The sequence below is a fragment of the Solanum dulcamara genome, chromosome 3, assembly GCF_947179165.1.
Source record: "Solanum dulcamara chromosome 3, daSolDulc1.2, whole genome shotgun sequence".
Lineage (NCBI taxonomy): Eukaryota > Viridiplantae > Streptophyta > Magnoliopsida > Solanales > Solanaceae > Solanum > Solanum dulcamara.
In genome coordinates, this window is record NC_077239.1 from 70,104,145 (window position 1) to 70,176,233 (window position 72,089).

The 72,089-nt window shown below is 34.4% G+C and overlaps 4 protein-coding genes across 4 annotated transcripts in view; 3 read left to right on the top strand and 1 right to left on the bottom strand.

Annotated features, from left to right (window-relative positions):
- Positions 1-8,764: 8,764 nt before the first annotated feature.
- LOC129882776 (F-box/LRR-repeat protein 17) lies at positions 8,765-13,895 on the top strand. Its single transcript, XM_055957221.1, has 11 exons — positions 8,765-9,459; positions 9,588-9,689; positions 11,065-11,209; positions 11,312-11,496; positions 11,609-11,713; positions 12,126-12,223; positions 12,318-12,538; positions 12,613-12,679; positions 12,777-12,862; positions 13,355-13,453; positions 13,627-13,895. Exons 1-11 carry the CDS (start codon positions 8,867-8,869, stop codon positions 13,690-13,692), a joined length of 1,767 nt encoding a protein of 588 aa, XP_055813196.1. The 5' UTR covers positions 8,765-8,866; the 3' UTR covers positions 13,693-13,895.
- Positions 13,896-15,334: 1,439 nt separating this feature from the next.
- LOC129882777 (E3 ubiquitin-protein ligase RGLG3) lies at positions 15,335-28,527 on the bottom strand. The gene is made up of 12 exons (XM_055957222.1): positions 28,360-28,527; positions 21,818-22,093; positions 20,912-20,996; positions 20,683-20,823; positions 20,474-20,587; positions 18,276-18,373; positions 18,124-18,203; positions 17,945-18,050; positions 17,034-17,161; positions 16,755-16,881; positions 16,597-16,653; positions 15,335-15,671 (listed from the first exon to the last, which is right to left on the bottom strand). The coding sequence occupies exons 2-12, from the start codon at positions 22,058-22,060 to the stop codon at positions 15,588-15,590; spliced, it is 1,263 nt and encodes a 420-aa protein (XP_055813197.1). The 5' UTR covers positions 22,061-22,093; positions 28,360-28,527; the 3' UTR covers positions 15,335-15,587.
- Positions 28,528-34,053: 5,526 nt separating this feature from the next.
- LOC129882778 (putative uridine kinase C227.14) lies at positions 34,054-41,791 on the top strand. The gene is made up of 12 exons (XM_055957224.1): positions 34,054-34,167; positions 34,695-34,828; positions 34,999-35,042; positions 37,017-37,094; positions 38,759-38,951; positions 39,170-39,200; positions 39,305-39,363; positions 39,564-39,637; positions 40,160-40,246; positions 41,034-41,095; positions 41,196-41,224; positions 41,386-41,791. Exons 1-12 carry the CDS (start codon positions 34,113-34,115, stop codon positions 41,476-41,478), a joined length of 939 nt encoding a protein of 312 aa, XP_055813199.1. The 5' UTR covers positions 34,054-34,112; the 3' UTR covers positions 41,479-41,791.
- A 29,304-nt stretch (positions 41,792-71,095) lies between these two features.
- LOC129882780 (auxin-induced protein 22D-like) overlaps positions 71,096-72,089 on the top strand; it is a 1,119-nt gene continuing 125 nt past the window's right edge. The window contains exons 1-3 of the mRNA XM_055957226.1: positions 71,096-71,405; positions 71,499-71,707; positions 71,821-72,089. The exon at positions 71,821-72,089 is cut by the window's right edge and continues 125 nt beyond it. Coding sequence (XP_055813201.1) covers positions 71,209-71,405; positions 71,499-71,707; positions 71,821-71,993 — 579 coding nt within the window. The 5' untranslated portion in view covers positions 71,096-71,208 and the 3' untranslated portion in view covers positions 71,994-72,089. The remainder of the gene's footprint in view (positions 71,406-71,498; positions 71,708-71,820) is intronic.

A 72,089-nucleotide genomic window follows, 5' to 3' on the forward strand; every position in this document is an offset into this window, starting at 1 on the left:
TCTTGAAGAAATCAGTGAATCCGAGACTCAAGTAAATCAAGAACTTTCAATAAGTTCTACCGGTGATGAGATAAATTTAGATCGATCAAAAATTACGGTAGATAATATTTTTGCATATAATGTTGCAATTAACCTCATGCAAGATAGTGAAAGTCTTGAACCTAAATCTGTCGAAGATTGTCGACGTAGATGTGATTGGCCAAAATGGCAAAAGGCAATTCAATCAGAATTAGACTCACTTGCTAAACGTGAGGTTTTTGGACCTGTAGTCTAAACCCCTGAAGGTGTAAAACCAGTTGGTTATAAATGGGTTTTTGTTAGAAAACGAAATGAGAGAAATGAAATTGTAAGATATAAGGCACGCATTATTGCACAAGGATTCTCTCAAAGACCCGGAGTCAACTATGAAGAAACATATTCACCGGTTATGGATGGAATAACATTTTGATATCTCATCAGTTTAGCTGTACATAAAAATCTTGAAATACACCTAATGGATGTGGTTACAACTTACCTTTATGGTTCACTTGATAATGAAATTTACATGAAAATTCCAGATGGATTAAAATTGCCTGAAGCATGTAAAAAGTCTTGGGAAATGTACTCAATAAAACTGCAAAGATCATTATATAGTTTAAAATAATCAGGGCATATGTGATATAATCGCCTTAGTGAGTACTTAATAAATGAAGGCTATATAAATGATGTCATTTGTCCATGTGTTTTTATTAAGAAAACGGAATCAGAGTTTGTTATACTCGCCGTTTATGTCGATGACATAAATCTCATTGGAACCCCTGAAGAGGTCCAAAAGGCAATTGAATATCTAAAGAAAGAATTTGAAATGAAAGACCTTGGAAAGATAAAACTTTGTCTAGGTCTGCAAATTGAACATTTAGCAGATGGGGTTTTTGTCCATCAATCTGCCTACACTGAGAAAATCTTAAAAAGATTTTACATGGACAAAGCACATCCATTAAGTACTCCAATGGTTGTTCGATCACTTGAAGTGGAAAAAGATCAATTTCGACCTCCAAGAGAGGATGAAGAAATTCTTGGTCCTGAAGTACCATATCTCAGTGCTATTGGTGCACTTATGTATCTTGCTAATGCAACTAGGCCTGATATAACATTTTCTGTTAATTTGCTAGCAAGATATAGCTCTTCCCCAACGCGAAGGCATTAGAACGGTATCAAACACATTTTGCGATACCTGAAGGGTACGATTGATATGAGTTTGTTTTATACTAACAAAGATTGCGCAGACCTTATTGGTTATGCAGATGCAGGTTATTTATCGGACCCATATAAAGCTCGATATCAAACAGGCTATCTATTTACACACGGAGGAACTGCTATATCATGGCGATCTACAAAGCAGTCCATTGTTGCTACTTCTTCAAATCATGCTGAAATAATAGCAATTCACGAAGCAAGTAGAGAATGTGTGTGGTTGAGATCGATGATACAGTTCATCAAAAAAAGATGTGGCCTGGAAAATGATGTCAAAGTACCCACAATTATATTCGAAGATAATGCCGCGTGCATAGCTCAATTGAAAGGTGGGTTTATAAAAGGAGACAGAACGAAACATATTTCACCAAAATTATTCTTCACACATGATCTGCAAAAGAATGGTGATATTGATGTACAACAAGTTCGTTCAAGTGATAATCTTGCAGATTTATTCACAAAGGCATTACCAACATCAACTTTTGAGAAACTAAGATATAAGGTTGGAATGCGTCGTCTCCAAAATATCAAATGAAATTTTCATCACGGGGAGTAAAATACGCGCTGCACTCTTTTTTCCTTAACTAAGGTTTTGTCCCACTGGGTTTTCCTTGTAAGGTTTTTAATGAGGCAGCATTCAAGGCGTATTACCATATGTGTGTACTCTTTTCCCTTCATTAGGCTTTTTCCCACTGGGTTTTTCCTAAGTAAGGTTTTAACGAGGCACAACATCTATGGAGGTTCAGAATAACTATTTATATTTATTTATTTTCTAGAATATTTTTAGACATCCAAGGGGGAGTGTTAAATTATTGTGGATGTATTATTGTGGATGTCACATCCAAGTGGGTCCCACCCACTTGGCTATTTGTCAAATTGGGCAACTAATTGCCCTATTTTCTAACCTTATAAATATGCACAATTTTGTGCATAATGGCAGAGAATATATAAACAGTAATTTTTGGTTTTCTTTGTTCTGTTTCTCTTCTTCTCTATAACTTTCTCCTCTTTATTTTATTAAGCTAGTATATTTTACAACAATCCATTATTTGTTTTCCAGTGATCGACATTTATATTTCATTTTATTCACTTTTTTTTTCTTTTCGTGTCTTTTTCCGTTTTTTTTTCAATTAGATGACATATTTTCTTTTGTTGCAGATTTATTTTTGGGTATGAATATTTTGATTGAGTATTTCAAAATTGTTGAGAAGAACCCGCTAAGATAGAAAGGCTATGATTAAAAAAAGGCAGCCCAGTGCACTAAAGTTTCCGCTATGCGCGGGGTTCGGAGAAAGTTCTGACCACAAGGGTCATGACAATAGAAAGGCTATGATTATGGTATAAATATTGTTTAATCACATTTTTAAAATTAATTGAAATATGTTGATGAATATTGGTTGAGACTTGAGAGTAATTGTATTCTTAATGATAAATAAAGTGGTGTTAAAATTATAGAATATTATCGTGTATAAATGGTTCATGATAAAAAAAAAAGGAAGATAAATATGTATTTCTTAATACTTGTGTTTTAATTATTTTTTGAATATTAATATTTTTATTTTAATAAGGTATTTTAATTCTTGAAATAATGTCTTTAGACGTGGTATTTTCTTGCAAATTATGATAAAATTGATATGTAAATATTTTTAAGAAACAAATATGACGACTTAAATGAAAGTTCAAATCTCCAATTTATGTAATAAACATTGTTCATTTGTTCTGAATAAGGATTGGTTTTAGAATTTTTTTTATATCAATTAGGTTTTGGAGAACTGTTGAAAATAACTATTGGATTGGTTCATTCATAAGGGGTGCTAATTAGCTGGGGGCTGGGAAAGATCCCTACCCTTTCTTTTATCACATTTCTTGGCAGTTTCCTTGCGAACCTCTACCTCTCTTTCCTGAACAGCCTCTTTGTTGCGTTGCGACCCTGACGCCATGTTCGAAGCAAATGCTCTGATACCACTTGTCATGGGCCTATTTTCAACGGTGCGTGGGAAAACCAAAGCAGCTTGCACAGCTTTGCTAAGGCTCAGTCCTAACAACAATAAATCACTTCAAGTGCAAGAACAAATCGTCTACAAACAGTCCACACAAACAACCACAAACATAGAGTAAATGAGAGAGATGCTTAGAAGGTAAGTGTCAATTTTCTGGTGATATCTTTCAAAAACTGGATACAAATTATGATGCCCAAAGGGACTTATATAGCTACAGAAAAGGGACTGGACGCCCCAAGAAAAACACTAAAGTATGACTATCTTTACAAGCAACATTAAAATAAGAAAAATCCTACGCTATTTTCTGATAGGCATGCTCACATTTTCCCATAGTGTGGGCTGCATGCTGGCACGGTGCTCGAGGCTATCTGGACCTCAGAAATGCTGGAATCCAATGTAGCTCCAGGCGGAGCGGCACAGTTTGTGTTGTACACTTGAAAGAAAAGAATCAATCCAAAGGTGAATTGAATATATATATTGAAAAATTATTAAACTTTATAAAATAAGTAGGTTCTCAGTTACCCTTCTTTTCCTTTCCTTTGTTTAATATGTGAGAATGAACTAATGAACTAATGAACTAACATATAGGCTATACAATTTCTTTTTTAAAACAGGGAAAAATTAAACTTTTTAGAACAGGCCTCTTTAGAAGCACACAGTTCACATTAACTATAGATTCCACTTCACATTTGGCACATCAACCTCAATAACAACTATCTCATCACACCATTTTGCATCAGCCTCCATTGAAACAAAAACAAAAATCTCACCAAAAAAACTCAAAATTTTTACAAGAAGAAATAGGAATTCTTGATTCCAATAAATTAACCATCACATTTTTTTCGCAAAAATCTAATCTTTACACAACCCAATATAGAAATATGTAAAATAAAGTAAGCTTCCCAATTCTTTTTCAAGATGCGAGCACTAAGAAAATAAATTACCTAAACATAAGAAATAATAGGCTAATTAGCTGCAACTTTTCAGCAAAATCGTGAAACTTCTAGTTCAAACACATGCAAAACTAAAATAGAAAACCTATGTAGAGAAACCCATGAAGAAGCTTGAAAAGCTTTCTCAGGACTTTCATCAAACACTTCATGTGCAACTTCCACTCCTTCACCTTTTAACCCCAAAATCGACATAAGTAGAACTAAAGTGATCAAACTAAACTTATCACCATAAAAGTCATAACATATAACCCAAGATTTAAAATAAAATGAAAAATCAAAACAATACAAATTGAAAACTTACCAGTTGATGGGTACAGTCATAAAGAAGCCAACTGTAGAAGATTTTAATTTGTGTATTTGTTAATTTTAGAAAGAAATTTAGTGAGGAAAACGGAGAATTGATAGAAGGGCGGAAAAGTTTTGGCATACAAAGAAGAAAAAAATTATCAAACTATACATCTTTTATTATCATATTTGCTAAAAGTCTCAATCCTTTAAAAATTTTATCAAAATTCTTTATTTTCAGTTTTTTCCTTCATTTTCCGGATACACAACTCAAATAACATTCTCTCCTCTAAATTCTTTGCTCTCATTCTCTCTCCATTTTCAAGATCCAAAAATTAAAGGAATTTGCTAAGCATACCCCTAATTTCTTGCATAAAATCACTCACACGAATTAGAGGTTACAATCTATCATTTCTTTTTGATTCTCAACTGCATTCTCTCTCTATTTTCATAACTTTTAGTTATCTACGAGTTCAAGTCTTATTTTTCAGTTATTATTTTCAGTTTTAATTGTTTAATGTTTAAAATTTTTGATTCAAAATCATCTTAAGTTTACTGTTAACTATGTAAAATGGTCCATCATTTAGTATTGGACTTATCCAACTAATTTTTCAAAATAATCTAGCTATAATATCTTTGTTTCTGATGTTCATGTTCATGGGTTTCAAGAAAATAGGTCCATTTCGAGGAACAATTTATTAGGGACAACGAATTTGCAAATGGCGAAGAGAAAGAATGTTCAATGTCGGAAGTTGATGAATCTTCTGAAAAAGCTTAAGAGAAGAGGGAAAAAAGTTATTTTTGTAACTACACGTCCAATGTTTATGTATCAGGAATCTTAATTATTATTTTTTTGAATTTTCTAGTAGTAGAATGTACAATTTTGTTTTTGTACCAATAGTAAACATTTTTTTTTATATTCAACAATTTAGCAGACTATTATCATATTCGAATTTAAGATGAAATTTTATGTATCAGATTCTCATGTATCAAGCTTTATTGCTTTTGATACATCTACAACCTATATCAATACAAGATGTTATGTATCAACCACAATTCAATTGAAAACTAATACAACAATCTTCAATATATCAACCCTTAATCTGTTGAATATGTCGAATGGTTATGTATCAACTATTCTCATGTATCAAATTCGAATTTACTATATCACTACCAAGTAACTTACAATTAAAATAATTACCAACCATCAATGTATCAATTATTGATATTCAATTACTATTCTGATTCATAAAAATATGTATCAAATACAACCCATAAACTGTTAAAAACTGTGTAGATGTAAGTTTATCAATACATTGATTTTTTATTTAAGGAAAATAAGGAATGAATATCTCAATTTCGCAAAATCAGATGCTTTAATCATCTTACTCCTACCAGGTAATTCAACCAAAGTCGAAGGTAGCATGGGCAGAATACAATCCATAAACTGTTAAAAAACTGTGTAGCATGATCAATTCAGTAGCAATTGTTTCTTTTAGATTCAAGTAAGATATATTATCGGCCACTACGATTCCATCACTTTTGTATCGTTCATAACTCACCTCGGATTGCCAAACTCCTGAATGTCTCAGTAGTATCGGGATATTCATTTCGATTTGCTTGATAAATTCGAATTTTGGATTGAAGTTTATGTTCGATGTTATGCTTTGTTTTTTGAGTTTTTCACGTCACTCATAACTGTTACGATTTGTTTGGATTATTTCCCTTATTTAGCAAAGTGATTGATTGAAACAAGAAATTCTAATTGAAAGTGCGTTACTATTCATAAATACCTCAACAACATTAATTATTCTACACCTAAAACGTGATGTATCAGAAGAACCCGTAATGTATCAGAAATCTGGGAAAAATCAAGAAAATCGGATAATTTAAGAAAAATGAGGGATAAATTGTAATTGGATTTTTTCACTATGAGATTTAGATAAAGCTCACTTAAAAGAATAAAGAGTAAAGCAATCCAGAGGTGAAAAAATAAAGCCAAACACCGCTTGAATAAAAAGGAGGTATAAAATGACTAAAATACCCCCGTAAAGAAGCACACTTGTGCTTCTTCACGCTTCTATATACTAGTAATGATTTATGCATCATAATCATTTTTCCCCTTAACAAATTAATCAATACAATCAAATAATTCCCTCTCTTTATAAATAGAGACTCGATCTTTAAGAGATGCCACATCAACTCTCTTATGTTTGGATTCTTTATTTATTTATAATCTTATTTTTAATACTTTTTCCTTATTTCGTATCATTAAAATTAGAAAAAACTTAAATATGTCATACTAATTCATTTCTTATTATTATAATCTATTTTATTTTTAAAAAATTAATCTGTTGTTTCCTTTTACTACTTAGCCCTCATCATTATCATTTATTTCATTTCTCAAAATTTCTCTTCCATTTTCGTTTACTATTTGATGTATGAATGTGATCAGCCTAATCAATTGTACACTTTCCTTATTTCATGCGTAGAAAATATACTAAACTTTAAATATATTTCATTATTGTCCTTTGTTCTATTCCTAGAATCTCTTCTTTTTTTTTAAATCTTTTTACTTCTTGTACTTAGTGCATGAACGTATTTAGTCTAGTTAGTTTGATATGCACTAATATGATGTAGGAGTGTGAAATAACTCAATTTTATTAATAGATATTAAGGGTGTGTTTGTGTATTCTCTTATTAATAAGAGATCAACAAGGACACAACTTATTGTTAGGAGAAGGAGATGAGATTAGAGTCAAGTTCAACAACTTATCAGTTTATCTTTCTTAATTCATTTATTTTTTGATTTTGATCTTAAATTTCACACATTTTAATTTAAAAATTGTTTAAAATTTAATTTGTTATTAGTTGTTAGTTTGTTTATCTTGAAAGTGATTGACAAATTATTGAAAATTTATTTGAGTTTAGATATTTTTCTAGTGCTGAGATATTAAAAAGAGATTATGAGAAAATTCATCATCAATTATTTTTTGTATGTGAATTTGTTTTTTTTTCCAGTGATCGACATTTATATTTCATTTTATTCACTTTTTTTTTCTTTTCGTGTCTTTTTTCGTTTTTTTCCAATTAGATGACATATTTTCTTTTGTTGCAGATTTATTTTTGGGTATGAATATTTTGATTGAGTATTTCAAAATTGTTGAGAAGAACCCGCTAAGATAGAAAGGCTATGATTATGGTATAAATATTGTTTAATCATATTTTAAAATTAATTGAAATATGTTGAGGAATATTGGTTGAGACTTGAGAGTAATTGTATTCTTAATGATAAATAAAGTGGCGTCAAAATTATAGACTATTATCGTGTATAAATGGTTCATGATTAAAAATAAAAAGGAAGATAAATATGTATTTCTTAATACTTGTGTTTTAATTATTTTTTTGAATATTAATATTTTTATTTTAATAAGGTATTTTAATTCTTGAAATAATGTCTTTAGACGTGGTATTTTCTTGCAAATTGTGATAAAATTGATATGTAAATATTTTTAAGAAACAAATATGACGACTTAAATGAGGATTGGTTTTAGAATTTTTTTTTATATCAATTAGGTTTTGGAGAACTGTTCGGATTGGGTCCATTCATAAGGGGTGCTAATTAGCCCGTTAGCCCATTAGTTTGTCCTCTTTCTTAACCCTAACACTTACAAATAAATACACTATTATAAGGGTAGAAAAATAGAGTTTTTCACATTAGAAGAAAGTTAGGGTCAGTGAAACACTCTACTATTATGAGTCGTGGTTATTGCAAATCCGCTTTCGTTATGAAAAAACCCGTAAGCCTCTTCAATTGATATTTATGATTCAAATACTGCGGTGGTAACAAAGCCATAAGCTGGCATCCGATGTTTGACATATATAATTAATATGCAAAATATATATTTAGAGTTTTATATGTTATATTTGGAAACTTAATAAATGTCCGTGATTGCTTAGTTTTGTAATTTTTGGCCAAGTAATTTATGAGATATTGAATTTTAAAGTTTTATAATTTTATTATTACAAATTTAACTCCAAAAATCCAATAATCCGCATTTCATGTTAAAATATCAAGTTAAATCTTAAAGAAAATTATAAGTTTTTTTTTTCCAGTCAAAATGTAAGAAACAATTTGAAATAGGAAAGTGGATATAAATGAAAAGCCTATTATGGGTAGAATAAAAGACATTAGTTTGAGCAGATTAAGTAAGAAATTCAAATATAAATAATTTATTTGTCCCACAATAATATATAGCACATGATGACGCTTCCAAGCAATTAAAATAAAATTTCTCAGAGAGAAGCGCCAAAGTGAGCCAAAACTCCCGCGCCTTCCCCCGCCCTTTATTTCTTCGCCTTTCTTACCACATTTTCACTCTCCGAAATCCAACAATGGAGCCCCGCCATTCCCATCCTTCTACTCCCATCCCTGAAGATTTCGTTCAGAAGCGTGGCAAAAAACGCGGTAGCTACAACTGTGGTCGATGTGGCCTTCCTAAAAAAGGCCATGTTTGTGATTTAAACAACGAACTTCCTACTCCTACATCCACTGATGATAAATCTTTTGTTTTGCCTTCTCCACTTTCTGTTATTCGTCCTCAGCCAACTCCACCTCCACCTCCGAGGCGTCAGGCTGTTCCACAGCTCCGGCGAGCACTTTCTTTTGATGATATTGGTGTTACAGATGAATCGCCTGGATCTGATGATGATGAGGGGGAGTTTTTTGATCTTGAGAGTGAGTTCGATTTAGGTGGGTCTGGGAAGTTGCCGGGGAATTGTTTATGGGAAGTGCTTAAGAGATTACCACCGTCGGCGTTGCTTTCGTCGGCGAAGGTGTGTAAGGGTTGGAGGGATGTTTCTAGAAGGATTTGGAAGTCGGCTGAGGAGCTTAGACTTGAAGTTCCTGTGAAAGCTCAAATTGGACTTGTTGGATCGGTGTTGCAGAAGTGCCCTGGACTTGTTAAGCTTTCTCTTAGAATGAAAAGGTTAGTTTAATAAATGAATCAATGAAATGATGATTGGATCTATAGATTTATTAACTGGATCCGTCTTCTATAGGAATAAAACTATAGCTTTGTTGAAAACTAATGAAGTACTGGTTTTGGTGTTTCAGTGATGTGGATGCCACAATGCTGGCCTGCATTGCATTTTCCTGCCCTAATCTGGAGTCAGTGGAGATCCTCACTTCCGATACCTCAGTCAATCGGATAACAGGGTATGCTTTGGATCTCACGCAATATTTGATAAATTGTCTCTGTGACTTGATCTTAATGTCTAGTTGATTATACTAGTGTTGTTATCTTTGTAAATTAGCTGTAGAACGAGGTGGGTGTTGGGACATCACACCCTTAGAGGGCTTGGGTTACTCTTGGCCTCTGTGTGTTTGAAGAATTGGCTTTTGTTTCTTAAATCTGCCAATTCTTATCCTCTGCTATTTATCCATATCAACTTTTTTAGCCAAGTTGGATTTTTTTTTAATATGATGTTTTGGTTTTTGTTATCACAATGCATTTTAGTAACATAATTTTCCTTTAGTTAGATGTGTCTAATATCTCAGATGCAGTATATGTGTTATAAGATGTGTTAATGTAGAAGCAGATATCCCTGGTTATCTTTGGAGTTTTTCTCTTTAGCTGGAAGTCTCATTGTGGATTTGTAGCTAACTTACTCATTCATGTTCAGTTGAATCGAATGTGAAGAACTTACATTTGGGAAGTCAGTGATTATGCTACTTCACATTCAAACAACAAAAATAATTATACATAAATTCCAATTTAGTTAGAGCCTCTATCTATATGCCTGACTTAGATTTGTTTCTATCTAATCTTTAGTAATTTATGTTTCCTAATATTAGGTACATTGCATATTTTATTGGAATACTTTGTCTAATGAGATTAAATGACTTCTAGTGAACATAGGACTTACGTGTACAAACTTGACTAAGATTTAGTTCAAACTACTTGGTGTTGCCTATGAGTATCTTTTTTTTGTGTGCTTTATTATTTGCTTTGTTGGCTTGAATTTGAAGAGATTATAGTCTTTAGAATAACTTCTTTCCATATGATTTTATAACTATCTTATTTTGTTTTAACACCTTCAAAAATTATAGTTTCACACATATGGATTGGTACATCTCAATTGACTTCCTCTTATATTATCCTTTATGCGTGCTACTTGAATTTTCTGTTCCTTATCATTTTCAATCTTATCTAATCTTGTACTATTGCATCTTCATATTACATACCTCACATTCAATGCCATAACAAAGTTGCATATGTGTTTATGGCCCAACTAAACACCATTTATGAAAGATTAATGAAAACCATCTGCTATCACAGCTTTTGCGCATTGATACATTTTTATCACTCCTTATTTGGCAGACATTGTGATGCTGTTAATCTCTTATTTGGTGTCCAAATTGGAATGTTGGTATTTTTAAATAATTAGACATCTTCTAGAAGACCCTTAATAGAATTACAGGGGCTTGTCCTATATTTTATATTCAGGAATGATTTTGCAATATTATTTTGCACTATTATCAATGTCAATCTGATCTAATGGTTCTTGTAAAACCCATGTGTCTTATATAGGGATGAATTAGGTCGTTTTGTTGCTGATAAAAGGTGTCTTACCAATCTTAAGATGGAAGGCTGCTCAAATCTTGGGGGCTTTACTCTTTCTTCAACTAGCCTTTCCACTCTTTGCCTTTCGGAACTCTTTTGTCACTCTAAGATGGTAAACTATCTAATGATGTTATGGCATTAAACCTATAACTATCTGTGCTTACTCCATTTTTTCTAGTACAACCCTTCATCTGACCTGTTTCCACTTACTTAGGTCTTCAACTGCCCCAATTTGAAGGAGATTTCCCTGATTTTTTCTCGCCAAGAGAATGAAAACACTGATCTTACTGCTATGGTGGATGGTCTTGGAAGGAGCTGTCCAAGACTACAGAACATTCATGTTGCCTCAGTTCGGCTGACACATGCTGTTGTGCTTGCTCTAACAGCAGCAAATTTAAGGTTTGTAACATTTTTTGGTTTTGGTTCTTACATTTTTCTTTGACTAATTTTTCTTTTATGGAAGATATCTTGAACCTTCATAAAGCTTATTAGTTACTGCTTTGAATTTCAGGGGATTAAGAATGCTTTCCCTTGTACTAGGATCAGAAATTACTGATGCATCTGTTGCTGCTATTGCTTCGAGCTACTCGAGGCTCGAGTTACTTGATTTGAGTGGGTAAGTTTCAGTTTCTGATATCTTATTTGGTTCCTCCAAATTGTTGGGATGGAAAATACTGGAGTGTTAGATTATAAATAAACAAATTCTATAGTTATCTAGTTAGCATATTAGTTTCTTGCTTTTCTGCCAGTTTAATTTCTTATTCTTGGGATGTCCATATCCTCTAAAACAATCAAAACAGTCATAAAGTAGAACAAATTAAGCTGGTTTATTGATGGCTACTTTAACAAATAACATTGGGGTAGCAATTGAGCTAAGTTTGATGGTTGAGAAGGAGGCTAAAATGCTAGAGTAGACCTTGGAAAATTATTAACTTAATTTTGAACAACATTCAGGTTATGTCATTGTGACTCCTTCAGTGCATGGCATGCATCTGCATATCTAATGCCAGCTATTTCTCTTGTTACAGGTCTAGTATTAGTGACAGTGGAATTGGGATGATATGCAATGTATTTCCGGAGACACTGATGAAACTTCTTCTTGCTCTTTGTCCAAACATCACTTCAAGTAATACTTAAATCTGCTTCCTTGATATCCAATCCAGCACAATTTTTGGTATGCTCACTAATTTATTTTTCTTTCTTGTTGGATTATTTTATAGGTGGCATACAATTTGCTGCAGCTCAGTTGCCTAATCTAGAGCTAATGGACTGTGGAATGAGCATATGCGACCCAGATCTAGACAGTCCAGCAACACAGGAAAATGATAATGTCGAGTTACAAAGAACACCAAATAGTAAATTACACCTTATTTATCAGAAATTGATTATTAAGCACAGCTGCTTGAAGAAACTCAGCTTATGGGGTTGCTCTGGCTTAGATGTAAGATATCAGTCTACAAGTTACAAGGATTATTCCTGTCTTTGCTACTGTTGCTGATTGAAATTTTCATGCAGGCATTATATCTTAATTGCCCAGAGCTTAATGATTTGAACCTGAACTCTTGTATGAATTTGAATTCGGGTCTGCACTTTCATGTCCCTCAATTAGGTTATTACCTCTTTTGGAATTGATGCTCTTCTTTCTTTATCTAAACTGTAAATTTTATACTTGACTACAGGGAGATTGCTACTTCAGTGCCCTAATCTGGAAAGTGTACATGCATCAGGTTGTCAAGACGCATTGGTTGAAACTCTTCAGAATCAGGTAAACTAGTAGATGTCTCCTGCATTTACTTTGTTTTCAGTTCTGCATCATCCTTCTAGCCAGGTGACCATCTTTTCCACGTTGTGTTGGACTGCCAGTTAGGACTAGTTACTTCATAGACTTGAGACATCTGTAAGATTGGCAGAGCAAGTGTGTGCACTTTTTGGGTTATCTGATCATACCTTTACAATGTTGTTTTGCTCTGCATAAAGAAAAAGACCTCTTAGTATTGCCTTGGAGATTCATTTAATTAAAGCTTCATGCTCTCTGTTTGTACATGTAAGTTTAAAGTGAAACTAACAAGTTACTACTCATATCCTTTTGCCCAGGGTATGTAGGATGAGTAAAGGAAGATCTTTATAACTAAATAGTTACTAACATCCTTTTGCCCTGGGATAGGGCAGACTAAAAGATCTTCCATGGCAGTAGGAACATTTGAATCACCACAGTTCACTTTCTGCCCAGTCTGACTCCCTTTTGTGTTCCATGCAGGTTTCTGGTGATTTTATGGGTGAAGACAATCATTTTCCTTGCAAACGTCTTCCTGATGGCTCGAAAAGGATCAGAGTTCCTCATTTATACAGTCCCCAGGTAATACCAAAAAGCTTGCATCACCACAAGCTGATAACACAACTAAAAGTTGTGATTTTTCCATTTAGGAATCTAAGACATTTGTTTGGGTTCTACTCATTTCTGTTTTACATTTTGTCTAGACATTGCCTTTCACATGATTCTATATAAAATATTACTTCTTGTCTGTGCAGCCATTTGATGATGCAAAGAGAAAGAGAAGGCTTTCAAAGAAACGCTGTGCAGTGCTTGTTTATTAGTCAGAAACTTGTCTTGTACTGGCTTTGTTGTTACTCTAGGACATCTTATTTGTCTATTCTTTGTATTATAGTGATCTGAGGCCAAGGCCTTATCATTTAATCTTCATTGATAGAACTATTCTCAATGTTGTCAACACAGGGATTATATTCCCTTTTATCAATAAAAAGTGCTTAGCACTGTGAACTTGTTGCTCAAACGTAAACTGTGTGTGATATTTTCAGCATTTTTTTCCTTGATGGAATAAAGTTTTGTTTGAAGAAGATGCACTCTGCCTGTACATGCCAAAGTCTGGTGAAGATGAAAATGTGAGAGTTACTGTTGGCATGGATGAAATAATCCTCAAAAACAAAATTTTGTCAAGATAGATCCGGGTATATTTTTTCTTACACATGAAAGGGCATGAGATATTTTAGTGAAGCTTTTAGAGAGAACATAAAAAAATTGCGGACCAATTTATGTAGGTATTATCTTCATATTTGTCAAATTATGCTTTCTCATTGCTTTGACGTTTGATGAGTGATTATGGTTGATTTTAATTTTACATGAGTTTTTTGTTTCAATATATTTTTTTTCATTCTCTTGGTCTTGTTTTGAGACGTAAATGATTTTTTTTTTCCAAAAATCAGCCATTTGTTTGTGGTGCGGAAGGGTTATTAGGAAAAGAGCAAATTTATAAAAGTACAATTTAAGTATCAATCCTTCTTTTTAGTTGATTTCACAAATAAAAAATAGGACTATTATGTATATAAAAGGAAGATAAAATGGAGATAGTTCATACGCATTTGACCATGAAAATTTACATAAAATGGAGATGATTTATAGGTGAAAATTTACATCAAATGGAGACGGTTCATAGGTGTTTGATCATGAAAATTAAGAATTATTTCACTTTATTTGGAATTTTAGAAGTTGGAGTTGGCCATAGTATTTGGATTTTTTTTAGCATTTGGATGTACTTTTTTATAAATATGGTTTGTATCTTTAACTTCTAAAAACAAGAAAAATAACCCAACTTAACTTTTACAAATCCACTATAATACAAAAAGTAAACAACATTGCTATTGAACACGGAGTCATATTTTTGTCTCCCATAACATCGCCAATAAACAACATTTTTCACTATTGAAGCTATTCTTTAATAAAATCTTCTCATATTGTGTAAACAATTTCTTCTCCTTGAGCATTCATTTCTCTCTCGATCTTTTGCCCGAGAAGACAAAGGAGCATGTCTCAAATGGTTGTAGTTAACTTTCTTCTTCTTTTTTTTTTTTAAAAAAAATTGGTTGGTGGGTAAAAACATAAGTATGGTTTTTGTAAAAATCTAAAAAATTGGGGTAATATTTAAAAATAGAGTGATGATAAAAAGTGGATGAAGTTGTATTTGGTATTTTTATGGCCAAACAAAATTTTTAGAATAAAGTGAATAAGAGAAGAATAAAAATGAAGGAATAAGATTGGAAAGGTGGGTAGTAGGTGTGCAGAGAAATGTATATATTTTCTCTTTTGTTAGTTTTATTCAAGCTTTAAATTAGATAAATGAGCCCATACACTTTTTGTTGGTTGTACCTAACCCAAAAGATGATTGATGATTTTCATTAGCATGGATAATTTTGTTTTCATTAAAATGACGAGATAGCAGAATCAGTGACGAATATTAAGCATCAATATAGAAGTCCATCATATATTTAGTTATGTACATTTCACTAGATAGACACTAAAAATGTGCATAACCCCCAAAAAATAAAAAGCTGAAGAACTCCATATAAATTATACATACGTTACAGCTCATTTACAGTGTTGATATTATATTTCATCAGCTATCATATGACAACCTGAGTCTTCTTCTTCAAGGAACAAGGAAAGTTAATAACTTGTTTAATTGACATTCTGGCATCTAGCTATACAGTCTTATGCGAGTTTTAATGGGCTCTCGACATAAAGGACACAATGTTATCGTGACACCACACTCCTTGCATGTCTGATTCAGAAAATACAAGGAAATATTTTCAATAGCCATTTCCCGGTCTAGAATAAGAGTTGTAAGTAAACAAATATTCAAATACTAATAGCAAAAACTAGACGATATGCTAGATGCATCCAGAACATGAGAAGCAGTGGCAGAATGAGTACTAAGACAAATGAAAGTTAAACGTTATGATCATTCAAATAGGGCACACATCAAATCTCCTAAGTCACAAGGTTGGATGTGCTTATTGTAAAAACATCAAAGGAATTCTTTGGAGTGAATAAGGTCATTAGGATAACCATAGTTATGAAAACCACCCTCCATAGATGCAGTGAATGGTAAATAGAGGTATCTTAATCTCAAGCAAAGTATCTCTATTCTTTCTGCTACTGTCAGATGAACTAACAGTGCATCAAAAGTTCGTTTCAGCAGCATCGTGTGTTAGTCTGCCAGGATATGTATAATTAAGTAGGAAATGTAGGTGAATGGTATTTCACCATGTAAGATTTCAGAATGCCAATATTCAAGCTAGTTTTCCTTTTGAGTAATGCTAGTACGGAATTCCAAAAAATGATACCCTCACTATTTAATGACACTCTAACCATTTCTTATAAATGATTGGATAGGGAAGAGCAAAATGAATTGCAAACTAAACATGTTATCTCTGGCCACTAACTTCCACCATTTTGTCTTACCTTCAACGATGAGATCCTTATTGTCATCATTCTTTACGGAAAATGAATTGATCTAAGCAGCATAATGTTAATGCAATGCTAGAAAAAGTAGTCATTCAGGCATTCTAAAATTATATAATAGATTATAAGCTGAAACTATAGCGGTCAAAAGTCACATGTAAACTTGAAAATAGTATGTCTTATATTCTTAAGATTGAATTCAACAATAACAGTAGTTAAGTGTCACTTCTATAATCACTTACCAAATGACCACATCCAAAAGCCATGTCCTTTGGGTTTGTCAAGCAGATGGGACAAACCTTAAGAAAAAGGGAAGACATTATTTAGAAAAACAAACTGAACGAGAGAAACAGACATTTACAAACAAGAAGAGCAAGAATTATATAACACAAATACTTACTTGTTCTGCAGCTCCAGAGTCAACAGGTTCATAGCTTGTCACATGTGGCAATGATTTGACAGCACTGTCATGATCAATTACTTCACGAGGAGGAGGAAATGGCCTTGTCCGAGGGCCTCTTTTGCTTCTAAATAACAAGTTTTGAAAAAGTTAATTCTTTTATGACAAAATAAACCAAGCCTAAGCGGTCACGACATCTTGTTGATATTGATTGAGTTGGCTTCATGTAGATGCTTTCAACTTGCAAGAAGAATATCCACAAAGATGGAAGCTACTCACTCTCTGAATTGAAGGCGTTGTGTGGCTCGGTACTGAAATGGAATTTCCATTAGTGCAGCAAGAGCAAAGGCTGTTTCCTTCTTGTCCATCTCTGAATGCTCAGACATGATTTTTGTAAAATTAACGAACTGCAAGTGGGTGCACAAATAATTAGGAAAACTAGCATCAAAACTTTCATCGTTAGAAGAAGAAATAATTCCCTACAGGAAGGCTACATATGGCAGGACTGTGCAAGATTATTTCCTTCCATCTATAAAAGGGCCAACACAACAACAACATACCCAGTGGAATCCCACAAGTGGGGTCTGGGGAGGGTGGATGTACGCAGACCTTACCACTACCTCATGGGGGCCATCTATAATAGGGCCAATTACACAACAACCAGAAAAATTCAGTCCATTTTGTAGCATGAGGGATTAGCCTCATGCTTTCCTTCTGTTAAAATCTGCTCCACCTGAATCCCCCGACATTCCAAAAGCACATCAGCTGTTCTACCCTATTGGCATGACCTAACATGTGCCGAACATGTTAAGCATCTCCAACCACAACTTCATTGCAAAATTCCAGGGCAAAATACGAGGATAAGCCTCCTTCGAAGTCCCTTACATGTAAAGCACCAGATCACAAGGATTGTCTTTCTCTTCCAAAAATCTCAGAACCAAGAACGATGCCCATGATGTCCAAAAAAAAATAAAAAATAAGAGGCTTCCTAGGAACTATTGAGTTCACAATTTGAAGCTCGCTTACATTTTAAAAACGATGTACATAATGGATTTAAAAGAGAAAATGGGGACAACATTACACACAAGAAAACAAAAATATCTAGAGCAGATGAAAGGTGAAGCATAGTTGGTTTAACCAGACATGCTAAAGAGATGGAAGCAAAGAAAAAGAATGTCTTATAGCCATACCTGGAAGTTATCAAATGCCCGTTGTGGAATGTTATCATCAAACCGTTTCATTTCATCCCATGGGCCATCTCCAACTCCAACCAGAATAATTGAAAGAGGATATTCACTGCATGTAAGCATGTCAAGTCAGGCAGGAGAATGGAGCTATAAATCAACTTCCCAGAAAGCTCACTGTTTACCTGGCAGCAACAATAGAATTTACAGTAGCCTGTTCTTGAGGGCTAAGGCTTCCAGGCGGAGTGTCAATGCTCCTTGTTACCTGTTTTTAGAATTTGGAATTACTAGTGATGAAGCAAGGAAGAAGTCAAATTATTTCCAAGAAGATATGAACCTGCCCGTCTGCAATAATGACAAGGACATGGTACTGCCCATTACTTGCTTCCACTATATCAATTGCAGCATTGACTATTGGGGCAAATGATGTTGGACCTACATGTTTTTTCAGATGAGTTAGGATAATCATATCAAGCAGGAGCATTTCATAAAGGACATTCATCAGATAACAATAAACAATCACATGATGCAATAGTATTAAGAAACACAAAAATGAGGTGGACTTAGTCCAAGAGTAAAGTTGAGGCTCCAAGAACTTCAAAGCATTGGGTTCAATTCTCCAGAAAATAAGGTTCATACATCTCGTATTTGTTATATCGATAACCTTTGCAGTTTAGTTCAGATTGGTTTGATTTGTAACTCCAACATAATTCTTGCAAAAACTGGGGAACATGGTTAGTGAAGATTCATATAACCTAACCAAAGTTGATTTGAGACTGAGGTATCATTGTTGTATTAATTCTTGCCAAAACTGGATAATCATACTCCAATAAGTTCCCCCACCCTCTCTAAACACGAAACTTTGCAAATCCACTCCTTCTCCCCATGTTGTTGTCACAAATAACACCTGACAATTTATTTATTTTTGATAATAGTAACAGTATATTCATCAGCACAAAATCTGTGTAGGGAGCAAAATTTACAAGAGATCCATGAGTCTAAAATATCTGTGAAGAGTCCCACATTGATGGTTTAAGGGATGGGTGGTCTCTTTATATGGTCTTGGGAAATCCTTACCTCATGAGTTAGGTTTAAGGATTGAGTTGGACCAAGATCCATTTCTTTACATGGTATTAGAGCAGGGCCCATCCTAATTCTCATTTCCTGATGTTGGGCCCCATATTAAAATTCCCCAATTATTGACCCAAGATACTTGAAACTTTCTCTCTTGGAGTTGAATTGTGTATCGATATTCACTTCCACATCTACCTCGTAAGTCACGTCACTTAACTTCCACTCCAAGTACTTTGTCTTAGTCCAACTCAACCTAAATTCTTTAGACTCCAAGATTTTTCTCCAAATCTCCAGCCTATCTTTAACGCCACCACGTGTCTCGTCAATAACTACTGTATCATCTGCAAATAGCATACACCATGGCACCTCCCCTTGGATATGTAGTATCAGTTCCTTCTTCACTAAGGTAAATAAAAACAGGCTAAGAGCTGATCCTTGGTGAAACCCCATCAGGATTCCTCGTATTCCACCAACAACTCGGATGATATCACAAATTAATGGAGAACATCTCAGCAATTTATAGAGCGTAGGAAATGATAATAAGAGCCAATGTAACATTTGAGATAAGAAAAGTTAATATAGTATTAAGAGAATTAATGTCTCATTGGAAATAATAAGATCATAGTCATCAATTGTTGCTCGTGTACATATAAGACGTAGTTAAGTATATTTAAATAGCTGAGTGCCAAAAACACTAAAGGGTCATTTGGTAGGGTGTGTTAGCAAAAATAATACATGCATTAATTAGGTGTATTAGTAGTACCTTGTTTGGTACACTTTTTCATGGCATTAGTTATACACTCTATTGTGTATTAAGGCTTGCATTACTAATACCATGGATTTCTAGGTATTAGTAATGCAAGGGGATTTAATGCTTGAATTATTATGGTTAAAGACCCAATTACCCCTCAAAAACCTTTTTACATCTTTTCCATCATAATTGTTGAGGATATTTTTGTAAATATAAATTTTTATGCAATGCATGTTATTTTTTAATACACTAAACCAAACAATGCACAAGAAATATTCTAAGCATAATTAATGCAAGCATAACTAATGCAAGCATTACTAATACACTTTATTTAGCATTATTTTAATACACTCTACCATTCGACCCCTAAGCAAATTAGAATCAATAAAGTTGGTTCCTCCATTTTTCCACTCAGATTTTCAACAATGTAAAGAGATACACTAACTAAAAATCAGGAGTTCAGTAAAACTATGATAACACAGTATAAACTTTGTCAATGAAAGACAAACATAAGATGGATAAGCTAATCCTTACATTTTTTGAGAGCTTAGCATACAAGGTTAACAAAAAGGAGACGTTATATGACTATGGATGCCACTGCTACTAATTTAAGATTCAGAAAGGCATATCAAATACTGTATGAACCACACAGATTACCCCTATCCAACCACTGAACAAAGGAAATTATGAAAACGGTATTCAGCTCAAACCTGATAATTTCAGATAAGGAACAATTTCCTTATATCTTGTTAGAGCTTCCTCAAATCCATGGCAAGGCCGATGATCAGGGTAAAAGCTAAACACATGCTGATCGTGTGTGGTTGCTAAAATTTACAGAGACAATAACCCATGGTCAAGGCTATTTGAAACCATCTTTGGTTGTTTGTGAAAAAATTAAGGCTTAGAAGCAAAAACTAACCATCACCAAATCCAAAACAAGGTATCAAATTGTCTTCATCAAAAGGAGACAAAGTTCGCCCAATAATAGAGATGGCTTGCTCGTATGGGTTAGCCGTGTGACCAACTGAGTGAAGGCTTCTCCTGTTGAATGAAGACTTCCCTACAACCTTAAAATTGTCAACCCATCGCTTCCATAACTTGAGACAAACACAATGACCAATAATAGTCTAGCGAATGAAGTAGTTCACCTGTCCATTCATTGCTTTTGGTGAAATCGATGCCAAGAATCAAGTTCGACGATTCAAGGCCTGCTTCTCGCAATGCGGTAACAACCTGACATAAAAACTCTTTCTGTTATTTATATATTACATCGCTCAAAAGTCTAGCTACTTCAGTTCGTTAGCAAAGTAAGCAGTAAAAATAGAAACACCACATGAACTGATTCATTGTTGACTTTTTGCCTAATCTAAGTTGATTTGTCAATTCCAAGTTTCTAACTAGAGAAAATGGTCAAATAATGAAACTAATGGTTCCAATGATCATCTTTCAGAATACTAGTTCTATAAGTTCAGTGTGGGCTGTTCCTATCTTTAGCAATTTTGAGTGATAAAATTAAATAGAAAACAGAAATGGCTACATATTGTAATGTAATACGACCAGCAGCTCTCTAGAGGTTGGGCAGATCTAAGTTACGCAGTACATCACCCAATATTTCCAGCAGCACCTGTGAACATGCAATGCATAATTGTATTTGATTTGAGATGTAACTATTTTAGCTTCTAAGAAGCATACCATGAGATTTTACGAAATAAAATATTTTCTCTAAATAAAGTAAAACAGTATAACTTCATAGAATATTTGGTCACTCTCAATGTTGAGATACAAGATTTATGGTTAAGAATAGTGACAAAATTGTTTCTTTTGTTCAAGTATCATAATTCATTAGAGGTGAAAGGTTAACATTCAAAGAACAAGAATCTCTAAATTACTTGAAGCAAACAAAAGATGGTATCTCAGAAGTTAAGGAAAACAACGCAAACTTGCGATTTTTTATTCATTGCCATCTGATGTCTCCACATTGGTCCACCATGAGATGTTTTGTGAAACTCTATAAAAAATCTGGAAAGAAATGAACATGTAATTAAGAAATTAACCTCATCCAAAGATTTATAGTTATCAGCTATGTAAGAGGCTTGCTGGTTCCTCTGATAGTTTGCTCTATCTGAACTTCCGGCATATGATGTAGCTTGAGCTCGATAGTTAGAATCGAGGGAGCTTTCTGCATAAGTAGTAGGCTGATATTGAGGATGGGAGCCAATTTGATTTCTTACACGTTCTGGGCTGTGGTGATAATGATCACCGTGAGCGTCATTTAAGGCAGACTCTTGATTCCCCATTGTGTATGAATATATTCAACGTTATTAAGAGCTCTGCAAAGACACTATAATGAGCTGATATGCCAGTAATTTGAGTTGCATTCACAACTTCATACTAATCAGAAAAGCGGGTGTATTTATAAGTTAGATTTGCTAGAGCAGGAAAACATAAGTGCCCAATCAAAATCTCTTTCCATGTACACGGAACTCATTTTAAGGATTGATATTGATAATAATAAACAGGTTTTAGAAGCTTTGTAATGACATAACAGCAATATGCTTCTACAGAAATAGAAGTTCCAAGCACAAAGCACTGTGCCTTAACCCAAACTTCTGATTGAATTGGATAATTCCTTTTGAACATCCCCTTATAACAGGCACCAGTAAGCATATTGAACACTCTCCGTGGCAGCGAACACTCATAACCAACGCACAACACCACAATTATCAGGAGGCGTGCTCTAACACTCTATCATAGAGCTAATGGCACGTTGTGAAGACCTGCAACTGGGGTTTGCTAGGCCAAAAGCGAGAGAAAAATTATTCGTTTGAGACTTTGTACTAATATGAATAGGAAAAACTATATTAGAGGCATTTATGTATGATTATTTTCTCCAATGGGTAAGTAATTTTCTCTAATGGGTAAAGTAACATGTAATCCAATCCCACAGTGGGGTGGAAGTTATTTTTTTCCAGAAAAAATGAACCCGGGCAAGAAAATATGTGCATGCTATTCTAAGAAGTTAGTAATAAGCTTCTACAAGAAGGGGCTGCTTCGCTCAAGCTTGGAGTCCTTATCTATATCAAATGATGCCCTATAAATTTCTAAACCTCGTCAAGAACAAACTAGCACGTATTAGTTCAGATTAATAAATGATGAACTATAACTGCTAGACAGGAAGCTAACTTCCACAAAGTTTATCAAGTAGAGTTAAATCTGCATGCGTCGACGTCCAGGCCAGTGTGGCTCAACCCTTGAAAAATGCATGATCTGAACACTAATTATGCATGATTTAAACGTTTGATTAGTATCTAATATGGATGTTTTGAAAAACTTGCATTTATTCAAGACTAGTGCTGGCAAAATAGATTAAAAAATGCAAGTACCCGTTTAACCCGCCCAATTTAAAACGGATTGGATAACTAATTCATTTGAACTGGGTCAGATATGGCTCATATCCATATAACCCGCTGTAAAAAAATGGATATCCATATCATAACCCACTTTAAACGCGACGAATGCGCAACATGAAAGCGAAGGTAAGTAGAAGACAAGAATTCACTCTAAGGCTAGGAACTAGGAAGGAAGGCGAAAGCTTCTTTTAAAGCTTCTTCAAGCTAGGACTCTCATTTGGTATACAAATTGTTGACTAGTCAATCGATATTACAACCAATATAAATATTTTGTTTTCATACTTCCACAAAGTAGTTCCAATATGTTTTCTCTTTAACTGAAGCTACTGCCACTGATGACTGAACCATTCTTTAAGATTAATATTCTGATAGGAACTTCCCATACATACTAAACACTGGAGTTATATACACTGAAATCAGTTCATACAGAAAGAAAGAAAAAAATCAAATAATACTCTGTGGCTAATAATGCTAATAGACCACAAAATAAAGGAGTATGCTCTTATTCAATCTACTGAGAAAATCATATTAATGCAATTCTTCTATAGATTGGTACAAGAGTACTAATATCTCCTGATCCTGCCAACAGTTACCACCAAAAAAGGAACTAGGAGGGATGCAGAAACTAAATGGCTCTTTCGTGGAGTATATATATACATCATTTATCAATTAAAATAAAAAGAACTTTGGATAGAGCTTTTGACATAGTCACATTTGACAATTTCTATAAAAATGATTAAGCACAAAATTTACTTAAGTTAGATCTGCCAAGGAGAACCAAAATGAACCTAACAAGGTTGTCTAGTATTAACTTACCACTATGGATACTATTGGTACCCATATTATCCATCACTCAACCCGTTTTTTATCCATATGAAATATGGGCAGTCAGATATTTTATCTATTTTTTGTCCAATCGATTTTGACCAGCCCATATCTGACCTGGCCTTCTCGTTTTCCAGCACTACTCGAGACATGCTTATGAGACTGATATTATTTTGGTGCATGTCTTGAGATATGACTTACGTATTTCTTTCATAAGTATGATCTCTTTGGTATGAGCTTTTAGGTAGCATCTGAGTCATGAGATGAACATATTTTTAGTACTTTGATTGGCATGTTCCAAACTATACCTATATGTTTTCAAATGATATGAGAACTTGTTAAATATCTAATTATATGTAATATTGAACTATGATTTGCATATTTGATATATGAGATAATCATATATGTAGAAATCATATATTGATATATGACCCCACTTTATGGGGTTTCACTGGGTATGTTGTTGTTGTTGAAATCATATAAAACGAGTTTTGAATAAGAAAGAAAATGAGATCCTTACTTACAAAGGTGATTATAAAGATATGACACCTGGACCTAACTCAACCCCAAAAGCTAGCTCATGAGAAGAGGATTGCCCAAGTCCATATAAGCAAACCACCAATCCATTTCACATCCAATGTGGGACTCTAATCCACACTAACACCCACTTCACACCTGGAGCGTGGACGAGGAGCCTAAATGAGAATGGACATGGCTCTGATACCATGTAAAGATACGGTATCTTGGCCTAACTCAACCCTAAAAGTTAGTTCATGAGGGGAGGATTGCCCAAGTCCATATTACCAAACCACTAGTCCACTCCCCAACCAATTGGGACTCTAACCCACTCTAACAGTGGTGTTAGATTCTAGTTATCCTCACATGACAGGGTGGAGCCCCCAAATAACAGTTGTGGTGTCAAATTCTAGTTAATAAGATGTGTCTACCTGATGGGGATGGTGTCGATTACCGGTGATCAGAGAAAAGTATAAGACAGAAAAGAGAAGAATTATGAATTAGTTATGTATATTACAAAATATATGCATATTTACATGAATTTCCATTTTCATATGTTGAGCATGTTTTCAAACTTATTTGTTTATAGCTTTTTTAAGTTATGCAATAGTAGGGGGGGGGGGGGCTTGCGCATGTCGCAATCATGTCTTGAATTTAGTTACAACTCATTGAGTTAGTGAACTCAACGTTCTTACATGCATACAAATATCAGCGCTGATATAGAGATAGATTTAAGTCACGAGATTTTTTTATAAGGAAGTCGAGTACAATTATAGAGATAGAGTTCTAATGCGGACTACATGTGTTTGCCCCACTCATGTGTGCCATTTCATATGTTTTGTGTAGAAATTATGATCCTATATTAATATTAGAGTAATGCTCCTTGTATTTGCAATATATCCATTTTCTGTTCTGTACTCATTTGACCAGTTTTGGGGTGATATTGCCTTATGTTTTCTTCAAGTTATTGTTCAGTTTTTTGAATGTTGATTCTGAGACGAGATCAAGCCATGATTTGCTTAGCTGAGTGAGCTCTCTAATCACAAGTTGCAGCCCCCTATTTAGGCTATCCTTATTAAAAGAAGAGAAAAGGCTCCTGGTTAGGTTGTGACAGAAAGTCTAATTTGCATTATCTAATTGTAGAGCTTGAAGAATATTGAATATATTTTCTTTTTTTTAAAATTGTTTTGATAGTGTATCAAATTAATCTTCCTAATCATGCGACTCAAATTTCTTAAGTTGCTTGAAAGATACTAAATGCCAACTTTTTAACCCCCACCCCCACCCCCACCACTTCCTTCACAAAGCATTCTAGCTGAATTTTCACTAAATGCTCCCTAGAGTTCCATTCATTGTTCTTCGTTCTTAGTTCAAAATGTAATACAATAAAATGCCCATAGAGACGAAGAAGGTTAATAGTTATTTAGCTACCTTTTTGTTTCCTCTTCTTGATCTCAACTAGTCTATACCTTAGATTATATTCAAAATCACTATCATATATAAGCGATTGTAGTTGCTCAGAGTACCTCATTCCTTGAATTTCTCAGACCTCAAATTAGTCCATAAGCATCTTTAATGTCAGTTGAATTCATAATTTGCTCCTCATCTAAACCTCTCTCATTACAAGCCCAGAAGATTTTGTTTGCAGGATAGATAGTCATCTTTGAGTTTTGCCATGGACTGTGCTAAAACAGATATGAGGACCGGAATTTATTAGTCAGCTCGGCATTCACACTGTTTGTTGGGGCAAACTTCATCTTAACTTACTTAATAATGGCCGATCCTAAATGTAATGCTTTTCCTAAGGGAACATCTAGGATCTAAGCAACTAGTAATACCTATCCATTTTACATCCAATCTCAAAAGCAAAAGTGACAGGTATAACTATGCTCCAAGGCCATTAATAAGGGATAAACATTTGTGGAATTCAATCTTCTTTCTCCTACCCTACTAACTTTGATGCCAAAAGGAAAAGACAACCAATCTGAGCCATTCTCTCCTTCTCAAATTATTTTAATTACCCATTTTATCCCAACTAACTGCAGCAACAAAGCATCACCCAACTTGAGCTTAATTTAGTCAAATGATTGAAAACAGAAAACAGGGTAATTAATAAGTCACAGAAAACAGGGTAATGAATAAGTCATAATTGGAAAGAACTGATAAACCACCTAACATATCATCAATCGTTAATCTGTTATGCCACATAACAACAACAACAACATACCCAGTGTAATTCCATAAGTGAGGTCTGGGGAGGGTAGTGTGTACACAACTGTACCCCTATCTTATGAAGACAGAGGTTGTTTCTGATAGACCCTCGGCTCAAGTAAAGTATATCAAAATCAATAGCAAAGAAAATACAGTAGATACAATAGTGAAAATAATGGAGAATAGCAACAACAGGTAATAATAAAATTGAAGCATGAGACCGTAGGAGAGTACAAAAATTACAACTGATAGGGGAAACTAGACACACTCGACTAGCTACTAACCTTCTACCCTAATCCTCGACATCCATATCCTCATATCTGGGGTCATGACGCTAGTAAGCTGCAGGTGTGTCATGTCCTGTCTAATCACCACTCTCCAGTAATTCTTTGACCTACCTCTATCTCTCCTAAGGCCCACCATACCAATCATTCACACATCCTCACTGAAGCATCTGTGCATCTGCTCTTCACATGCCTGAAATCTGAATTATCTCAATCTTGCCTCCCTCGTCTTGTCCACCATGAAGGTCACACCCACCTTGTCCGACGTCATTCCTAATCGAATACTACTTATTGAAACTCTAGCTCAACCATAATCCCACACAGCTAGGATGGATAAGGAATCCAATAAAAGTATCTTTTAGTTCATAAATGTTGGAATGTTGGGTAACTAATCAGGGGCGGAGCTACAAGCCCGTCTACGGGTTCGGCAAAACCTAGAAGCATTCACACAAATCTTGTATTTGTGTTAAGAAATCCACTTAATACGTATATATACAAATAATTTATCGAGAACCCAATAAGTTGTATTTCTAGAATGCAGAACCCACAACCTCAAAATCCTAGCTCCGCCTCAATTACTAATTGGTGCCTCACAAGTAGAGTCAAAGTAAACCACGCATTGATGGCTGTCATTTTCAAGTCAAATATAGCAATAATTAACGAATTACAAGGCGTTTGGCCATAGATCAAAATATTTTTTACTTCATTTGGAATTTATGGAGTTGGAGTTGAAAAAGAAGTTATGTTTGGTTATAGTTTTTACTTTTTACAAAGAATATTTGGAGCAACGTTCATTGTTGAATGTACTTAAATACAAATTGAAAAGTGAAAAGTGAGTTAGAAAACATGTTATAAATTGTTTTCCAGATTTGAAATACAAATTCAAGTTGAATTTGGATTCACGGCAAACTGTGATTTTCAAATAAAGTGAAAAATCATTAAGAAAAAAAATGAATAATTTTTATGGACAAATGAGTCCTAATTCACTAGAAAAATCAGTACACACGTTAGATACTCTCGTGCTAATAATTGTTCAAGGAAACTTGTATTGGTGATCGTGTAATATTCACACAAATTTCCAGAGCTAAGACAAGCTCTACCAGAGCCAAGGGACGGATCTACCATGTCCTGATAGAACGGTTTCATATGAACTTTTGTACAAATTCTATCAAATTATTTACAAATATATTGACTTGAAATAATTATAAAACTTCATAAACATCAAATATTAAATCCGCCTGGAGCCAAACTTAACAAAATCTAGCAATACCCACACACAATTGCAATTTACAGAAATAAAAAACCAGTAAAGGAACATGTGTGCCAATGGATGAGAGAGAGAGAGCAGACCTGAAGGATATTCGGATTTTCAGATGCACAGTGAATCTGCTGCTGGGGCCTGGGAATTACTCTTTTGAGCTTTTTCTACAAGTACAAATATTTATCGTCGGTAATCAAAGTTGTTCTCATTTGATGTCTGCACGTTGAATATAATATGGGTTGGCCACTTTTTGCCTTTTTGGCCACCTTTACCCCCCCCCCTCCCATTTTAATTATGGAACAAAAATAACCCAATTTTAGCCCTTTACTTATCCAAAAGAAATTAAGTGGTGTTTGGATTGACTTGGAGCCCGTTTGGATGGACTTATAAGTTGGTAGGCCCCTTTTAGCTTATTATGGTATTTGATTACCAATTTAAAATGCTAAATTTAAACTATAAAGTTCTTAAAATCATTCAAAAATGAAAAGTTGGAAATCCTAACTTTTTTTGGGAGGGCTTAAAGCCATTTTTGTTGACCATGGAAATTACTTTTGTATCCCTAATATTTTATTTTAATTTCCAAAGTACCCTCTCAGCTAAAGCCCTGAAATTCACATCTGTTCCTCATTTCTTCAGCAACAACGCAACCTCCACGATCTCTGTTCATCATCTTCTACAATAGTGCAGCCTCCAAACCCAATGGTCCAGCTGGTTGATTCTACAACATTGCCGCTAATAAAAAGGCTTCATCTGATTAATTTGCTTGGAATGCTAAACAGACTTTCAATCTTGGTGACTAGTCAAGAAATTCGAGCATAGCCAAGAAAGGAAGAAGAATGAGGCGACAGAGAAAAATGGAATTTTCTGTAAAAGAGTGGTTTTCCATCTCTGCTTTGCCAGTGATTTCTCCATTAATGGAATAAAAAACCAACAACACTTTGAAATATATAAGAAAAACAAACAATATACCTTCATCCAAACACACATTAATACTCTTCTTACTCTTGCTTTTTCTCTTTTTCTTTCTCCTTTCTTTGTGCTGTTGATGTTGTAAAGGGGCTATGATGATTGATTGCTTCCTTTCTGGGCTATGTTCAATCACGGCATTGAGAAAAATTTGACCCGTATCTTGGCAGGGCGATCCGATTATGGCTTTGAATAGCAAACTGGTGTTTGCAGCCATGGCGGCTGTGACATCCCCTAAAAACGTTGTATACGATGTTTCAATTTTCGCCTAAACATGATACAACCTCTGTATTTTGGGCATAACGTTTCATAGGAATATCCAAATTGAGTGATTCAATTTTCTGAGTAACCACAAGATCATTACCTACAACTTTTATGGAGACCATATTTTAATATTCGGAGGTTAAGTAGGTCAAATAAATTAATTTTTGTAAGGTAGGATGCTGTGACGGAAATGAGTGTTTATAGAAGAAAAATCATATCTCACTGTAGATTTATTCAAATTTGTTGATTCTTGAACGATATGAAATTAGACTTCCATATCTACAATTCTTATGAAGACACCAAATCCTAATAAGGAATTTATCTTATTCAAACGCAGCTCCCAAAAAGAATATTCTGTCAAAAATAACTCATTTCACCTACCATAGAAAGATCTAGATACATTTGACATCACCCATGACATAAATTGTCCTCCATTTAACATCATCCATGACATCAATATATTCCACTAAATTTTCAGATTTTTTTATAATTATTTTATTTATTGTTAGGTCCCTCTTTCCCACCTATAAATACCCACCTTATTTCCTCATTTTATTCATCAAGCTTTCTCAAGCAAATCTTCTCTCTATACACTTCTTTACACATTCTCAAATATAGTTTTAGTTCTTAGTAGTGAAGAAATACTATTTCGGTGATTCATATACTCCGGATAGTACACAAAACATTCCGGCAAGGAGAGAAGCTAGGACTCAAGAGTGTTCATTAAGTCTTTCGGTACCAACTAAAGCTTCGGTTTCCAGGTATGTAAGGCTTCAATGAGAGTATTTCTTCCACTGTCATGTCTAAATTATTTTGATTATATGATAAATTATATTTATTTTCTTTAAGCTCTACTCTAAGTTATGTGTGTATTTATCCATGGGTTCTTCCACCCATGTAGTCCAAAAACTCTTTCAATTAAGTTTCTTGATTTCAAGTAATATTTTTTTATGGAAATTCTTAATTTTACTTAATAGTATGAATCATGGTTAAACTAATGATTATTGTTCTATTTTGATGTAACATAATTTCATATGTATGAATTGATGGTTTACAAGTAATTCCTCTAATTATCTATTTAAAGATTCTTGAAACTCATGGTGGGTTGTTTAAAGCATAATTTTTAATTAATGAATTTTAAAGTATTTATGTATATTTATTTACATACATATTTGCAAGTTGAAGTGATTTGAACCCACCTAGTTTTACTATGTTTTTAATAAAGTTTGACTTCAAAGCTTTGACTCCAAATAAATGTTTATGAAAGCAATATCTATGATAAAAAAGGGAGTCTTATGAAATGAAAGAATGATGAAATGATATGAATGATGGATTCTTTATGCAATAAGGACAATTATTGCATATTTGAATTATCAAATGTTTTAATGAGCTATTCTACCGAATATGATATTTGAATTCTCAAGTTATATGCTATGAATATTTTGAAGTATTAAACTATTCCGTGGGATTGACTTAGCACCGAATGAGGCATTGAGGTGGAATTTGGTAAGGAAATCCTAGTAGCAACCCCTTGTCTCATTAACTATGTGCCAACATAGGAGCCCTTGTAGGCTTAGGCTAATGGATCCATAAATAGCCCTTAAAGTTAAAATTAAAGAAATGAATGAAGTTGACGGAGTTCTACCCGGCAAGTAGTCTCCCCGGCCAACGTGGGGAGTTATGTTGGATTCCATGTAATAGCTCGCATGGTCTTAAATGTCGGTTATGGTTAATTTCCCATAAAATAAATGTTTTAAAGGATATATATATGATTTATTATGCATACATTAAATTATGTTCCATATTACATAAACTTTTAATGTTTCCTCAATGTTCATGCATCCTTACATACTTAGTACATTCAAAGTACTAATGCATACTCTTTTGCCTACATGATATCACCATGTAGGGATCGGTGCTCCTCCTCGTTCTCCTCCACGTGGCTAGTTGATATTCCATTGAAGACTACTTTTGGTGAGTTTCCATGTTCCGGGAACAATACTCCTTTATCTTTCTAGTTTATGATATGTTAAGATATTTTACTATGGAATTTCTTCTATTATGATTGAGGGTGAGCTAGGGACTTATCTTAGCCCCATTAAATCTAATAGTTAGAGGTATTGTTGGACATATGTAAGTTGAAGATTTATTATGATTTCCGCTTGTTTATTTATCATCATTATCTATGAAAGGCTAAAAGAATGCTAAGAGGCTTGTTTGAGGTACTTTCGGGTTCCTCATTCGCCATGTCATGTCTAGGCCCTAGGCTTGGGTCGTGACAGCAGCGTCGCTTTTCCCTTTTGCTTTGTTAAGAAATATAGCAAATCTCTGAATCACCGTTAACATAGGATATATCTGTTGGAGGAAGAAGAATGGTTTAATTAATATTCTCATAATTAATACACAACTCTTTATTTCAAAATAAGTATCTCTTTTAGCTCATGCACCCCCCAGTAACATTTATTTATAAAAAAATAACTTAAATAAACATTTTATAGTGAAAGTGATTTTATAATATAAATTACTTTTGATTTAAATCAACTTTAGAGTTTAAAAATCTTTTAAATCAACTTATTATAGTGTTAACAATTTTAAGGGTATTTCAGTCATTTTGACAGAAAATAAGTGCTTAACCGCACTTATTTGCCAAACACATCAACAACTTATTTTCAGATCTAAACACTCAACTGCTTATTTATAAAAATAACTTTCAGCACTTAAAAATTCTAAAAACACTTCATACATAAAAGTCACTTTTTTAAGCCCATCCAAACGGTGTTTGTGTTCATGAAGCTTCTACTATGCTGTTGTTTTCAAATGAAAAAACTAGTTACTACTCATCCCATTACAGTAGGTACTCATAGAGAAAAATGTATTACCAAGTATATTGGTGTGCTTGAAGATATTAAACAGTTACTATTATATCCACAAGATGTGGAGAAAAAAAAAAACTCAATTGGTAGATACAATATTCTTATATTCACAAGATGTGGAAAAAATAAAGTCAAATATATATATATATATATATATATATATATATATATATATATATATTACGTTCAATAGGCATATATGTTCTTTCCTTTCAGCTTTATTATAACAGATAGTTTAATAGGCATATATTTCAAAGCTTTCATGTCTAAAAGGCTTGAAAATGACAAGATAAATCTATAAGATAAAAATTATATGGCTTTAAATTTCTTTAGAACAATGTTGCCTTCTGGGAAAAGAATCGTTTTCCTTGTAAATCTGTAGTGTCAGGGCTTACGAAGAACGACTATTGAAAAGGAGGCGAAGATTTGATATTTGTTTATTTGTTTTTCCTTGTTAATATTTGGTGAAAGAAATGAGTTAATTTGTGAAAATTTATCTCAATCATTTGAGTTGAGTGGAAGTACAAGTATAAAAAAGAGCTTGTGGGGTGTGAATTATATGACTATTATAATTTAATTCTTACATTAATTTAAAAGGCATATCTAATTTGGTTTGTAACAATCTTTCATTGTCTAATTACAGGAAGTCTCTTTTCTGTTTTTGTGACTTTTGTTTGATGAAGAAAAGAAGTTTTTGGATTATCAGTCGGTAAGTTAGTTCAATAGCAAGAATGAAATAAATCAGCTATTCAGCTTTTTGCTTACCTCAATATCCTTAATCTTGAGGTGACGTGATATATCATTTTATTATGTAATATGCCATTTTCTTATGAGTTTCCCTTCCATCAACAATTGCCTCAACTTTGGAGGATTACTAATGCAGCACATTTTTGTCAGAAACCTCAACAGCTCCCTATGTCATGGCCTTTTGAAATGCAGAAGAATGGATACTAAAATTACAACTCCAACTCAGCTCTTTACGTCTACTAAATTATGGGTATATAACAATGTTTACAGATGGCTTAAGAAGACACTACACTTGTGTCTGTTGTACATATTATAGATATTTTTAATAATATGATATTATCCATATTTTGAAATAGTCTTGCATTATTAATATTTTCAAATGAAATTGTTTAGTCTAAAAACAAATTGTTAGTGTTGGGCCCGTGAGCACGAGCCCTTGCCAATCTAGTATCAAATCAAAGTGAACAAGTAGGAGTAAAAGTGAATCTACGTTAGATGGTCAAAACTAACTTAAAGTCCCGTTTTAGCTTTTTGACGTGTTTGCCAAATGTTAATTTTAAATCATAAAGTTTTTAAACTCAATCAAAAATGAAAAGTTAGAATTCCTAATTTTTTTTTCTAAGTGCTTAAAGTCCTTTTCTTTGACTATAAAAATTACTTTTATATTTCTTATATTTTAACTAAATTCCCAAACTACCCTTTTTATTCTTTTAACCCTAAAATTCACATTATTTTCCTCATTTAAGCATTTTTATTCAAACACTGCTTATTTATAAAAATAACTTTCTGCGCTTCAAAATTCTAAGAACACTTCATATATAAACATTTTTAAGCCCATCTAAACGGGCTCTTAATCAAAGACCATAAATGCTAGTTTTGGTAAATTTAAAGGATATAAGTGCTGACATACATACTTAATGGACAATATATATCTACCCCCAAAACATATGGGAACATAAGGGATATATTTGTGAAAATTCGCTACTGTTCCAATGGAGTCTTCATCGTTTTCGACGAGCTTCACGAAACTCCGATATCCATTTTCAGGTTTTTTAGTTTTTTAGATTTACTGCTCTAATTAGTATAGATTAATAATTCAACAACAATCATATAGTTCAATTTAATGATTCCGTTCACTAATCAATTTCCGCTTTGGTGAATGAGTTTTGTTGTAATTAGTGTATATTTAACATTTGAATTTTCGATTATGGAAATGTATGCAATCGCAGTGAACTAGACAGACAAGTAATTGAAAGAACAAAATTATTTTGGTGCCAATTTTGCCAATTGTGGCTAAGTCGGAAATTCCATTAACTGTGTTCAAAATTTAATATATATGTATAAAAAGTAGTAATACTTAGACCTATATATATATATATATATGCACTGTATAATTTAGGGGAAGGTTGTTCCACTGACTACCCTTCAGCCTATATAGTTCCACCCTGGCTGCTGTCAACCTACTACAACCCTATTCTTTTATCAGGGGTTTGGATTGGCGATGCTTGACTTTGAACATTATGTTATGTATTCTTCAATGATCATAGCTTACAACAATAATTTGGGCTTTGCAGAGACATTGCTGTGCAAAAGAGAAAACTTTCCTGGGTGGATTAAGTGTTATGCATGTCCTTCATCCACGAAGAATGCCGCTGGAACTTTACTCTGTCAAGCTGGCTTTCGTACTCGGAAGTGGAGTCTTTTGCAGGTTCAGTTTCTATGTCTAGCTTGACTTGTATAAAACTGACAAGATGCGTGTAAAGACATTTTTGTTTTGATATGATTAGACCTGTATATTTGTCTAGATGTATGAAAATATCTTGTTTTTAAGTCATTGATGAGTGCAGTCTGCATATGTAATTCGTATCTTTCTTACAGGTTTCATGTAGCCAACAGAGAGATATTCCTGTCATAGAAGCTGGGTATGCTGGCTATCCAAAACCACGTAACAAATATTTTGAGCTTTATATTTTCAACTATTTCTGTTCTGCCGTACCCCTAATGCTTTCTTTTGTTTCTGCCTTGGATTTGCTTGTTGACATTTATTGCTTTTTCAGTCTCCTGTTGCTCCTATTATCTATATCAGCCTATTGTAGTAGGATCATACTGCTTGCAAGATTTCATAACGTAAACTACAAGTCAATTATTAAGAACATTTACTGGGCATGAGGCGTGAGCAACTGCTTTTCTTTAGTTTTTTATTACTATTTTCTTTATCAGTCATTTTTGTACTACTGATATATGCATATTCTTCTGTGAGGCTTCGTTGAAGCAACCAAAAGAGACCTTCAACTTGTAAGAGAGTTGACCAAGTGAGTTATGTGTCATCTCATAATATGTTTTCTATCGTTTCTGGTGGTTAAAGCTAATTGAAAGAAGGTCGAAATTTGAATAGCTTCTTCTATGAATAGACACTGCAAAAGTCCTGGCTGATTTTAATGACTTTGTGGCTCCATATACATCAATTTATAGCATTCATTTTCTTGTTAAATGAGTGAACAACTGAAGATAGGACCTTGCCTCATTTCTTTACTCAATTTCAGACATGTCATTGTATTTGTTTTCTTCTGAATTGGATAGGGCCATATGCACTTCTCTGGGCTGTATTCCTGGTTGTGCAAGTCAAGTTATTAGCACGAGCAGCCCTTGTAGGGACCTCTTCATAGCTAATTGTCTGATTATATGGGCTGGGATTCTCAATATAATTCATATGAAGACCTTTATTTAAATTTTAAATAAATGAAAAACTAGACCCTCTCTCTTTCTAGAATTACTGGCTGACTTGTTTGCAGTGACTTTGCCAATTCTATGCCAACTATGATAGACTGGCATTGTTCCTGAGGCATATGTGTGGAAAGAACTTCCCAATGCTGTGGACTCATCCCTATTCAATATTTGGTAAACAGTATGGTGACCATGATGCATTACTTCGTGTTTTTGGCAGGCCTAGTATTCATTCAGTTCCGAACAGGCCTACGACAATTGGAGATGTAGGACTTCCTTAGATATAGACCAAATCACTCTAGTGAACTTAATGTGGATTGTAGCAATTATTTAATGCTTGCAAAGTAGGACAAGCAATTGAAATGCTTCAGGTTCCTTGGAGATGAAATGCCAGTACCACTATTGCGATGCAAGCAACCACTGAGCTTGTGGACTCCTTTGTTATTTTGATGTTAGATTGATCAAGCTAGACCATGGGAGTTTATATTGCTCGTACAATGTTCTCATGCTGGAATATGAATGCGGGAAAGTTAAAAGAGACATGAAGAGGACAAAAAGGCATCTGGAGTGATAAAGGAGGAGAACTAGGATTGAAAAATGATGGTATAGATTGACATGATCTCTACCTCTCTGTAAGATTTTCTTTGTATAATACATGGACTACATCTCAAGATCAGGCCACGTCCATTCCCATTTGTGGTTCACACTTAATATTAGTTGATTGTTTCTTGTTTGTTGTATTTTGTTTCTCTTGGCTTGGTCATGCCTAATCGTATTCTCAGTATGATTTCTTCCATAGTAGGCCTTACCTGAGCTACAATTTCTCTTATGAATAAGACTACTTATTACTTAAAAAAGAAAGCTCAACTCCAAATTCAAATCAGTGTCTGTCTGACTGGAACGATAAAATCAATCTAGATTGAGTATGTCATGTTGACTCTTCTATAGATTGTAGATACCTCCTTTTCTCCATATGGATAGGTTATAAGCTATTAATGTTTTTCCTGTTTATATGCTAAACGATAAAGCCTGTGCAATTACTTGTCTCACTCGGCATGAGAAAAATCTGTCCTTGTGATGGGTAAAGTTGAGCTTTGTCCACCTTATACAACTGTGATATAGTTTATTAATTTGCATTTATATGTTTTACTTCATATTTGTGTACCTTGTAGGTGCATGGATGACATATATGTTGCTTTGGCCGAACACCTTGTTCCAACTGCATCATCATCATCAAGCCCTAATTTCAAGTAATCTATCATTTTGCAAATCTATTAGATGCTTATCTGCATCTCAAAGCAGAAATTTGGTTGCTATTTACATGTAACTTTTCAGGATAACCATGGTTTATCTTGAATTAGATTACTTCCTAACTTTAAAGCCTTACTGAATACTGACTGGAAAAGGGAAAAGGGAAAATGAAGGAAAGAAGAGATAATTCCTTCAAGTTTTTGCTATTTCTAGTTTGCCTCTATACCATTTGGCTGTTTATGTGAACGAAATGTATATCAATATTGAGGATAGTATGATATGTGCTGTCAGAGGTAGACCCAGGATTTAAGCTTAAAGGGGGCACCACTAATTTTTGTATGCTAATTACTAGCGACAAAGTTCGGCGTGCAACTCTTAAAAAACTTAATGATTATGATAGCAAAGAACAAACTTCAATATTATTGAATATCATTAATTTGATACTAATATAATAAAAAAGTACATTATATTAGTCATTCAAAAAAGGGAAAGCTTTACTGTTAGAGAAGTCCGGCCGTTGGCTCGAATTCGATCGCCAGAAAATTGTTGAGTGTCGACGATGGATTCGACTGTGGGTGACGTTCCGAATTCAATAAATTGTGAGAAACTGAGAATGGAAAATAGAAAAGGGTTTAGAAATTAGAATGGGGAGAAAACTTCTTTTTCTACTGTTAAGTGTTAACGTGGGATGAAGAATTGGGAAAAGTAGGTTTCAAAATTTGGGGCTTAATAAAAAATAAAGGTGGAGTGGGGACTAAAGAATAAAAAAAGTAAAATTAAATTAAATTAAATTATGTGGGTTTATACAATTTGTATAGAAGCAGCCTGCTTCAAGCAGGTCACAAACTCCAACAAAAAATAAAAAAACTGAAACATTGTAGCATAGATTCGAACTCGGGTTGTAAACCTGCGCTCAAGAGCACAAGGGGCACACTGACCAGAATGACCTAGACCAACAGATATTTGTTTGATAGGTCCTTTTAAATATATGATAGTTCTTCAAGGTATATACACATATATATAGAATTTTCTCCGAAATTAATGGGTGCACGTGCACCTTCACCCTTCCACGTGGGTCCCACCCTGTGTGCATTAGAGAAAATAAAAATGAGACGACAGGTTCCGCACTCCCATAGGGGAAAAAGGAAGAAGATGTACCCACAGGAAGCTACAACCAGAATGTATATGTCTCGATTATCTGTGTAAATATGTTAATAGTAGAGAGTGAATATACATAATCGCATAGTCACTAAATCAGTAGATGAGTTAGTTTCAATAATTAAAATATGCATTTTTGATTTTCAAAATTAGTAGTTGTGTCAATATCAATAATATAAAACATCTCTTGAGTCTATATAAAATATAAAATATATGCATCGAATCATTTAAATGAGTAGAATTGTGTATCTTAATTTAATGATTATAATGTTTATGAACATCTACTCATCGACTCAAACATGCATATTTTTCCTTTTATGTATATTGACTATCATTTTCTTTATTTTGGTATTGTTATTTACTCGTATCATCTCCGATCGCTTGTGCTTCATGGATTTTATAACTACAAACTGTTGTTATTATTATCAACAAACACTCGAGTAAATTGGTATGTTGGCTGATTCCATGAGGTGCCTTAAGGAGAACAACTTGCCTAATTATGCAGGCATATTGTTGGTCTTGCTGGCCCCCCTGGTGCTGGAAAGAGCACTGTTGCATCTGAAGTAGTTAAGAGAGTCAACAAGTTATGGCCCCAAAAGTCTTGTTCCTTTGATTCTCAAGTTGAGCCTCCAGAAGTTGCTATTGTTCTTCCAATGGATGGATTCCACCTTTATCGTCATCAGCTTGATGCAATGGAGGTAGGAATTCCTAATGGTTTCTTATTATTCATGTTGCTTCTTTTGACTGCAATTTCGTTGGTTTTTGGCCAAAACATTTGAATCTACTTAAAATGGACAAAACCTTAAGTGGTTTGATGTGCGTCGTTAGCTGGTTTTGAGTAATCTAGACACAAGACATGGCAGATGACAAACTTTTTAACAGTTCCAACAATCTAACTGGTCGTCCTTTTTCATAGGATCCAGAGGAAGCACATGCGAGAAGGGGTGGTAAGTTCTCTTTTTCACTGCAGATAGATAATAAGTTTGTACACAGTTTAAGCATTGATTTCTAGTTTAACTTATCTTTCTGGAATCTTTTTATGCTGAATCAGCCCCATGGACATTTGACCCCAATTTACTGCTAGAATGCCTTAAAACTCTTAAAGAACAGGTGAGTGAATATTCACATCTGATTACTTGCACTTACTTCCATGAATGAATTTTTTAGCCTTTTGAGTTAATCTTGTGTGGACCTGAACTTTGATGTAACATCATGTTTCATCAAGAGAGGAGGGTGGTATTCTGCTTGCCTCGACCTTACTCTGTCCATGTTGTGAAAATTCTAAGATATGAAGTTCTTTCTTTTGCAAGGGATCAGTGTACTGTCCATCTTTTGACCATGGTGTAGGAGATCCTGTAGAAGATGATATCTTTGTGAAGCTTCAGTAAGTTTATATCTAGTTTGGATTCTATTTTCTGTCTGTGATTGCGCCCTATAAAATTCTGAATATGTCTCAATAGTGTGTGTTAAATTCACTATTGTGAGGGGAAATTAATGAATGGATGAATGAGCAAAGAACATAAGTTCTGTCAGTTCATTTCTTTGAATTTAGTTGATGCTCTATGTTATGGTTAGAAGTGAAGTGAAGAATATATTATGAAACTGTGAAAGCTGGGTAATGTTTAAGATATGCAGGCCCACTGAGGTGTCTTGTTATTGGAAGTGTTAGCTCAACCAGGGTTCTCACAATGATCGTGCCACTTCTGTTATAGTTTTCTTTCATACTTGTGGGCACTGGATAACTAAAATATTAATAGCTCTCTCATAGGTGTCTGCCGAGTAATTAAATAAGTTTCTAAAGACACAAAGGAATAGACAAATGGTGAAGTTCTTTTGCCTGTTGCTAACGTTGCCTCTTCCCTTTTTTGTCGTCTTCTCTTTTTTTTTTTAATGGTAAGTTTTGCAGGCACAAAATAGTGATAGTTGAAGGTAATTATCTGCTTCTTGGAGATGGTGCTTGGAAGGAGGTATCCTCCATGTTTGATGAGAAGTGGTATGATGATCTTTCTGATCCATGCTTTTCTTTGACAACAGGAAAGAAATATCTGTGAATTCACTTTGAATCTCCATAATCTACTAAACTGAAATTTCACGCTGAGGGATAACTTGAGTTTTTCTGCAAGTTAAAATTTGAGTTTGCATCAGTCTAGCACAAAAGATGCGAGATTGAGTGTGTGAATTGTCTTCGCTAGTGGTTTACTGATTATTGCGACTTCTATCAATTAATGGAACTGATCTGCAAATCAGTATTAAGATACCACCAAGGGATATAGTGGGATGGGATCCCACCCCCTTAACCAAAGGTCTTAGATTCAAGACATGGGAATGGAGAAACTCCTGCTAGGAAGTGCCTCTCCTTTTAATGGGCCCTACGCGGAGCGAATCCGGATTTTTCGGGCAATTGGTACCCACTATTGGATGGTTAAAAAAGAAGGATCTATCTTAAAATCCCTGATTTCGTGCGTATTGCGATGTCTATCATGTCTTCAAGGAGAAAAATCATGCTAAAGCCATCTGCTCCATGTGCGAAAAAGCAAGCATATTAAGATCCCTGACTTACTGGAAAATGGCATGTTGCTAAAACTAGAACATGCCTGTTTTATGTTCATATACTATAGATATGATACCCTGAGTTTCTTAGATATAGGTTATCAAAGCCTGCTGGTAACAGGATCTGTTGACTTGTTAAAAAGCTGGCTGTGTGGCAGTATTATATGAGAACAAAGCTTTAGTTGTTCTTGATGTGGTAAGACCCTTATCTTACATGTATTCTCTTTTAGGTTTGTCGATGTTGATATTGAGAAAGCAATGCAACGTGTCCTGAAGAGACATATATCTACTGGTACTAATCCATCTGTTGTTTCTACTCTTTACTAGAAAAGGTGTAGAAAAAAAAAACTGGATAATATAGACTAATTGGTGCCTTTTCATCTGTGTTGTAGGGAAGTCCCCTGATGTTGCTAAATGGAGGGTAAGCATTGAATCACTTCTAATACCGCTTCTTTTTGAAAGACAGAACAATTAAGTTTAACGGTTCACTGTTAATTCCTTTTAAGATATCATCTGGCTCAATTCCTATTGTTCTTTGGGTATTGAACAGTATTTTGGTTCATTGCTAAATTCTTTCCACAGATAGATTACAATGACAGGCCCAATGCTGAGCTAATTATGAAGTCCAAGAAAAATGCAGATTTGGTGATCAAGTCTATTGACGAATTGAGGTGAGCCCCCGACTCCGTCACCTGTAGTAAGAGTGAATTCAGCAGTCTTTCGTGCGAGGGAAAATTTGAATGTTGGCATTAAAAGTTAGCCAAATAAATTTTTATCCACCGGCTTGAATCTGATGGAGTGTAGAACCTTTTGTTGCGTTTACCCTAAGTTTAAGGGACTGGAAATAATGGTGTTTATAGTTTAATCCTTTTTCCTGCAAATAAGATGTAGTTTAATCCTTTTTGACATGTAATGTAGAAGGTCGGTAATATTACTTTGTATGAGTTCTTTCCTTACTAACATGTAATGCAGAAGGTCCTTTTATGAATTTGTTATAGAAGTTATCGGTTATTTTAATATAATGCACATTAATATATACTTAAGCTACAGTTCTTCAATAGCAGAGCAATAAAATTTATACAAGATGATTTGAAAAATATAATATCTAATATATTAATATATAGAACTTGTGAATTAAAATGATTTTTGAACTCCTCCACTACTATACTAATCACCTTATAACAATGGGATTCGACAATTATGTTCAAGTACAAAATTACTTAATTGAGTGCTTTTTAAAAATTAATTATCGATTTTAGCGATATTTATTATTTATTATCATTTATAGCAATACATAGCAATACTATGATAAATTTACACTTGTATTAAAAGTGAATTATGCATACAATATAAAAGTATTATAAGTGCTTTAAAATATATATTATGTTTGTGTAGTAAAAAACTAACATAATGTATTATAAGTCTATTAAAGTATGTGATAAATGTATTATCCATCTATAAAATTTGAATTATATATGTTTTATAAATAGTTCTTTGCAATATGTATTAAAACTGTATTATAAGTGTTTAATAAATTATTTTTTTATTGCTATAGATGATAAATATTTTCTTAATATGATATATTTTCGGTGAGGAGATCTAATCAAATAATCTCTTCAGAAAATTAGACTTTGAGAAAAAGCGCTTTTGAACTTTTGACCTTTGCTTGTCCCATGAAGAACCATCATGATCAAAAATTAAAATTATTAAACTTGAAAGTTTATGAAAAATTTGTTAAACAAAAGATGGATGTCATTGCAGTGGAAGCCACCACCAAAATAATAAGGTGGGGCCCACTAGGCAAGTTGTCCAACTTGCTCCCTTTTCTTTTGCTATAAATTCTCAAATTTAGCAACATGAATGAAAATAGAGAAAACACAGAAACAAAAAAAATATATTTATAATTCTCTCTTCTGTTCTCTTTTAGTTTCCTTACTTTCCGGGTAATTAATTGTTAAGGTAGTATATTCATAACAAAATTAAAATTATTAAACTTGAAAGTTTGTCCTTAAGGCAAGTGGGGTCAAAAAAACAAAATTTGACGGAACACATTATCTATTAACATCCAAATATTATGATGTATGTCCAACTCCTAAAAAAAATAACCTACTCATAATCTTCCGTCATGATGTCAATGGTTATAGTCATGTCTTTCACCTCATGCATAATGTCATGTTTTCGCCCACTTCTTTCATAGCATCAAATGTTTAATGTCGTGTTTATATCATTCTTTTAGTAAAGGAAAACTTACATAAATTATGTTAATTTAGGAGCGAATTATTTAGATACACTCTAGTTTTTAATATTACGTATCTTAGTAATTTTTTGGTGTGTCCAGATGAGTTAAGATACATCCAAATAATGTATCTCGATATATATGGGGTCAAAATTAGATGTAATTTGTTTTAGATACATTGTATCCAAGTAGATTCGCATGTATCTGTGATACATAACAAATCTCGCTCATCTCCCTTGCTTCTCTCCCAGCTGGCTCACCACTCTCCTATGTATCTAGTATCTCAGATACATGCGAACCACACCAGATATATACAGATACATGTAACTAGTGTGTATCTAGTGTGATTCACATGTATTTGGAATACATAACGAATCTCGCTCGCCTCTCTTTCTATTTTAGTGTATATGTTAGTAAAAATACACGTATTTAAATATATCTTCCTCAATATATGATTAAAAATACTCTTAATTAGTAATAAGAGACATAATATTTTGAAAATATATTTAATAATAATACTAATTTAGTATACACGCTTTACGCGTGATCAAAGCTCGTACATCATTAAAATAAAAATATTCATAAATAAAACAAAAATATATGTCCAAAATTGTAATTGGTTTGAAGTACAAACTTAGTTTATGATAAAACATGAATGTATGATCTTCGGTGCAGGCCGACATCCGAACAAAGCCTTAGCCAATGCCTTCAGGTCAAAGATCTTTTTGACTTCAAATCTATAAATCTCTTGAAGTTTAAAAGATTCATATTTTTTAAAATTATATAAAAAAAAAGAGATCATAGACCTTTGATTTTTCTGGCTAACAATAACATGCTTGTTTCGTTTCTTTTTAAAATAAGGTAAAATTTTAATTGATTTTGAAGTGTTAAACATTATTATTTTATACCTAGAATATCCTAAATAAAAGCATGCTATTTTGAATATATTGTAATTAGGATTCTGCACACGTAGAATATCCTAAGCTAAAAGTATTTTAGCAATAATTATTTTTATAAAAAGTAAAGCTAATTGATTTAGAAGTGTCTCATAAACTTAATTAGTAGAATTATTTTTTTTCCAATTTGTTTTGGCCTTTTTTGCACGTTTTTTATTTTTTCTGTTTTACACTTTTTTGACCTTTTTTGCCTATTTTTTTGGAAGGTTTTCTAAACCTTTTTTGCATATTATTTTGGAAGTTTTTTGACAATTTTATTTGGATCAAGTGAAAAAAGATTATTCGTGTAGAAATTTAATCATAATTAGAAAATTTTCTTCATTTAATTTTTATTATGTTTATTATAGTCAATACAAATATCATTAAAAAATGATATAAAAATTGTAGAAAAATGATGAAAAGATAATTTTATCTAAAACGAAATCTTTTAATGAAGGACACAAAGTTCAATTAACATTATTAAAAATCTACGTACTTTTAATATTGGTGAAGTATTTCTGTAGTTTTTCCTTTTATAAATAGAAGGTGAGAAGTCATATTATATATACTTAAAAGCACTTTTAGAAATAAAAAAAAGTCCTCTCACATGTCTTATTTCTTGCTTTCTTTTATAAAATAAACTAACTTAGTAAATTAATAAGAAGAGGAGATAGTAAGAGAAAAAAAGAGAGTTGAGAGAATTGCGTGCATATTTGTATTGCAGACGATGCCTTTTTATAGGCAAATTTTAAAGAAAAAAAACTGCGAGCTACAGTGCAAAATGCGTGAGTTACAGTAAAAATATTATTCAACTACAGTGAAGGAAAAAACCTTGGTTAAGGAAAATCCAATGGGACAAAACCTTGGTTAAGGAAAAAAGAGTACAACGTGTATTTTACTCTCCGTGATGAAAACTTCATTTGATATTTTGGAAACGACGCATTCAAATATTATATCTTAGCTTCTCAAAAGTTGATGTTGGTAATGCTTTTGTGAATTAATCTGCAAGATTATTACTCAAACAAACTTGTTGTATATCAATATCACCATTCTTGTGGAGATCATGTGTGAAGAATAATTTTGGTGAAATATGTTTTGTTCTGTTTCTTTTTATGAAACCACCTTTCAATTGGGCTATGCACGCGACATTATCTTCGAATATAATGTTATATCCCGCACTTTTGGGCATTCGGAAAGAGAAAAAAAATATTTTAGGCTTGCAAGAAATGAGGTTGTGAATTATTTTATTCATTTTAATTAGTACCGGTGTGATGTTCATGAAAAAATTGGTGTTAAAATACGGAGGAAGGCCGAGGGCAAAATTGGGAATTTTGGAAACTAGTTTGTAAATTACTAATAAGACTTATGGTTTTGTTGGGCTCAAAACCATAATAATAGTAATATTGAGGCCCAACAAAAGAAAAGGCCCAAGTCTTGGAAAGTTAGCCCATTAATTAGGTAGCCTATATATATTTATGTTGATGACTTTTAAGTCATATTTATCCATTAAGTTCTCTTTATCAAAAAGAACCTACAAGAAAATTCTAAAGAAAAGGAAGGAGAGAAAGCTCTAGCTAGAGAGAAGAAGAGAGCTCGGATTTGGGAGGAAAAAAAGGTAAGTTCTTCGATTTTGTTCCGTGAATTAATTATCTAGAGTATACCACAATGATATGGAGGTATTAATAGTATAAAATCATGGCTTGGAGCAGCACCAAACGGATAACAAGTAGCCACGACGTTTTAATCGCGTTAGAAGAGTTTTCGAGGTGGGTTTTGATGAGTTTTGGCCAATTTCGGGAAAGGTAAGGTCTTTCCTTTCAATTTGAAGTTTATGGTGCTGTTATAGGGTGTATTACACATACTTTATGCTGCTGGAGGTGTAAGAACGTCGTAGAAATGCTCAACGGTAGAAACAATCTAAATTGAAATCGTTATAGTTAAATTGTAGTCGAAATGAGGCATTGTGCGGGTGGGGGCTGCTGCTGGTCGTGTGGTGGGGTATTTCAGGCCTAAAAGTTTTCTAAAGGAGGTGGGGGAGCTGCTGGTTGTAGCCACACGACTCCCGCTTTGTATGGTTAAAGGTTTTGCAAAATGGAAACTAGAAACTCTATTTTTGTATCATAGTTTGGAGCTAGTTGTTTTGAGCTTGTATTGTGTAAGGTTGAAGTGATTTAATTGTAAATATACTGATAGTTGTTGTGGTTGGTATGGTTGTTGATATTGTGGCTGAGTTGAAATCTCGGAGATGTTGAAGTTATAGGGAAAATGCTGCCCGATTTTCGGTAGCATCGGAACTAGTAACAAACTAGTCGAGGGTAATGGATAAGGAAATGACTCCTCTTAGTACTTGGTTGTAGAGTGGGCTATTGGAAAGTGAAAGGCTATTAATATTAGTATTACTTTCATGTCAATAGGTTAAGGAGGTAACAAGGCAAGTCGTATTTCAATTAATCCCCCAAAAGGTATGTAAAGCTATCTTCTTTTCTTTTGGCATGTCTTAGCCTTAAGTGATTGATAAGCGAAATGTGGGGATAATTCCATTCATAGAACCTCGAATATGGTTCGTAAATCTTATTCACTTCTTGATGTTAGAACTCCTGCGATAGTTGAGTTATTGTCTTGTAAGCCTTCTACATGATACAAAGTAATATACGTGAAGTCTATCCCTTCCTTCTCTTGAAATGGCTTGATGTAAGTGAAACGATGTACGATATGAGTTAGAGGTAGTTCCATTTATAGGTTCCGGATGTGACTCATGCCTTATACTCATTTTTTTGAATGACAAGGGCCTTGAAGTAGTTGAACTACGACCCTTGAGCCTCCTATAGGCTGAATAGTGATGGAATGTGTAAGCTCCTATACCTAGGGGATCTTGGACATACTTTATGGTGATATTTGAGAGAGGTTTGATATGTTACAGAGTTTTACATGCACGTATATGCATTATATGATATACGGATCGAGCTGAATAGTCCTCAGCATATTTTGCTATATACAGATCGGGCCGAACATTCCTCGGCATTACTATATGATATATGGATCAGGCCGAACATTCTTCGTCATATTTTACTATATAGGGATCGGGCCAAACGTTCCTCGACATTACTATATGATAAATGGATCGGGTCGTACGTTCCTCGGCATTATTATATGAGATAGCACTAATAACACATAGATGCTTATGATAACAGAGTGATATGGTTGTTACACCAGGTCCCCGAATGGGCCGGGTACCGTATGTGATGATAGTATGTACGACTTTATTTTATGAGATACAGGTACTTTGGTTTGTTGAATGTTATACTTTCCCCTGCATCCCTATGTTAGCTGTGCCCTCCTTTTGATGTTTTATACTTTACATATTCAGTACATATGTCGTACTGACCCCTTTTTTGTGGAGGGGGCTGCGTTTCATGCCCGCAGGTACAGGCGCTCGCTTTGGGGATCCGCCAGCTTAGGATTCCACTCAATAAATTTGGAAGAAGCTCCATTGAATCGGAGCCGAGTTTTGGTACTACACCTTTTATGTATATATTTATTTGATTACTAGTACGGTAGGGGCCCTGTCCCGCCTTATGTTACTGTTCTTACTCTTAGAGGTCGGTGGACATATACATGGGTTGTGTATACATGTACGTGGGTTGTGTATACATATACGTGGGTTGTGTATACATGTATATGTGTTGTATATGTATGTGTGAACAGTTGTGCCTATATGTTACGATAGCCTCGTCGGCTTATATATTGTCTTGCCTATTGGCACGCTATGACTCAAATAGGAGACGGGTTTACTTATAGTTAGCAGGGGTATATACGAGTGTCCAATTCGTGCACCCGTCACGGCCTGCAGGGTTGTGTTGTGACAAAAGTGGTATCAGAGCGGTCCTTCTTTGGAATATCCATAGACCGTATCTAGTAGAGTCTTGTTTATCGGTGTGTTGTGCACCACATCTATAAACAGGAGGCTACAGGACATTTAGGATGTTATCTTTCTTTCTTGTCTTAGATCGTGCGATAGAGCTGTGTTCTTAGGATGTCCTTTTACTAATCTACCCTTATGCTTGCAGTAATGCCTCCGAGGAAAGCAACAATCGCCCAGAAGGGCAAGTCGGCAGCGGGGGAAACCAGTTAGGCCCCGAGAGTTACTAGGGATCATTCCCAGTCTATGCCTAGGATTGTGCCTCAGTCGGCGAGTTCTACTATGCCGCCACCTCCAGAGAAGTTTGGGGCAGCAGCCGCAGGTCCTAAAGCCCCAGTACCGGAGCCTCCAGCCCCACAACAAGGGACAGGGGACAGAGCTATGAGAGATGCAGTGCAATTGTTGATTGGACTGATGGCAAGACAAGCTCGAAGGCATGGCCTAGATGATGCAAACAGACAAGGCAGCTTGAGGGTTCGTGACTTCCTAGCCTGCAATCCCCTAGAATTGACTGCATATCGGTTGCGTGACGTAGCTGCTAACTAGTATGAGTTTTGGGAATTATCGAGAGGCGAGGGTGCTTCTCCAGCCGAATGGGATGAGTTCATAGAAGCCTTTGTTGGCCATTTTCTACCTCCAGAAATGAAACGAGCCAGAGTTGATGAATTTTTACAGTTGAAACAGAATGGTAGGAGCATTAGAGACTATAGCCTTGAGTTTGACTCATTGGCAAGACATACGCCCATTATTGTGGCCAATATGTCTCATAGGGTGCATCGTTATATGATGGGGCTAGATCGTTATCTGATTGATAGTTGTATGGACATGGTTTCTCAGCAGGGCATGGATATTGCTCGGGTATAGGCGTATGCACAAGGTGTGGAGGATCGGCATAGAGGGCGTCAGTTTGACCGAGATTATGATAGAGACCAGCGAAAGAAAACTAAATTAACTGGTTATTATAGTGATTTTCGAGGCGGGCAACCTCAATAGTATAGCAGATATCCTTCTTAGCCGGCCTAGAGTGCACCCCTATAGTTTGTAGGCAGGAGACTTGATAGCGCAGGGTATACGAGCGATGAACAAAGCTCTAGGGTCTCAGGCTCACAGATGAATAGAGGTAGTTGTTTCACTTACGGCCGTCAAGGCCATTTTATGAGAGATTTCCCACTTAAGAATAACCCGGGTGGTGCAGCTCAGCCTATTGGGTCGATGGCTAGTTCTTCTTCTTTTGTAGCTATGTGCCCTTTGGGGCGGGGTATGCAGGTACCAACAGGCCGTGGTAGAGGCCGTGGGGAAGCTTCCAGTGCTAGCGGTCCTTCAAATCGTATTTACGCCTTGGATAGCAGACAGGATCAGGAGGCGTCACCAAATGTGGTTACATGTATATTATCAATTTTCTTCCGAAATATATATGCATTGATATTGGGAGCTCTGTGGCTGTAATATGATATGGTATATATATATATATATATATATATATATATGTATATACATGTCGGCCCTATGAGGCACTGTTGGTATTTCCTCCGTGCAGGTTGTTGAGATGGTAAGAAATATAGAGGAAACTCTGCCAAAATTTTCCAAAAAAAATGAAAAGAGAATGAGATATGGGGTTGTAGTGTGTCTTAAAAGGTCATGTCCACCGTAATAATAAGATTTGACTAAACTACAAGTTTGGCTGACCTCGAGTAATGAGTTAATTGCTAACTTGACGGCAATAGTAACTGGGAGATCAATGCTGGTAGGGTAGAAAGGGACTTAAAAAAAGACTTGTGATACTAAAAGATGCTTTAGAGAGGACTAGTATATCTTGATAAATGAATATATGAAGGCACCGACTGAATTGATGAACAGGGAGAAATTATGATGAGTTATAGCTAAAGGAGTAATGGTGTGATTGAGGCAAGAGTACTGTAACACCCCCCAAAATGTTTCCCTAAGATTCAGACCCTTCTTGTATTCGTGTAGGGTCGAACTCAATTATTGTAAAGTATATGCATGAGTTAAGATGATTCCTCGAGTAATTGAAGAGTGTTGGATGTGATGTGGGGTCACAAAGGACCCCTAGGACCAAGCTAAGTCCGAGAATTTGTCGTGGCTAAGTTTTAGAATGGGTTCGTCTAAGGGATCGACTTCTAACAACCTTATCTTTTGAAAGACGACAATTTGGGTGGCCCATGACTTATTAAATTAAAGGTCATCGAGTCTTCTTTCCAACGCCACCAAGAATGTAATTTTTAGAGTTTTGAGTCAAAAAATATGACGATCCTAAGACGAACTAGCACGGCAGGAATTTCAGGCCTGGTTTGCAACTTTTGGAAATCTGGGCTTGGCACCGCAATGGCGCGACGCGCTACTATCGCGCCAGGAACAAGCCTCAGTAGTTTGGTCCCTGGCGCGGCACGCTACTACGAGATGTGCAGGGTTTTTGAGCCTATTTTTTAGAACCCAGAAAATATGGGCTTGGCGCTATAAGGGTGCGACGCACCACAAAACAACGTTAGTAGTTTGTTCCCTGGCGTGATGCGCCACTATTTGGATGCAGCGTTTTTAAGCCTAATCGACTTGGCGCTACAATGGTGCGACGTGCCACTATCGCACCAAGAGTATTTTTGGCCTATTTTTCAGAATTTGGGAGAAAGGGCAATTTGGGAACTTTCCCAAATTATATATGTATCATCCTTAGAACATTTTGGACCATTATTTTCAGCTCCTCTCTCTCTCTCTCTAAAAACCGTAGAAATCCCTTTCTTCTTCTTTAATCCTTTTCCAACAAAGATTTCATTCAAGAGCTTCAAGAAATTCAAGTTTCCTATTGAAGACCCAACAACAACGTTTTCTTCAAGTCTTCACTAAGGTATGTAAGGCTACTCAAAGCATGGGTTGAGTCCACCCATGTGCCCTATACTTTCTTTGAGGTTCAATGTCCATAAGAATGGAGCTTCTTGGTAGGTTTATGTTCGAATGAGTCTTGTCACCTATTTAATTGATTTCTATTATGTTGATGTTGTTGAGCTAAGAAATTTCTAAAATCTTCTCGTTAGCATGAGTCGATGGAGATGAGTTGTTAACATACTTTGTTGATTTCCTTAACCATGTGATTATGTTAAATACGTCAATTTCCTTAAATGTGTTATTCCTCTTGAAGTGTTGATTTAAAACCTTGGAGTTGTGATGAGTCCTAAGGATGTGATAAATGAGAAGAGAACTGGTTGGTTATGTTTTTAGGTTGTTATAAATGCACATCTAAGTTAGACTTGATTGATTTGAATTGAGGATAGAGTTGATAATGTTGGCAAGGTTCTAAATGAGACTTGTCGTTATGACCTGATTGAGTTGAATTGAGGATAGAGTCGATGAGTGGGCAAAGTCCTAAATAAGACTAGCCATGATGACTTATTTGAGATAATGGGATGGAGTCTTATGAGCATGGAGTCATAGGAGGAGTATCGAGCACCGAAGAGGGTAAGAATATAGTCCATACTTGAACCTCATAAACTACGCCGCCAACGTAGGTAGGGATGGAACCGTTAAAGTCGGATGCTTCCCGTGGGATCAAACCGTTAAATTCGGATGTTTCCCATCTTATTGTCCTGAAATGATATGACTTGACTGATTGATGGAATCCATGATTGGTGATGCGTTCATATCCTGGCAAGGTATGGACGGATGTGGCAACAACGTCAGCTTGTTGTACTATCACTGGCTCATAAGTGATGGTTATCGGATAAAAAAAACTCCTATTTAGGCCTTGATAGTACTCTGAGTCTGTTTGAGTTGAGAGGCATGTGATTTGGTTCCGTCTAACCCATTACTTGTTAGATTTAGGACACTTGATTGAGTTGTTTCCTTCCTTCTAAGTTGAGATTTCCGAGATGGTTTGACCCTTTTCTGATGTTGTATTATTCGTCCATTTTACATACTCGTACATTCTATGTACTGACATCATTTGGCCTGCATCATTTCATGATGCAGAGACAGGTACCATAGATCATCAACCGGCGCACCGTTGAAGATCTACACACTCCTAGCTACTTGGTGAGCCCTCCTAGCTTCCGAAGGATGCCAAGACTTTCCTTATAGTTTTGTTTTGTTTCCTTTATTTTTGCTTGTTGGTAGCCATGGACTTGTCATTGGCACCTCCTAGATTATTGATAGAGGCTTCATAAACTAGAGTGTGGAATGTTGGACTGTTATTTTGAATAGTTTTATTTTACTTGTTTGTCGATTTGATAGTGTTTGGCCTTAGGCCCAAAAATATGAACAGTATGCCATTGTTTAAGTCTTTTGCTGAGAGAATGTGAATGAATGAAAGTACGACTGGATCAGGTGGTTCGCTTGAAGGCCAAAAATGGCTTTTGAGTGCCGGCCACGCCTAGGGTACCCTCTTGGGGCGTGACAAGTACAAGAAAAAGAGAATGGTGACGGATATGAAGTATGAATAAAATAACTCATGATATATTAAGAATATTGTGAAGGGTAGCAAGGCTATACTTGACTAAGGGTTAAAACGTTGGCAACAGGGTTATTGGCTACTGATAATGTGATATACAAGTAGCACAAGGGAGAGAATAAGAAATATTTCCTATGGTAGCATATAAGAGAACTTAAGAGTAAGTAAAGGAAGCGAAACAAGTATGAGTTACTGTAATAGAAGGAATTTTCACTATAGTCTGTGTAAGATTTTGAAGAAGGTTTTATTTAACATTCGAGGACAAATATTCTAAAGGGGGGAAGGATGTTATATCCCGCACTTTTGGGCATTCAGAAAGAGAAAAAAAAAATTTGGCTTGCAAGAAATGAGGTTGTGAATTATTTTATTCATTTTAATTAGTATCGGTGTGATGTTCATGGAAAAATTGGTGTGGAAATACAGAGGAAGGCTGAGGGCAAAATTGGGAATTTTGGAAATTAGTTTGTGAATTACTAATAAGACTTATGGTTTTGTTGGGCTCAAAACCATAATAATAATAGTAATATTGAGGCCCAACAAAAAAAAGGCCCAAGTCTTGGAAAGTTAGCCCATTAATTAGGTAGCCTATATATAGTTATGTTGATGACTTTTAAGTCATCTTTATCCATTAAGTTCTCTTTATCAAAAAGAACCTACAAGAAAATTCTAGAGAAAAGGAAGGAGAGAAAGCTCTAGCTAGAGAGAAGAAGAGAGCTCGGATTTGGGAGAAAAAAAGGTAAGTTCTTCAATTTTGTTCCATGAATTAATTATCTAGAGTATACCACAATGATATGGAGGTATTAATAGTATAAAATCATGGCTTTGAGAAGCACCAAATAGATAACAAGCAGCCACGACGTTTTAATCGCATTAGAAGAGTTTTCCGAGATGGGTTTTGGCCAATTTCGGGAAAGGTAAGGTCTTTCCTTTCAATTTGAAATTTATGGTGTTGTTATAGGGTGTATTACACATACTTTATGCTGCTGGAAGTGTAAGAACGTCGTAGAAATGCTCGACAGTAGAAACAATCTAAATTGAAATCGTTATAGTTAAATTGTAGTCGAAATGAGGCATTGTGCGGGTGGGGGCTGCTGCTGGTCGTGTGGTGGGGTATTTCAGGCCTAAAAGTTTTCTAAAGGAGGTGGGGGAGCTGCTGGTTGTAGCCACACGACTCCCGCTTTGTATGGTTAAAGGTTTTGCAAAATGGAAACTAGAAACTCTATTTTTGTATCATAGTTTGGAGCTAGTTGTTTTGAGCTTGTATTGTGTAAGGTTGAAGTGATTTAATTGTAAATATACTGATAGTTGTTGTGGTTGGTATGGTTGTTGATATTGTGGCTGAGTTGAAATCTCGGAGATGTTGAAGTTATAGGGAAAATGCTGCCCGATTTTCGGTAGCATCGGAACTAGTAACAAACTAGTCGAGGGTAATGGATAAGGAAATGACTCCTCTTAGTACTTGGTTGTAGAGTGGGCTATTGGAAAGTGAAAGGCTATTAATATTAGTATTACTTTCATGTCAATAGGTTAAGGAGGTAACAAGGCAAGTCGTATTTCAATTAATCCCCAAAAAGGTATGTAAAGCTATCTTCTTTTCTTTTGGCATGTCTTAGCCTTAAGTGATTGATAAGCGAAATGTGGGGATAATTCCATTCATAGAACCTCGAATATGGTTCGTAAATCTTATTCACTTCTTGATGTTAGAACTCCTGCGATAGTTGAGTTATTGTCTTGTAAGCCTTCTACATGATACAAAGTAATATACGTGAAGTCTATCCCTTCCTTCTCTTGAAATGGCTTGATGTAAGTGAAACGATGTACGATATGAGTTAGAGGTAGTTCCATTTATAGGTTCCGGATGTGACTCATGCCTTATACTCATTTTTTTGAATGACAAGGGCCTTGAAGTAGTTGAACTATGACCCTTGAGCCTCCTATAGGCTGAATAGTGATGGAATGTGTAAGCTCCTATACCTAGGGGATCTTGGACATACTTTATGGTGATATTTGAGAGAGGTTTGATATGTTACAGAGTTTTACATGCACGTATATGCATTAAATGATATACGGATTGGGTCAAATATTTCTTGGTATATTTTGCTATATACGGATCGGGCCGAACATTCCTCGGCATTACTATATGATTTACGGATCGGGCCGAACATTCCCTGTCATATTTTATTATATAGGGATCAGGCCGAACGTTCCTCGGCATTACTATATGATAAATGGACCGGGCCGTATGTTCCTCGGCATTATTATATGAGATAGCACTAATAGCACATAGATGCTTATGATAACAGAGTGATGTTGTTGTTACACTGGGTCCTCGAACGGGTCCGGTACCATATGTGATGATAGTATGTACGACTTTATTTTATGAGATACAGGTACTTTGGTTTGTTGAATGTTATACTTTTCCCTGCATCCCTATGTTAGTTGTGCTCTCCTTTTGATGTTTTATACTTTATATACTCAGTACATATATCGTACTTACTCCCTCTTTTTGGAGGGGCTGTGTTTTATGCCCGCAGGTACAGGCGCGCGCTTTGGGGATCCGCCAGCTTAGGATTCCTCTCAGTAAATTTGGAAGAAGCTCCATTGAATCGGAGCTGAGTTTTGGTACTACACCTTCTATGTAAATATTTATTTGATTACGGGTATGGTGGGGGCCCTGTCCCGCCTTATGTTACTGTTCTTACTCTTAGAGGTCGGTGGAAATATACATGAGCTGTGTATAGATGTACGTGGGTTGTGTATACATGCACGTGGGTTGTGTATACATGTACGTGGGTTGTGTATACATGTATGTGGGTTGTATATATATGTGTGAAAAGTTGTGCCTATATGTCAGGATAGCCTCGTCGGCTTATATATTGTCTTGCCTGTTGGCACGCTATGAATCAAATAGGAGATGGGTTTACTTATAGTACCAGGGGTATATGCGAGTGTCCAATTCGGGCACCCTTCACGGCCTGCGGAGTTGGGTTGTGACATATAATTGTGGGTACTTTGACATAATTTTTCAGGCCGCATATTTCTTAGATGAACTATATCATCGATCTCAACCACACACATTCTCTACTTGCTTCATGAATTTCTATTATTTCAGCATGATTGAGGAAGTAGCAACAATAGACTGCTTTGTAGATTGCCATGATATAGCAGTTCCTCCAGATGTAAATAGATAGCATGTCTGAGATCGAGCTTTATGTGGGTCTGATAAATAACCATCTACATAACCAATAAGGTCTACATAACCTTCATTAGCTTAAAACAAACTAATATCAATGGTATCCTTTAGATATCGCAAAATATGTTTAATACCGTTCCAATATCTTCGCATTGGGGATGAACTATACCTTGTGAGCAAATTAATAGAAAACATTATATTAGACCTGATTGCATTAGCAAGATACATAAGTGCACCAATAATACTGAGATATGGTACTTCAGGACCAAGAAGTTCTTCATTCTCTTCTGAAGGTTGAAATAGATCTTGTTCTACTTCAAGTGATCGAACAACCATTGGAGTACTTAAAGGATGTGCTTTGTCCATGTAAAATCATTTTAAGACTTTCTCAATGTAGAAAGATTGGTAGACAAAGACTCCGTCTGATAAATGTTCAATTTGTAGACCCAGACAAAGTTTTGTCTTTCCAAGGTCTTTCATCTCAAATTCTTTCTTTAGATATTCAATCGCCTTTTGGACCTCTTTAGGGGTTCCAATGAGATTTATGTCATCAACATAAACGACGAGTATAACAAACTCTGATTTCGTTTTCTTAATAAAAACACATAGACAAATGACATCATTTATATAATCTTCATTTATCAAATACTCACTAAGGCGATTATACCACATACGTTCGATTGTTTCAGACCATATAATTGATCTTTGCAATTTGATTGAGTACATCTCCCGAGACTTAGTACATGCTTCAGGCAATTTTAATCCTTTTAGGATTTTCATGTAAATTTCATTATCAAGTGAACCATAAAGGTAAGCTGTAACTACATCCATTAGATGTATTTCAAGATTTTTATGTACAACTAAACTGATGAGATATCGAAAAGTTATTCTATCCATAACAGGTGAGTGTGTTTCTTCATAGTTGACCCCGGGTCCTTGTATCTTACAATTTTATTTCTCTCATTTCGTTTTCGCACAAAAAACCATTTATAGCCAATTGGTTTTACACCTTCAGGGGTTTGGACTACAGGTCCAAAATTCTTACGTTTAGAAAGTGAGTCTAATTCTGATTGAATTACCTTTTGTTATTCTGGCCAATCATATCTACCTTGATATTTTTCGATGGATTTAGGCTCAAGTCTTTGCATGAGGTTGAGTGAAACATTATATGCAAAAACATTATCAATCATGATTTTCGATCGATCTAAATTTATCTCATCACCGGTAGAACTTATTGAAAGTTCTTCATTCATTTGAGTCTTGGGTTCACTAATTTCTTTAGGAACATCAGGATTACTCAAATCTTGACCTTCTTCAGGAGGTTCTTTTGTAGTATCATCTTTATTATTTCTCACGCTTCTCTTTCTAGGATTTTTATCCTTTGAACCTAATGGTCTACCACGTTTCAGGCGTGTTTGGGGTTCAGAAGCTATGATACTAGTAGATGGTCCTTTTCGGACATCAATCCGGATATACACATTTACTATAATGCTATGTGACTTAGTTATCTGTTTCAAATCAGTAAATGCATCTGACATTTGATTTGATATTTTCTGTAAGTGAATGATCTTTTGGACCTCCTGCTCATATGTGCAGGTACGTGGATCAAAATGAGATAGTAATAAAAATTTTCATGTAATTTCTCTTTCGGGTTCCTTTTTCTCTCCCCCTAATTGCAAAAAGGTATTTCATCAAATCGATAATTTGCAAATCAAGCAGTAAATAAGTCTCTTGTCAAGGTTCAAGGTAGCAAATCATGGAGGGTAAGTCAAACCCATCATATATGCCTAACCATCGTTGAAGGCCAATCTTTGTACGTTGTGGTGGTGCTACAGGCACGTATACCACACAATCAAAAATTCATAGATGGGCTATATTTGGCTCATGATTAAATATTAATTGTGATAGAAAGTATTTATTATAATTAGTCGGGCTGAGACGTACAAGTGTTGTTGCATGTAAGATAGCATGACCCCAAACAGTAATCGGTAATTTTTTTCCATAAGTAAAGATCTTGCTATCAATTGTAGGTTCTTAATAAATGACTTTGCAGGGCCATTTTGAGTATGAACATGAGCAACATGATGTTCAATTTTTATCCAATTGATAAGCAATAATCATCAAAAGCTTGGAATGTAAATTCTCCAGCATTATCAAGGCGAATAACTTTAATTGGATAATCTAAGAATTGCGCCCTTAATCTTATTATTTGTGCTAATAACTTCACAAACATCAGGTTGCGAGATGATAAGAGACACACATGAGACCATCTTGATGATGCATCTATTAGGACCATAAAATATCTAAACAATTCACTGGATGGATGAATAGGTCCACATATATCCCCATGTATAAGCTCTAAAAAGCCAGGAGATTTGATGGCAACCTTCAGTGTTGATGGTCTAGCAATTAATTTTTCTTGATAACAAGCAACATATGAAAATTCATTATTCGTAAGAATCTTCAAGTTCTTTAACGGATGTCCAGTTGACTTTTCAAGAATTCGTCTCATTATTATTGATCTAGAATGACCTATTCGATCATGTTATAACACAAGTATATTGAGATCAGTAAACTTCTGATTTATGATCAAATGTGATTTAATTGCACTAATTTCTGCATAATATAGGCCAGACGACAAAGTTAGTAATTTTTTTCCAAAATATATTTCTGGCCTGAAACACTCTTGGTTATACCAAGGTATTCAATATTCATTTCATTTAGTGTCTCAACATGATATTCATTTCTGCAGATATCTTTAAAACTTAACAAGTTTCTTGGGGATTTAGAAGAGAACGGTGCATCTTCTATAACAGTTTTTGTTCCCTTAGACAGAAATACAGTAGCTCTTCCGGAGCCTTCAATCATTTTTGAATTACCAGAAATTATAGTAATATTTTCTTTTCTTCTAAGCAAGTAGGAAAAATATTTCTCGTCTTTAAAAATAACATGAGTTGTTCCGCTATTAATTATACAAATATCCTCGTGATTGATCATTGATCTAAACCAAATTTGAGGTATATTCATATTTTTCTTCAAAAAAAAGGTAAACGTTAAAATTAAAACATGACTCATTATATAAATTTTATTTATTTACATGAATTAGAAAAATACAAACATATTATTTAGTACAGATAAATAAAAAGAAAATTATTTAAATATTATCAAGCTTATCAATATTCATATTTTCTTCTGAAAAATTAAAGAAATCAGATATTTTGATGATTGACGGGTTCGTGACCAGTGCCTCATGCCTCCACATCTATGACATATACTTTTTGAATTTTTCTTGGGTATAACTTCTTGCTTTTCACTCTTCTTTTTATATTGCTGATCATTTCTCGATGTCATACGGGCATCATGATTATAATTTTTTATTCGACCACTACCATGACCACGACTGGTGTCATGACCTCTTTCTCGTTGGTTATAGTTTGTCTGATTCACTTCATGGAGTGGCAAAGAACCAACAGACCGACTATCATAATTTTTCATTAACAGTTCGTTATGGTGTTTAGCAATAAGAAGGTGAGAAAGTAATTCAAAATATTTCTTAAAATCCTTTTCGCGATATTGCTGTATGAGCATATTTGTGGGTGGAAATGTGGAATATGTTTTTTCAAGTTTGTCTTGCTCAGTGATTTTCTCTCCGCATAAATTTAACTATCCTATAATTCTAAACAAGACAGAATTATATTCAGTTATATTTTTAAAATTCATTACTATCAAATTGAGTCACTCATGACGTGTCTGTGGAAGGATGACCAACTTCAGGTGGTCATATCTTTCTTTTAGATTCTTTCAAAGTTTAAGGGGTTTTTTTAATGTGAGGTACTGTAATTTTAACCCCACGTCTAGATAGTGGCGGAGAAATATCATAGTTTTGGCACGGTATTGACTAGATTTCATATTGTCATCTTTGATGGTGTCTGTCAAACCCATCGATTTTAGGTGTATTTCGACATCTAGTGTCCATGATGAGTAACATTTTCCAAATATATCAAGAGCAACAAATTCAAGTTTAGAGTTATTCGACATTTTAAGAAAATAAATTTTTTATCCTTTTGTTACCTTTTTAAAATAGCTCAAAGTGATGGAGGTTCGAGCTGATAACGTGTTATAAAATAAATTAACTTAGCAAATTAATAAGAATGAGAGATAGTAAGAGAAAGAAAGAGAGTTGAGAGAATTGTGTGCATATTTGTATTGCAGACGGTGCCTTTTTATAGGCAAATTTTGAAGAAAAAAATGGAAAACTACAGTGCAAAACGCGTGAGATACAGTAAAAATATTATTCATCTACAGTAAAAATGGATCCCATAAACATCCATTTTTTTAACTTCTTTTTACAACACTTTCATCCTTAATATTATTATTACTTACTTTTTAGCTAGATTTTACCACAAAAATCGAATGATTAAACATATATATTGTTGCGGTTCTTGGAAGTGACGCATGATTTGCACACAGAGAGTTTGCGACGCTATATATAATAGGCCAAACGGACTGGACCCAAATTCAACCCACACCTACAGACAACAAAGTATGATTAACCTTTCCCTCAAAAGTCAACAAAAGTCCAAAAAACTCAACTACACGTGTGGCAAGGCCCACATCTCACCATCAACAATTAATTCCTCACACGTGTGATTCAAGATATTGGGTTCCTCTCAAATTGATGTGAATATAATTTTTTTTTTTATCTAAATACACATTTGATTTTATCATAATTTTTAAAATTTTCAAAAATTTCCTTTCAGACACATCACTCTGTTTTCGCCAATACATCCCTATTCCCCTCTGATACATCCCTCTCCTATCAGATACATCCTTCCTCTATGTATCTGGATGTCTTATCCTCTCTCTTGATACATTTCTATCCTCTCTCTAATACATCCCTCATCTATACATATGAATGTTTACTGATGTATCTAGAAGTCCAGTAATGTATTCAAAATTTATAAATTTTAATTTTTTTTTGTAATTTAAAAAAAAGTAGGAAAATAATGTAATTACCTCTTAACACTATGAAATTTATATAAATTATACAGATAAAAATTTATTAAAATAATGATATATATATATATATATATAAATATAAATTTATAACTTTTGAGATATAATGAGTCAATACTAAAAGCATTAAGAATAAAACTCATAAATTTAAATTATGAACCTGCCTCATTAATGCATTTTTATTAGTCTTATCCTTTTGGCAAAAGTTGCTATCCTCTCCTCCATTCCAGACACGTACGTGTTTATCGTATGTGCAATGGAAGTATGTCTTAATACAATGTATGTTTAGTTGTCCCACATAGATGGGATGTGAAATATTTGATTTTTATTACACAATTATGTAAAAGGAGGTACAAGATGAAGTCATATCTACCGCAAGTAAGGGTTGTTGTCGGCTGCCCCTTATTTAGGTGGTTAAAAATTGAAGTGGTATTCCATATTTGTAGCTGTGGATAACATTTTGAAAAAGGGAAGGAGATAACTAAAGTCCCAAAGATGAAAATGATCGAGAGTTGCGACTTTTTTGATGAGTTTTAAATTTTGTGGAAATATTTTGAAAGGATTTGTTCCTTTCGAAAAAACACTTTCTTCCCAAAAAATATTGTGCCTATTCTGAACAGATGAGACTGTTCTGAACAGACGGCCTCCTCTCAGTTTTGGACATCGAAAATCTCTCCCTTTTCTGCATTTATTTTTCTTACAAATAAAGTTGTGTTTTTGTGTAATTACGTTGCTGCTTTCTAAGTTCACTGAAATTGAAGAAGTTTGAGGTAACGTTACTTCTTTAATGTTCTATTCGTTTTATCCTGTGAGAAAATAATTCATAACCTCGGATACAGTGAAGAGCACAATAAATTTTGTAAACTCAAATACTATTTATTTATTTTCATCTTAATTTACTAACTTTAATAAAAGGAATAACATGAATTCCGTAAAGTTCCATCGCTTCCCGTCCTTGCGTGTTCTTGCCTCCAAAATAATGTACATATCATATGTTTTCTCCAAATATATTTTTCTTAACTGTATGAAGAATTTTTAAGCGAATATTACGTCATTTAGATTATATTTATTTACTCTTAACTGTATAAAGAATTTTTACATCATAAATATTTCATCCGTCAAATAATATTTGTTTATTATTAACTTTGCACAATTCTTAAGAAACTATAAATAGAAGGGTAATTTTATCATATCACCATTTGAATATAATAAATACAATGTCTTAAAAAATATAATAGAAAAATAACAACTAATTAATAATAAAAGTAAATTAGGAACTAAATTAAAATTATTTTTTAATTTCATAAATTGAACAAGTATTGTTGAATATTTATTTTTAATATAATGAATAAGTAAAAATGAACGAAGAAAAAATATTTTTAGGGATTATAATAAATTTTTTATTTAATAAATTCAGTGAAATTGGGATGGGGCCAGTAATTCAGAGTATTAGAGCACCTCACTCCTTAAAAAAAATATAGCGACAAACAAAATTTCATAACTAAACAATAAAATTTTTATGCTCATTTTATTTAGATAAAGAATATATATAAAAAATTAATTAACTAGACACATTAATTAAAAATTACTCATAAATTTCATAGTTAATTTTATTTTTTCTATAGTAAACTATTTTTTTAATAAATATATATACTTTTAAATATGTTGTAAAATAAAAAGCGATTAAACTCGGGCAGGTAAGATATTAAATGCATAATAAAGGCAGTCCGACACTTGAATTTTTCATGCCTGATATTGTCTGATTTTGTTCATCTAATAATACATTTAATTTAGGTCACCCATCAATCGCCCTTTCACATCTAGCCAAATTAAATTAGACTCCATATATATATATATATATATATATATATATATATATATATATATATATATATATATATATATATATATATGGTTAGCATCTGCCATATTAATCTTACTACTACGTGCATGCCTTTAAATCATATGATGCTAAACAAAAAATCAAACGCGTAAACAAGTTCATTACACCTATGATTCTTGCTTAATAAAGATTTAAATCAAGATTATTGTCATAATTGTTGAATTTAATTGATAGGTTGAATGAAAAATGGTGGAAAAAAATGAGTTTTTCCCTCTTGCTTTATGAAATAAGCATTTGTCCACATAGGTGGTGGAAAAAAAAAAGTCTCCTACTTAAAAGTAGAAATACTCCTTCATATTGCTAAAGAGTCAAGAAAAGGGTCTCCCCTCGTGCCGTCGTCGTCGTTGCTCGGCTTCGGCTTCGGTTAAATGATCTGATTGATTGATAATCTTTTTGGACCAAATTTTCTTTAATTGTAACTAATTATTAATTAATTGAAAATTTTGACCCGTGACCCGACCCATTTCTTTCTTTCCCGAATTAATTTAAAATATTTCCTTCCGAAATGTTGCAACCTTTTCCCAACAGGCAGAATTTTCTAAAAGGTTGCAACCTTTTCTAAAAAGTTGCAAACATGCTATATATTTCTGTTTTTTTTTTTTTACGGGAACAGACCCTACACGAGGCTCCCACCTCTCGTGCACAGTCAGGGGTTAGGCAACACCCCCAAGCCTTAACATAAATAATCAAATTAAAAATACAAGGAGGGGGACATAAACCTTACCTCCGATCCTATGGTGGTTCATAAGTCGGCTAACCTATTAAGGTCGGCTAACTCATCCCCGATACAGAAAAGATACTAACTATAACTAGAAAGCAGTAAACCTGTGAGAGGACTCATCTCGGTACAATTCAACTATGAAAGCATAAATGAGGGAGACTCTCCCCTTCCATGAGAAAAAAGAAAAGTAACCTACACTAGTCCTATTCCAACTATGCTATGTACCAGACATAGCTACATTGAAGAAGAACAAGTATACGAAACTTCTATCTCGCATGGGATGGGAAATTTTTTTTCATCTTTGCTCTTTTTAGTCTTGTCGTACCAAGTCGGTCCAAGGAAGTTTGCAGCAACAACAATCACAGTTAAGGGGGATGAAATGATAGGAAGTAAATGTAGCCATAGCAGTCATCTTGCTTGGGATTGTAGTTAAGGAAGCTGAGGGACAGAATATTTGTAAAATGCATTTTGTATGTGGTGCAACCCTGACTTGAGTTGCTGGTTGGAAGTCTATCAGTGTGTGCCTTACACTTTGCATGATTCCAGTTCTGTCGAGGCTGATCAGGGATGTACCTGCACATCCACAAATAAACCAAAAAGGAGTTCCAAGAGTCTTGGATGTAAGTTAGCTGTTGCAGTTGTTGATGGAATGCATCTGGTATGCATGAAGGGGCATGTGTTGCTGTTTTCTACCTTTTTCTGAGACATTGTGTACCTGCCCAAACAACTAACCAAAGAGCCAAACAAGTATAAGATCTGTGAGGGCTGTTGCAATCCTGTAGGCAGCTTCTTGTTGCCTCCAAAGGTGAGTTGATCAGCTCCTTTGAAGGTACCTTATATGCCAACCAGGATGGGCTTTGAGTACAAGGTTGTCTCCCTCTGTTTGACTCTTTGTGGAACTGTACACAACTTCTTGTTGCCTCCAAAGATAGAGTGATCAACTCCTTTGAAGTGTTCAGCTCATTAAAATACCTGCACATGTCCACAAAAACAAGACAACATGCTAACAAGAATTGTAGATGATCCTTCTGAGCTGCAGTGCTTGTTGCTGCATGTTTCTGTTCCTGCACATAACAAGTGGACATAGCCAGGAGCTCCAGGAAGCTTGAGTTGTAGGGGAGCTGTTGCAGGTGCTGCATCAAGGAATTTGGCATGGGAGTAGTGTTGGTGTGTTGTTGAGTTCCTAAGCTGCCATGTTATTGTCTCCTCAGATCAGAATGTGAAATGGGGAATAATTCTCTAAAGCAGTCCCAAATATCACTCTTTGCTGCAAGGATGCTGTGGCTGGTTGCAGCTCCTCTTGTTGATGGTCTTTGTAGCTGCTGCATTCCACATCTGTGAAGTTGTTGTTGCTTCCACTCAAATTCAGCTTTAGCACTCTGTGGCATGATATCTGCAACTGCAGCTTCATGGATTTTGCAGCTTCTGATGTTCCAGCAGCCTGCATTCACAACTAAACAACCACACAAACAAGAACAATGGTCTCCCAGATTAGACTCCCATAATGAGTGTTGATGGGTGCTGCTGCTGCCAGGAGGTTTAATAGATGGTGGCTTAGCTATTGGAGAGTTCTTGTGTGCCTGCATACTATCCAATCTCAGTTGTTGACACTCCAGCACCAACCCCTTGATGTGAGTTCTGGTTGCATGGAGGAATTCCACAAGCTGCAAGCTCCAAATAGTGAATTGCTCCATCATGCCACTGCTGTAATATGCATCACACATAGTTGGCCCTCCAACTGTGGATTGATATGTTGCATGTGTACAAGTTCCTGCACAGTCAAAAGGTAGAAGGAAAGGAAAGAAAAAGAAAAATGCTACTCTAATCCTAGGTAGGAAATAGCCAAACAAACAGCAGGATGGTCCTTGTGCAGGGGGTTTGGAGATTGTATTTGATTTGATGGTTGTATTTGTGATATCTTCTATGTAGTTGTTGTTATTACATGTTGATGAATCAATCCAGCAACCTGCATCAATACAACAAACAACCAAAGGCAAATAGGAACCTGCACCAGTTAGCAAACAGGAGAGGAACTCCAAGAGAGATTTGCGTTTCAACGACGCTCGACTAACGTCTCCAATTATCCGATTGAGTTGAAACTTCTTGAGATATGTCCAAACAGCCCTTTCTTTAGTTCTGCAAGGTTTGGAGATTTTTTTCCCAAGTTGGAAGAAAAGCCCTCTCTTTAGGCTTAAGGCAGCTGAAATTTTCAATGTCGCTCGCCTAACGCCTCCAATTGTCCGTTTGGGCTGAAACTTCTTGGGCCTAGTCAATATATTATTTTCTGAACCCCTGCAAAGATTGGAGTCATTTGGACAGGTCCTCATGCTGCATCTCACCCTGCACATGCTGACCTGCTGAAGCTTAAGTGCTGCAGGGTGGTTGGAATTTGTGTTGTTGCTTTTCTCTATGTATTTGTGGTTAATGAATATTGATACATCACTCCAGGATCCTGAAATAATACAACAACCAAAAACAAACAAGACAAGGCATGCACAAACTAGCAAACAGGAGGGGACCTCAGTAAGGGCTTTGGAAACTATTAACTTTTTCCAAGTCGCTCGACTAACATCTCCAATTATCCGTTTGACCTGAAACTTCATGATATTTGCATATATGGCCTTTTCTTTATCCCTGCAAATTTTGAAGGCTTGACTCCCAAGCTGGAGCTTCCAATTACCAAGTTTCTCTCTCTTTAGGCTTAAGACTGCTGATTTTTTCAAAGTCGCTCGCCTAACGTCTCCAATTATCCTTTTGAGCTGAAACTTGTTGAGCTTTTCCAAATTAGTATATGATGCAATCCTGCAAAGTTTGGAGGTGTTTGGACACGTCCACTTGGTACAAATCACCCTGCACCAACAAACAGAAAAGCACAAAGGCAAATAATTCTGCAGATTATAATAGCTACTACTATTGTCTTGTATGTGTTCCCTGAAGGTTACAGTGTTGTGACTTTGTTGGTGCAGGATGTTGTTGCTGAGTAAGGTAAGAGGCAGGCTGAAATTGCAATACAAAGGGCTCCTTATGCATGATCCTCTGGTATTGCATCCTTTAGCAGCCATCCAAAGTTGAGTTGCAGCAGTTGGATTAGGCAAACTTCCACTTGTAGTTTGTTTCATCCTGCTACTGCTGCACCATGGGGCACCTAAGTTTGTTTCTCCAAGGATCCACATGCTGCTGCTCACCTTGAAGTTTTCCAGACCTGCAACTACCTGCATATGCAATTGGAAAAGAAAGGAGGAGAGAGGTACTCTAAATCCTAAATCTATTGGTAAGGAGATTATCCTATTAGAGCAGTAAATTAGGGAGACTCTCCCTTTTTCAATGGACCTGATTATCATTATTAATATCAGTTAATATTTCAAGGTATGAAGAAGTTCCTTCAATGTGGTTGATTGATCTTCTTCATCTTGGTTCTCCTGAAGCTAGCCATGCCAGCTTTGTCCATTTTGTAATGTCCCTTGGTCTCTCTTGGAAGCTGCTGAAAGCTGTAGTAGTGTTGTGTATAGCTTTTCATGTGGCTTTCCTTTGAGAGTGAATCTGCAGTGTAATTAGCTTCCCTAAAGATATGCCTGAACTGGAAAGTCTCCAGTTTGCTAACCAATACCTGCAGTTGATCCTCAGAATTATTTCTTACGAATTTTTTTTGACAATCTTCTTCTTCTTTTCTGCATTTTAAAAAAAACTCATGTGATATACTGCATTCGAGTGGTTTGTAGTCAACTTAATTTGTTGTACCGTTATTTTTGGTGAGTAAATCGTTCTATCCTGGAAGGAAAGATTCCAAAAACCTCGGGTACATTAAGGGGGATAATTTTCTTAAGGACACACTGTGCATTCGGTGGACTCGATTTTTGTTCTTACATAATTTTTTAGATACTGTTCTTATTTCCAGTTTCTATCTTTTATTTTCAGATATTATTGTTATTATTTCAACGTTTTACAATACGGAATACTAACAATAATTTGCTTATTTAAAATTTGTCAATGGAGAAAAGTAGGACTTCAGCTAAATGAAATAGATACTTGGATCTTTTATATAGTCCATTTTTTAAGGAATATAATTAAAGGTATTTCAGTATTCACTAGTAATAATTATTTGCTTCAGTAATTTTGCGTAAACGTTCTTTTTGATGAAAAAAATATATATAAAAAACGGTAATATTGCCATTGAAATGCCAATAATTCCTTTTCATATTATAATATATATAAAGAAAGTTATAACAAAGAAAATACTCATCAACATACATGACAACTCCTTGAACTTGAATGTCACAAAACACACACACATATATTTATATAGGGAAAAAGCATAAATTTCCGTTTGAAATTGTATCGAAAATCAGTTACATAATTAAATTATCATGACAATTTATTACACACCTAAACTATCTAAAAGTGAAACTATTACACACCCGAACGCATAACACTATTCTCATAGTATGTGGTGTATTACACTCGTTGCCACGTGGCACCACATCAGTGCCACATCATTGCCACGACAGTAATTATAATTTTATATATATTTTTTCTTTTCTTTTCTTTATTAATTAAATTTTCTTTTATTAACTATATTTTATACTAATTAACTCCTAATTAATTATTAACTACCCATCAATTATTAACCACCCATCCGATTTTTTATATTTCTTTTCTTTATTAATTAACTTTTTTTTATTAACTATATTTTATACTAATTAACTCTTAATTAATTATAAATTACCCATCCGATTTTTTATATTTTTTTCTTTTCTTTATTAATTAACTTTTTAAAACTATATTTTATACTAATTAACTCTTAATTAATTATTAACCATCTATCCGACTCCACCCCCGCCCCCCCCCCCCAAAAAAAAAAAAACCAATGTCTTCTCCTCCAAAATCGGGAGAAGAATTCTTCTTCTTCTTAATGAATTTTGAAAGAAAAAAAATCAAGATTCAAAATGTGGAGTAAATGGAGATGAGTGTGAAGAAGAAGAGGGTAGGTGGGTGTGAAGAAGAAAGGATGTGGGGGTGGGGTGATTTTTTTTTTTTTAACTTTACAAAATCTGACGCGCTTTTTTTTTTTGCCAGGTCAGTTGTAGGGGGTAATAGTTTCACTTTTAGGTAGTTAAGTGTGTACTAGATCGCCATGATAATTTAAGTGTGTAATTGATTTTTCAGTACAACTTCGAGGGAAATTTATGCCTTTTCCATATATATATATATATATATATATATATATATATATATATATATATATATATATATATATATGACCATACATGCATGCCTACGTACAGACTTACATTTATAAAGGCATGCTCTAAAGGTTACTTTAATTTATAAGTAATTAATTAAACTTCGCTATTAATTAATTGAATAAAGAAACTCTTCATGAATCATTTTGCTGATGTAATTGGTATTGAGTAGAAACTAGAGATGAAAAAACCAAATCGATTGATAAACTGAGTCGAAAAAAGTGTTATTGATTTATTGTTATTAGGTTATTGGGTTAATGATAAATTTATGGTTTTATAATAAAAATATTATTGGGTTATCGTTTTGGTATTGATTTTAGTATTAGTTTATTGGGTAAACCGATAACCCATTAAAATTATAATAATTTACTATATTTTTAGTTTTTACTCATGCACTAATATCAAACAAAATATATTTATACAAATATATAATTACTATATCATTCTATCAATGCCCTACACTATTCACACTTTACGCTACTTTACAGTTCACATTGTATTTAATTACTCTTTAGACTTCGTCTCTTTAGGTTCACAACGTCAAAACTCAAAACCTAAAGAACTAAAAACAGTTATAGCTATGGTTTGCAAGTTGCAATGACGGTGGCAAGGGTTATGCGACGGTTAGAGTTGTGAATTGTGAGTTTGATTTCTCTTTTTTATTTTTTTATTTCTCCTCTTCTCCGTGCCCCTTTCTAAAAAAATTCGAGTTCGTTGGTAAACAATTAGAAGATTATTTCATCCTAATTGGGATTAAATCTGATGAACATTTGAATATTTTTCTTTAAAAACTACTTTTTCTTTTTCAGTAATGTTCAAGATTTCCGAAAATTGTTGGAGAAGTCATATACTTTTTTAAAAGCATTTTCTTATTGGTTAAATCAAAAATCGAACCGTTAAAGATCAAAAACCGGTAATAAATATCTTATTGATTTGATTTTTGATTTAGCATATTTAAAAATCAAAAATCGATAAACTGAAAATTGATAATACTTAAAATCGAACCGAATCGAATTAAACCGATAGATACACACCCGGTACTCCAACGTTATCTTAGAAGGTGGAAAGTTGAGGATCTCATCAATTTGGCAATTAATAACGTAAACTCCTACAAGTACTAGTCTATTACTAATTTAGTGTATTGTCAAAGACTCCTCCGTCTGGTTTCTAATGTCAAATAAATATATATATTGATTTCTCAAGAATCAAATTGATACAAGTCTACAATAGATTTTACTATAAGTACAAAGAAGAAGGGGCCCCGCTTTGCTTTCTTTCTTCTTCTTCTTTTATTTATCATTTTATTATTATACTTGTAATATCAGAAAGTGTGCAAGTGTTATAACACTAAGGATCATAGAGTATTTTGGTTTTTTAAGTTCTTATTTCTTACATGCTCGTTAGTTCTAGTAAAGGTGTTTGACCTTATTAAAATTTGTAAGACAAAATCTAGCCTCCTTACTTGTTTTTTTTTTATAATTTTTTTTAAAATTTATTATAGTTTGTTCAACTTAGCTTTACAGTTAGTTATTAATCCATTGTTCAACTTTATTATGTTACTTTTTTTTTAGAAGCTTTTAATTGATCCCATTTTTCTTATTAAATTTAATACGTATACTTAAAAGGGAAACCAACATTAATTTTTGTGGAGACCCATGATCTGGCCATGAACATGCCTATGTTTATCTCTGTCTACGCAATTTTAGAGTGGAGCTACAACTTCGTGTCAAATACAACATCACATGAATTGAAAGCCACAAAAATATAATTTAGGTGAAAAAAGAAATGGAGGCTTTTCTATTTGAATAGGTCGGGTCCCAATTATTATAATTGACCTAAAACTCATCAACCGACACGTATGGAACCCATTATATCCCAATTAATATTTTCTCCGTTTTAATTTAACATATAGTTTATAATCAAATATATTAAAAAGAAAAGAATTTTTTTTAAATGATTAAAAAAATAATAAGATAATTAAATTAAAACAAAATTTCGTACTCAATCAAACTAGATAGAGGGAGTAATAATAATAAGTAGAAGGACGAAATTTACACATGTAATCACACCCGTATTAAATGTTTTTATGTTTACATACATCTATATCTTATATATACACATTACCCTTATAACCACGCTAGTTCCATGTAACGTAACGTTATTTCCTGCCTCCATTCGGTCAAACTAAGTCATCACGACTAGCAGGGAGCTAGTAAAGGTTGAGGGGTTAATTCGAATTTTCTTGGATATAAAATTACATTGTTTTTAAGTATATATATTAGACGTTGATGAATTCTTCTGTGTTTACATTATATTTTGAATCTCGTTAGTGAAAATTCTGACTTTGTACATTTTATGAAACAGGGCATTGAATACTTGCGTGTGGAGTGTCCCTCTTGTGTTCCCTCATTTCACTTCCTAGCGACCCAAATTTGCCGGTCATGTGACGAACACTACTACCTGCTCCAACTAACGTAACCTCCGTCCAAAAAATCGCATCGAACGTGCGTATTCGACACACTGTCTGTTTAACTGGCTGCAATCAAGCGCGTATTGACAAAGAAGCGTGGGAGAGTTATTTTGTCCGTGCTATGAGATTCATGCACACAGAGAATAACTCCCCCACCTATTGTCTCGCCTTACTCTTCCTATATAATTATCACAATCTTCCTCATAATTCAACAACAACTTGCCAAGTTGCAAAACAACCAATAACTCTTCAGCTCAAGCACTCTGCAATCATCAATCATCAATCGATTAACAGCAGACCGCTCTACCTAGAGATTATGGAAAGATCAAGAGCAATTTACGAGAAGGATATCAATGATCTTGAAGCAACTGAACTAAGATTAGGTTTGCCTGGGATAATAAATGAATCAGCAGAGAAACAATCTTCTACCTCAACTAGTACTAAAAATATCAAAAAAAGACCCTCATCTAGTGTAAACGAAAATGAACAACAAGACTCAGCCCCTGCTCCAAAGTAAGTGTTGTTGAATTTTTTTTTCTTGGTTGATTTGAATATTGTTGTATAAACCGATCGATTTTTAACAATTTTTTGTTATGATAATTTCAGAGCACAAGTTGTTGGTTGGCCACCAGTTCGATCTTACAGGAAAAATCATGTGTTACAAGTGAAGAAACCAGAATCTGATAATTCCTCAGGGATGTACTTAAAAGTTAGCATGGATGGAGCACCTTACTTGAGGAAAATTGACCTTAAGGTTTACGAAAGTTATCCAGAGTTACTCAAGGCATTACAAAACATGTTCAAATGCACAATTGGTAAGTTTCGGTTAAATTTCGTTAGAAAATATAAATTAGTAAATCATATTTCAATATGTTTGTTAGTGTTGGATCAGAAAATCTTACTATGTTTTTATGTTGAATAATTTCAGGAGTATACTCAGAAAGAGAAGGATACAATGGATCTGATTATGCACCAACATATGAAGACAAGGATGGTGACTGGATGCTAGTTGGAGATGTACCATGGGAAATGTTCATTAATTCTTGCAAAAGGCTTAGAATTATCAAAGGATCTGAAGCTAAGGGTTTGGCATGCCTATAGAAACATGGAAATATATAAACATACATACAAATCTACTAGAGATGAACAAAGGAAAGACAAGGCTGAGGATTTTGTTCTCTCTATGATTTCAGTTTT

Coding starts and splice junctions, on each gene's coding strand:
- LOC129882776 (XM_055957221.1), top strand. CDS start 8,867: ATGGAGCCCCGCCATTCCCATCCTTCTACTCCCATCCCTGAAGATTTC. Junction 9,460..9,587: donor CTTTCTCTTAGAATGAAAAG/GTTAGTTTAATA, acceptor TTGGTGTTTCAG/TGATGTGGATGCCACAATGC. Junction 12,224..12,317: donor TTGTCCAAACATCACTTCAA/GTAATACTTAAA, acceptor ATTATTTTATAG/GTGGCATACAATTTGCTGCA.
- LOC129882777 (XM_055957222.1), bottom strand. CDS start 22,060: ATGGGGAATCAAGAGTCTGCCTTAAATGACGCTCACGGTGATCATTAT. Junction 18,204..18,275: donor TCATTATTGCAGACGGGCAG/GTTCATATCTTC, acceptor TTCTAAAAACAG/GTAACAAGGAGCATTGACAC. Junction 16,654..16,754: donor ACTCTGGAGCTGCAGAACAA/GTAAGTATTTGT, acceptor CTTTTTCTTAAG/GTTTGTCCCATCTGCTTGAC.
- LOC129882778 (XM_055957224.1), top strand. CDS start 34,113: ATGGAGTCTTCATCGTTTTCGACGAGCTTCACGAAACTCCGATATCCA. Junction 39,638..40,159: donor GATATCTTTGTGAAGCTTCA/GTAAGTTTATAT, acceptor TAAGTTTTGCAG/GCACAAAATAGTGATAGTTG. Junction 41,096..41,195: donor GAAGAGACATATATCTACTG/GTACTAATCCAT, acceptor TCTGTGTTGTAG/GGAAGTCCCCTGATGTTGCT.